A 72,089-nucleotide genomic window follows, 5' to 3' on the forward strand; every position below is an offset into this window, starting at 1 on the left:
TTTAAAATGAAATTTTTATTGGATGCTAATGAATTATTTATTTATTTTAAAATGTAGTCATCTGCAATCAAATTTTTTCCCTTCATTTTCTATATTTGGAATCTGCTGATAGTTACTGGAAGCTGTTTGGGGATTGGAATACTCAGCACTATTGTATTGTGATCAATAATTAAACTTAGTGCTGACATGTATCTAGTTTATGCAGCAGCCTCTGACAATCCATCTTGCAAAATTAATCTTCTCCAATTTATTTAATAGGAGACTTGAACAATAAAATAATTCGAATGAGTACCAATGTGGGATTATTTCTGGTCAATATTGCTTTATTATAAATTGGGTCCACGTACTCATTAGTAAATTAACTGTCAAACCTGAAAACAGCTTTTTTTTTAAAGGTAATTATTGGTACTGAAGACAAGAAGGTACTTAACCTTGCTGTGCAGTCGTCCTTACCACAGTGTTTTTATTCCAGGCTATAACTACCCATCAAAGCTGCAGAGGGAAAATAATTAGAGATATTAAATGGATGGAATATTAACTATTGAAAAGCTGTGTTCTTTCTGAGCTGTTTAAATTTGTTTGGATTCCCAATCAATGAACTGTGTGTTTCTTTGGAAGTTATTGTTTGGGATGCTTTTTCCCAAACATTAAAAAATATGGTTAAATCTATGAAAAAAAAAAGGAACTCAAATTTAAAAAATGGCTGAAAACTCTGAAAAAAGAAATCAAAATTATTAGCGCAAATTAAATATTGTATGTAATAAAAAGAAATACATAAAAAGGAAAGCTTAAAGAAATAGAAAGTTGGTAAAATACTCAGGGTTTTTTCTTTTTTAAATTAAAATATGCTCTTTAATGAATTTAGCTTAAAACTATTGCCTGCTCTGAAACTGGGCATTTTCCCATTTTTTCAGCTCAGTAGCTTAGTCAGTTTATTTCTGTTTAAGACATTTGATTGTGCCCAGTAGAGCATTTATAAGAGATCCACCACGCAAAGCATTTGTACTAAACAGTGTTTAGGATCTGAGAGTTCTGTTTTCAGTGTGGATGAATGACAGCCACTTAATTTTTTATAATTATTCCCTAAATCTATTTTGAATCTGTAGGAATCTCCAGAGCCAAATATAAGAGAACAGGTAAAACAGCATTTTTTATTCTATTTTATTTAGTTATTTATTTCAAGTGAAGGGCATCAGAACTTGCTGTGTGGCTGCATAAGCACAGAATTTGCAGGTCCTAATCTGTATTTCAGGGCTGGCCAAGAGCTCTCATCACTGTGCACGGTGCAGAGGGGGTGGCAGCCCTCCCTTGGAGCCTTGGGACCAGACTGGCATCTGGGATCCTCCCTCAACTTTGTCCACAGCTGTGCACTGAGGAGAGGTTTCTTCTCTGCCTGGCCACTTTTCCCATCGATAAATAGGAAACTAAATTACTTTGAAATCTCTATGTTGAGATGAAATTTTATTATAATCAGTTGAAAATTTCTTAAGTTTTTTTTCTTCCCCAGAGGAGGTTCAGATTAGATATTAGGAAAATCCCCTTTGACTGAAAGAGTGGTTAGACATTAGAATAATGGGGCAGAGGAATCACCATCTCTGGAAGTGTTCAGGAGGTGCCCGGATGAGGCACTTGAGGATATTGGTTAGGAGTGATTATGGTGGTGCTGGGTTGATGTTTGGACTAGATGATCTCCCAGCCCCAATGATTCAGTGATTCTGTTATTTGTGGGACACAGACCCTCTAACATTTGTTTAAAATACCATTCCAAGTAATAAAGCCTTTAATTTACTGTGCATTTTTAAGAGTGGCTACACTGTGTGGTATAACTTGAGTAGCAATAAAGATAGATTTGCTGTGTTACAAATGTGGTAAAAGGTCTAAGAAGCAATTATTTTATCAGATATATTTTATAATTAATATATTTTATTATGCAACTGCTTACTACTATAAAGGAAATAAATATAAATTCTATGCAGATTACTTGTTATAAAAGCCAAAACTACTTGAGATTTAATTAATATTTTGTTTTATCCATGGTAACATGGCAGAGACATGGAATGTATGGAGTGTATATATATATCTTTCATGCTTAAATACAGTTTTCAGCTGAAGGTAGCATTCACTTTCTTAACTTGCCAGTTTTATAATTCTCTAAAAAAAATCTTGACCCAACAACAGCAAAACCACTCACAAAAATACCCTTAAAAAAGCCCAAAGCCTCAAGGCCCTTTTAACTTGAACACTGTTGAAGTTAACTATGAAATATACTATGATTTTTTTACCTGTATTAATTCTGGCCTAGGCAGATTGATGGAGCTTTAGCTGGCAAGGGAGCAAGGGCAAGTGGACTTAGCTACTGCACTGGACCAGATGAACACAGTGTTGTGTGTATACAAAGGAGAACAAGATGAATGTATAAAAGCATGAAGGGGCCTTCAGTTAGCGTAGGGGGGGGAAATTGCGATATATTAAAGCTAAAGAAGGATGTATGAAAGTGGGTCACTGCACTACTATTCTTACTCCTTCTGTTCTTGTACATGCAAAAGGAAGCAAGATGGTATATATGCAGATGACTATAGAGGGCAAGTGTAAAGGTCAATGTATATAGTTCTGCCCTGGATTTCACAACAGGCCTGGCAATCACACAGTCTGTAGAGGTAAAAATGAGTTTTTCCGCCAACCAACTCTGAAATGAAAAAAGAATCCTTGTGTTTTTTATGGCCCTTGTATTTCTGATACATAAAATACACAATGGTTTGAGGTAAACTTAAGTCATTTTCAGTTTTTGAGGAGAAGCGCAAAGGCCCTCCATTTGACTTTCTTTTAGCAATACCGGATGTTTCTTGCAATCACTATATTACTGTCTGTTCCATAAAACTATCTAATGTTCAGGTAATATATTCTGTCATTTCAGTGTAAATCTACATGTAAATCTACATACAGTGACCCTTTTGACCATTATGATCTTTTCTTTTGTTTGATGGAGATTTATGTAAGATGGCTAGCTTTTTCTAGAATGTCTGGGAGTAATCATGACATGCTTTTACATAGGCATCTAATATGCAAGATATTTGTCCACACATGGTGTTGGCAAAGTTGACAGAGATGTGTGTTGTAACTATTTTTGTATTCTGTGCCACAGTAGAGCCTGAAAACAGACTTAGTCAGGAGGCAGCTTTTTAGTAGCAATTCATAGATATAAAATCTGCTCTTAAAGCCATAAAGATGCCACTCTGTGACTATAAGATATCCCTTAGGAGGTCGTTTCAAAGGCGCAAGATGATGCACATGAGTTCTGGGAAATTATTTTTGCTTCCAGCGAAATCAATCAGTGCATGAGAGGGCCCTGAGTGATAGATGGACACTTCCTTTTATTGAGCTAAATAATTTCCTAATAAGGGTTGAGTAAATGCTGTTGTTAACCACAAGAATTGTGTTGATTAAGCACAAGAATAAGAATGCAGTGATTGTACAGCACTAAATGGTTGTTTGGAAATGGGTTGTTGTTTGTTAACAACAAACTATAAATTGTTTAATCCAACAACATTTTTTTTTAGAATATGTAAAAAGTGCTTTATACCTGAAATATGTCAATTATCATGAACTTACTGAGTATCTATTCAGTACTTTCTCTTTTCTATTCCAATCAATAAATTAAAGTATATCTCGACTCATTAGGTAGTTGACTGTTTACAATTTTCTAAGCTATGATGCAGACTACTCTGAATTACAGGGCTATATATTATTTACAAGTTTATATGGCAGGCTACATTGAAGTATTGCAGAAGCTTGGTTTATTTTAAGTTAAGGGTAAGCATGAGAAATATATCTTAATTGGAATCAGCTATTTTATTTTGCATGTGCATTTTTAAAACTGCCATTCATATCTTTTTTAATAAAGAGTATTTTGGTTTTGAACGAAAGTATTTGAGACTAATTTTTTCTCCACCTTGGCGATGAAGCTAATTTAAAAATATTATTAGTGGTGAATGTGATTTTAGTCAGGAAATCAAGATGTGAATTTTTGAACATGTTTCTCCAAAGGTGCACTTCTCAAATTATTACTGTGAAAGTAATTTATTTCAGCCAAACACTCTTCCCACATATTGTTAACAGGAGTCTGCACTCCAACTCATTTAACAGCTTTTTAATTCAGTAGTTATTCCATTTTAATAGAGCCATTTCTTCATCATTCTGCATTTAGTGATAAATGGTGCCAGGACATATGATAAATTAAACCACAAAGAACTGTGTTAAAGTAATCTAAAGGGTTTAACTTGAAAGGAAGAAGCACCTAGTTTGCTCAGCATAGCTGTCTAAGAATTCCTATAGAGAAAAACACTTCCTCTCAAAGCTAAACTCTGAAATAAATTTGAAAGCAAAGTTTTAAACTATAACTGCTTTTCAAAGTTCATCCTGGTAGTAGCTACCAAGCTGCACAATTGCATAATGGACTCATCAGTCTGAAACACTGTCTCAAAAAGCTACATCATTTTGAAAATGTAATGATATCTATTTAAAAATCTGATAGCAAAAAAATCTCAGTTTCTGGAAGATATGGCCTGAGTGGACAGCAAAACCTACTCAAAAGTTACCTGAACTGTGAAGATTTTGAAGTTTTTGGCTTCTGGAATACAAGTACTTTTGGTGGTTTGTTGGGTGGTTGAGCTGGTTTGGGATATTTTGTTTTGTTTTGGTTTTGTTTTGTTTTGTTTTCCCCCCCCACAGGAAAAAAAAGGACTAACTTTCACTTTTGCATATTCAAGTGCTGGAGAATTGTGGTGTTGTAATTCATCAGTATGGATCTTCATTTTAAGAGCAAGTTTTCCGTTTGCTTCAGCTCTCATTTGTTTTCCCTGTTTTACAAAAATATGCACCAGCCATCTATCTACAACTTCCTCGAAAATGAACACATGCACATGCCTTTTAGTTTCCTCCTTGATAAGTTAAGGACTAAAATTTATGTAAAATGATGTAGGAATTAACATATAGGCATGTTTTAAAGTAGGTCATTCATTACAATATGCTCAGCATGTGGCAGCTTTCTGCTCTCGGCATTTTTGTAACTAAACCTTCTTAATTCTGAGCTCTACTTGATATGGCGGAGGTAAATTTAATGGTAAAGGAGTATTTAGATAAATGATAATGAGGTATGAAACTCTTTTGAATAGGTTTGAAACTGTCTACATAGAACTAAAGTAGAGAAATTAAGTAGATTTGTGATGTGGTCTGTGTGAAATAAATTGAAGAGCTTAATCCAGGCTCTAGTGAATTTTTGGGGGGGTGTTTGGGGTTTTTTTAAGGCCTTCTTACTTAAGCAATTTCATCTTGGTAGTATGAAATGGACTATGCCAAGAATCATCAGTGTGCAGATGTATATCAAGGGGAGGGAGTTAAAGGCTCAAAGTTATAGAAAGACTAGTCCATTTTGTTAATTACATTTACAACTTTTTTGTTTTTTCAACATTTTAACACCTTTGTGAAAGATCCCTTAAACTGGTCTAAGTATTTAATTTTTTGTTGAACAGACAACAAAACAGATGTGGTATATGTTTAACTGTGTGTGGTGTGGGTTCTATTACTTAATAGGCAGCGTATGTTCGCACAGTGTGTTTTTAAGCCCTTTCCAAACAAGACCTCTCTCCAAATGACTGGTTAGCAAGCTGAATTTCAAACCAAATTGACTTAGGAAATGAGAGTATTTTGTGATCAAGGGGGTAAACTGCTGGAAGATTCACTAAGTCTCTTCAGTGGTCTCCTGACAGCTTTGCTGTTTAGAAAAATCAATGAGATAATAGACAAAGACAATTTTTCAGTGCCTTGAAATGTTTAGGGAGTGCATTTTTCATTTCAAAACTTGGCGGGGTTTGTTTTGTAGTTGGTGGTTGAGAAAAATATAGTCACTTCTCTTCAGCTTTGCATTGTATCAAACCTGCCAGTTTGTCATTTGTTAGGAGCAAATAATTCCTTACTATGAAAATAACTAACAGTGTTCAGTTGTAAGAACTTAAACTTTTGCTGTTAAGTTGGAGCATACGAATTGTAAAGCTCAGGTTTAATACTCTCTAAACACAATTTTGTGGGTGGTCCTGAAACGTGGTACTTCACAGCAGATGATTTCACTTGTAACAAAAAATAGTTTTGCTGAAGTCAGTAACAAAGCTTTAATTTGAATGACTATATTGCTTCATATGGGCACAAAGGCAATTTTTGCTCATTTTCCTTTTAAAATTATCATAGAAAGTTTATACTGTAGATGTTTTTTCAGCAGTGGTGTTCTGGGATTGCATAGTTTTATTTTAAATAAATGCCAGAAAAGACAGGTGCTTTCTTGTTAACCTGGATTTTTGTCTAAAATTCTGTTTCTGAGTTGTTAGTCCTGTTTGAAAAATGCTCTTTCTAACAGATCAAGTTCTCTGATTTTAAAATCCACCAACATTATATTCAATCCCTGTATAATGCTGTCAAAAGTTCAAGAAGTGCAATGCTAAAAATGCGTTTGATTTCTAAATTCTATAGTAAAACAAAAGGAATTCCCTGGCATATGTGAGAACATAGGAGCAGCTGTACTGTGTTAGCCACAAAGATCTATGTGCCTCACTATCTTCCATCAGTCTCCAGAGCTGGCTATGTGAGCATATTTAGACAAGGGGATATCGCAAACATTAACAGTAGGGATGTGTGAAATCCACATTAATGCCTAGCTGCCAGTTTTGGAGAACAATCTATTTGCATCTCAGGGTAATCAGCTGGAAATCTGCCTTGTGGAAAAGGACCTGGAGCTGCTGGTTGACAGTGGCTGAACATGAGCTGGCTGTGCCCAGGTGGCCAAGAAAGCCAATGGCACCCTGGCCTGTGTCAGCAATGGTGTGGTCAGCAGGAGCAGGGCAGTAGTTGCTTCCCTAGTGAGGCCACACCTCGAGTGTCCAAATCTGGACACCTCACTGCAAGAAAGACATTCAGGTGCTGAAGTGTGTCCAGAAAAGAGCAACAGAACTCAGGAAGGGTCTGGAGGACAAAATCTGTGAGGCGTGGATGAGGGATCTGGGGTTGTTTAGTCTGGAGAAAAGAGGACTTAGAGGGACCTTACTGTTCTCTACAACCATCTGTAAGGAGGTTATGGCCTGGCAGGGGTTGTTCTCTTTTCCCAAGTAAAAAGAAATAGGACAAGAGTAAATGGAAAGTTCAAAGTTGTGCCAAGGGAGGTTTAATTGCTCTTCATGGAAATGTTTGTCAAGCACCGGAACAGACTGTCCAGGACAGTGTCTCTCACCATCCTGGGAAGCATTTAAAAGACATTGTAGGTGTGGCACTTAAGGACACGGTTTAGTGGTGGACCTGTCAGTGATAGGTTAGTGGCTGGGATTCATGACTGTAGAAGTCTTTTACAGCCTTAATGACTGTATGGTTCTATGGAGCTTTGGATAAAACTGAGATGTTGAAAAGATTCCTCTTTGCAGGGGAGGAAACTTAGAGAAGGATCTAATATTTGGTTTTAGAACAGCTAGCATTCTCTCTTAGGTTTGTTTAAGATAATAATGTGTTTTTAGGAATCAAAAGGTGCTGTTTTGTTAGCACTTTGTGAACAAATTTTGCTAGTCTTAATCCCGGTAGTTATGGGAGGGATAACTAAGAAAATTTGGATAAGGAAGCTGAGGGTAGTAATCCTAACCTCAAAATTGTTTTTCCTGAAGAATATGAACATAAAAGACTTTTACCTTTTTTTAACATGTCAATCCTTAAATTGTTCCCCTTCTAAGAATGAGGAGTTCTTGGTCCCTAGTACTTTCCATCCAGATATCTACCATCAGCAATTAAGTGAATATTAAATGTAATTTATTCTATGGTTTGTATTACATGGCGCATGGCAAAATTGTTATTGTGTGCTCATGCTTTTGAATTGCATTGAATTCAGAATTCAAGCATTTTATCCCATTTAATTAAATTTTTCCCAAAAGAGTACTAAGGGCCTTAAAACTTTTGCAAAGCTGGGAGAGTTTCTGACAAATTGAGGGCAGAAAACCCTCATGGAGCTACCATACTACTTTAAATGGACAGTCACACCACAATATACTTGTCCAATATTTCTTTTTGTATATTGCTTATTACAATGACTGGACTTGGTAGGTTATTTCACTAAGGGCAGCAATGCAAGAAAACTCTACCTAAATTCTTTTAGTGTCCAATCCCCCCCCACCTTAAGTTCATAACCTCTTGTACTTCTATTTAACACAAGCTCAGATAGCCTGCAGCATCTCTCCTTTCTGTTCCCTTCAGGATTGTGTGTACCTTATAGAGCTTCTTCATAACCACCTTAGCTTTTGAAAAAAACCACAAAATTTCCCTTAGCTTTATAAATAATCAAACTTTCCACATCCCAGTCTTACCATGTAGTTACTCTCATTCGTCGTATACTCCAGCAACTCTAAACTATCCTTTCTTTTTTGACATGATGACTTACTGGTGTGATCCCAGTGGCTGAAATGCTTGCTTGTTATGGAGTGCTTTCCTTGAATCACCTCTGCTGCTTAACCATTTCAGAATTTGTTTTGCATTTTAACTGTGGTGAATCACAGCAACATGACCAATAATGCATATAATGCTGTAGAAGCTGGTACACTGTATTTTATCATATCCCCGCTGAGTTTTGTGAAAATTAATTTTAATCTCCTGTTTCTCTACCCTTGCTTCATTATTTTATGATTTTTAGGATGACTTTTGGAACTCACTTTTATCCATTCAGACTCCTAGTTTGTCCTAAGACTTTCTGACCTATATTGCTTTTCACTTTTGTATTGACTCACTCCCCCAGCCCGTTTTTGTGTCAGCAAAAACTGTCTCACCTTTCCTCACATTTCTTCTGCCAGGTCATCAATAAAGAAAGGAGAAGAAAAAAGCCGCAAACAAACCCAACAGCGTAAATTCTAATGCTCACGGCATCCCCCTTATCAACTCCCTACATCCCCACAAGTAACCTTTGTGTCAGATATCCAAGCTAGTTCTCTAACCACCTCTAGTGCTATATTTTCTTGACCTTTATAGGGCAGGCTTTTCTGCAATTCTGTATCAGAAGTAATCCTTAATTCCAACGTGTTTTGTCTGAAAGTTCTCTAGTCAACACTTTTGTTACTTTAAGAAAGAACTCTGTAATTTCCCATTCTTACTAGATTTTTCTAGAATCCCTTCAGAATTTTGTTTTTTCCCACTTGCTCTAGTCTCTGTATCTGAGTCTTGCTATGGAATTGCTGTAATAGCCAGATATGGTAACAGATTTCATCTACTTTCAGCCTGTACTTGGGAGATTTGGTAATCTGTGCTGTTCCATGTCATAGCATGGAGACAAACCCCTTCAACCTATGCTAATATGCCTTAAAGGCACAATTTGGAGGTTGGAAACACTTGTAATTATAGTGCTTAACAACATATCTGGATGAATAATTATTATGCTTTCATTTACCCAAGTGTTTTAATGTTTAGCTATAACTATTATCTGACATAAAATTTTATGTCCATTTGCAGCTTTTTCTCCTCACTTTCTGTATGAAGTTCACAGCACTCTTTTGAGACAGAATAGTGTTGGAAGAACAGTACTGCATTTTGAGAGAAACATGCTGATTACATTCAGCAGGATTTTAATAGACAGGTATACCAGGTACCACGTGTCTGTGATTATTGCAAGATTGATAAGAGCCTATTATTGTAACACCTCTAGCTGGAAAAAGGATGGATCCACCTAGTTTTTTAATTATGGTATTCCAATAAAGAAGAGTGTTTTATCATTGTGTTATCTATATTTGCATGGTAAATCTAGGTTTGAAAAGAAAGCCTGTGGTACCATGATTGTTTCTGTAGGAACCTTCTTATATGTTTATGCTGTGTAGAGCTTCCAGTGTGTTTTGTGATCATTTCTCAACAAAAGTGGATAAATTATACCTTCTAGCACATAGACAAAACACATTGTGCACTATTTCTGTGGAATAATTACTCAGATTTTTCTCCTGTGTTTTAATAACTAAGACTCTGACTTGCCGTTGTCTCTGAATTTATGAATTTATGAAATCTTTATAAGAACATTTGTGCCTTTTTTCCCATATTGCTTGTAGACATTCCCAGTAGAGATTTTACTTTTATTTGTGACATGAACAGGAGGTTTTCATCAAATTTTGTATAGGTTTGATGCTGTATTATTCTGCTAAGAGGTCACTTAAATAACCTTGTTAATTGATGAAAAGTTATTTATGAACAGATCACTGACAGAACAGAAAATAACTAGTTGTATTGAACAAGTTGTTTTTTTTTCTAAAAGACCTGTTATCTACTTTTATTATTGTCAAATGCAGTGTCACATTGCAAAAATTACTTACAACGGATGTTGTATTTTAACAACTTTCTTTGCTCATCAATTTTTCATAGATAGGGCCCAGAACGTTAAAATTTGGACAGGAGAAACTCTAGTAAAAAGAACTAAATTGAGATTCTCTTGGAGGCTTTCCTCTAAAATAATACATTGATATTCAAACTATTCTTTGTTCATTTGACTAATGAGGCTTTTGTTAGTTTCATGTGCTAAAGACAGTGGCTCTTCAACTGCTTATTAAAAAGGTCTGACTGACTGACTTACACATTAATGATAGAGAGGAAAGTCTCCTTTAAAGAGATACGCCTGTGAAGCAGAGACTAGACATCAAATCCTGCTGTTAAAACATTTTCTGAAAAAAAAAATAATAAAAATCTGTGTGAGGTTCTCTGGTGTGGTGATGGCTACAGGCCTTTGAAAAAAAAAGATAGTCTAAGATCTGCAAGAGTGATTTTTCTTTTTTTTTTTTTCCTTTCTTCCTCTTTTTTTCTCTCTTCTCTCCCTCTCCCTGCTCCCACCCATTTGCTGTCACAGCTTTTCTAAAGATTTTTCCAAAAGAGGACACAGAAAAGGATTTGGTGAAAATGCATCAATAGGCTCAGAGTAGTAAAGCATACTATCAAGAACAATAAAACTTATTAAATTGAAATAAATGAGGAAATATGGCAGAAACTCAATACTCCCTACAGAGGGTGAAGTGGAACAACAATGTAAAAATATAAACATTTCCCCCGCACCCCTTTTTCTTAAAACAGCTCCATTCAGATGATTAATTTCTTAATGTTTCTCAAAAACCCTTTAAGCCATTTGTAGAAAAAATGGGCTCCTTACTTTAAGATATTTGCAGCTATTGAAGTGTCTATCACTCTTTAGAAAGTACATATCTTTGGAAACTTCAGTGGATTTTCTGAGAAGATGTATGATTTGAGGTTTTGTTTTCTTAATGAAAATTTAACTCAGGCATAAACATTTAAGACCAATTCTACATCAATACATTTTAATTTTGACTTTTGCATAATTGGTTATTACTGGTTTAGTCATATTTTTTCTGCTAATTTCATGTTGTATGAAGATAATTCTAATAACGATCTCTTATATGAAATGAGGATCATTCTACCTTCTACAATACAAAATGTTGGTTAGGTAGGCACATATTTTTAGCTGCTGTTGAACGCTATTAAGAATTTTCAGCTACCTGAGAACTAGAACCCCATTCCCATGAATGGGCCAATTTGCTGCTTTCTTTGAGGCTGTTTTGACAAAAGCTGCTTTTGTTTGCAATAAGTAATAAAAAGTGGCTGAGTTTAATAATGCTGCCATTGTAAAATGGATTAATATCTGCTACTATAACATCGATGTTTCAGCACCTGTAACATCCCCTTTCTCAATCCTTTTTGGGCAGAACAAAATGCTAAGACTTGGCATGACCTAACAAGCCTGTCAGATTTTTTACCCAAGTTGTTTTCTGTAACTATTATGGGTTTTTTTTTTTAATTCACTTTTCCCCTCTATTTCCCTAAAAAGTTTTTGTTCTCTGTTGCAAATAGTTTCTTATTGGGCATTGATGCACCCCAGGGAACCTGTAGTTTGTGGCTGTCATATAACAGTCAGTCTGTGAAACCCATCAGCTTGGTCAAACCATAGGTAAATTAGTGTTGCAAGGAGGAGCAGCTGAGGATTTTTTTTTTTTTATTAACATGTAGGCCTTTTGCAGTGTTGCACTCTGAGTGGTGTCAATAAATCCCTTCCAAAGAATTCTGATAACCTCCTTTCATTCAAGTCTCTCTAAGTGCTCTGTGTACTTGCAGTCTGAGACGTGATGGATTGCATAGCTTTTTTTTCTATAATATATTTTTACACATGTTTTTGACTGAAGGTTTCAATGTAAACTGCTAAATATAACTCTGAAAATATTAAGACACAGGTAAAATTAGAAGAAAATTTCATAAATTCTGGTGGCATAAGAGATATTGATTCTTTTGTCTCCAGAATGGCTCACTGGGTCCAAAATAGTTACCTTTTATACCTGCACCTCATCTCTTTCCATGAGTAGGGAGACTGCAGCACATGGTTCATGGATGACAGGTGAATGGCATTGGAAGTTTTAGCTTCAGAATAAACATTAGAATGTAAATGTAAACAAAATATAAATTAAAAAGAATAATTTTTAATCTTGAATTTACTAGTATTGCTGCCTCTTTGGAAGTCACGTGCAAAAGGATTTATATATTTTAAATATGGCTGTAGCCTCTGAGTTGGCATAATCAGCATGTTGAAAATAGCAGAGAGATGGACAAGGTGAGCATGGGCATAAATGAAGACAGTGCACAGAATATATTGCACCTCAAATGAGGTATCGAGGGTAATCAGAGGTATAATTTGATGGGAATCTGTCACACATCTGCATGGTTTACCAAAAATAAAAATTCAATTTGTAATAAATAAGTGTAATCTTCCAGAGTAAACTCTGCAAATCCCTTCAAGCAATATGAAACTATACAATGCATAGTTGTTTGTTTTCAAAAAAAGAGAAGAAACAATGATGGAAAGTTGGGCTAGCCCTGCAGGAGACTTTTTTAAGTAATTCTTCATGCTCTGAGACATGAAGCATCTTGCAATACCCTCTGTAGAGCCAAATAACGTAAACAGGATTGATATTGTCAGCTATTGTACCAGTTTGGAAACATGCTGAATACGAGATGATGTTAATCTAAGTCTTGATTTTGGGAGGTACAAGTGTTTGGAGATTCCACAAGTTTAGTAAGAGGTATGGCTGCCCAACAGATGGTTGGCAGCAGCTGCAGTCCCACTGAGTATTTTTTGTATGCCAGTCCTTTATGGTCCTGTTCGTTGCCACCATGTATTCCTTTTATATAATTTACTGCAGCAAAGCAGGCTTTCATTGTTCCCTTAATTTCTTGGTTCTATAGTGCTGTAAAGAGCCCTGCGCCAGTGATTTGAGCTATGCTGTACAAGTCCTCCAAATGTGCGTATTTTGGGCTTAAGATTGGAAAGCCATTTACCTGTTAGGCAGTGATAAAGGCCAAATCAAAGATTGAACCGCTAACTGCTCCAAGGACAGGGGCTAGCAAAGGTGCTAGCACTTCAAAGTAATTGTCATGCTCTCATTCTGTAGAGATTTTTTTGAGGTGGATATTTTGTGCGTGTTTATGTGTAATTCAAGGCTTCGGCATGGCAGAGAGAGAGAGAGAAGGTGGCCTCAAAAGAGTTCTTTTAAGAACCCGAAAGAGCAAGAATTGTTATGTCTTTTTTATCTTCAAGCATCAGAAAGACTTTAATTAAGATATCCCTGGGTTCATGTGAGTTTGCTAGAGCTCACTCACCGGGAGGGTTTTCTAAGCTCTTGAAACTCATTTTTAATGATACTGCTTCCAGAGAAATATCTGAAGAGGATCACTGAAAAATGCAATATATATTGTATTATCATATCATGTACTGTCACCATTGTAACCCAACATAGCTGATTTACGTAAAAAATAAAGATGGAAAGTCTAGTATCTGTCCAGAGAAATAGCAGACGAGAACATCTCAGCTTTAATTAATAGTTTGATTCCTCTGTAACCTTGTTAAATTTACCTAAGTCTCTTTGTCCTAGGATTCTTAATCTTGCCAATGATGACTGAAATAACTTTGTTTTAAAAGCATTCCTATTAGCTTTTAATGTTATCATTGTTACAAAATGTACATACAGAAATTAAATCCTTTGTGCTTCCTTCTCTCATCTCTAAAATGGGGGGGTGGTGGGGATGGAGGGCATACAATATTTCCTGCTTCACAGGCAGTTTGGAAGTGGAATTTCAAAATTTTTGAGAGGTGTTAGATATTATGGTAATGAGGGCAATAGAAAAACTCGTTAACTTGTTAATAATTAATTAGCTAATAATTGTGAAGGTAATAGAAAATGGAAAGAGCTGTGCAATGAAAAGCTCAGAATTACTATTACTAAGAATGTGTCTTATTTTTGAAGACTGTTGAACTGATTTTAAAAAAGGGAAAAGGCGGCAAATGGAGATAATTTTTCAGGACAGAAAATAATGCAGAGTATGAGTATTATAGCTCAAAAGGACAGCAGAAAACATATTAGACTGGACACTGTATTCTGCTCAAAAAGGAACACCTCATTTCAGTTAGATTCCTATAGACTATTTATCCTGGTATGAAGCAGGTAGGCAATAGGAATTTTAGATCAAGATACTCCCAGCTTCTTTGAAGAAGCTGCATGATTTGTAAAATTATATTTAAATCAGGTTCTTGGAAATGATACGCATATAGGTAAATAGATACATTTGTCTATTTATTTTTTGATAAACCCCTGTTAAGGTTTCTTGAAATACTAGATTACTGTGTCAATGATTTACTTACATGGATATTATTAATGTTTTCTTCTTAACACAATCATATTAAATTTTAATGACATGGATTGTAATATCTTACTGGTATCTGGAAGCTTGTGGATAGCCCAAAGCTTTTATACAAATTTATATGTATAAAGCTCTCACTGATATACTTTGCCAGTAGATATTGTACCTTGAGTAGTCAGCTCTGCAAATCCCTTCTCACAAAAGATTAAAAACATCCTCCTATTACATCTAGAGACTTCTTTTTGTTATTCAAATACATGAATATATTTAGAAAAATGTATATGATTTTAATGCCTTAAACCAGAAAGCTACCTTGATTCCCATTAAAAACTGGAATTTTTAATGTTTTTGCTGCTTCTGTGGCACTTTTTTTGATATTGTGAAGAAGAACAAAAAAGATTTCTGAGAACATATAAAACAAAAAATTGTGTTTGAAGTATTATAATAAAACAACCTTCTTCTTTTAATGCTAAGTCCCTTTTTAATGAAGATCCTCTGGCAGCTCTTGAATGTATAACTAGTTTATATCATGGGATGAAGCTGTCTGTTCTGATGATTGACATGAGCCCACATTACAATGTGATTCTGAAAATTAGTCCATAGAGGTCCTTTTCAGGTACTACTCAGACTGAGAGCTGCCCTCCAACTACAGTAGAGCCTTTTTAACCCCACTCATTGGTATTCTAATCTGGAAGTGCTGTCCTGCTTTTTAAATAACCCAGGCATTCAGGCTAGTACCCCCCTTGACACATTACTTAGCCAAAGGATTCAAATGAGATTCAAGAAACATGCAGTACAGCACAAAGGGATTGGAATATGCACAATTAATAATCACACAGTTAATTCATTTTTAATACTAGGAGGTTTTCTGAATTTTCACATTCAAATTTGTAACACAAAGTAGTTGCTGTCTATTCCCATTATGCTGCCAAAATACTATAAAGATAAAAAATTCCTTATTTTTCTCTGTCCATGTGTGTATCTGCTTGGGTGGGTGCATGTACGTGCTAAAAAATAAGCCTGGGTACTCTGAGATTATAATGCATACAGATAAAAGCTTGAGGGTTCAAAGTTAAAGATATCCTAAGTCAACTGTGAGTAAAAAAGACCCATGGCATAAGTCAAAGGATGAATGACATTTAGCTTACAGTGGCAAATAGCCTAACTATTGCAAATTTTTGTCTACACCAAGTTATGGTTTGATCAGTATATATTTTCTTTGCCCCTCTTGTTGTTTGTTTTCTGTTGGTTCTTGCACATATTTTCAGGCAGATGAGTGCAGTGTCTCTTCTGAGTGATTATACAATATTGCCTCCAGGGAAAGTTCCCCACAGACAATGTAGAAAATATGATTTTAGGCATTACCAGCCACAAAACTTGAAAATTAAAATGAGTATTTTCTTAAAAACTTAGTTTGGAGCTTGTATTTTTACTGCATATCATTTTATGGGCTCCTAATGTTCCTTCTGTGCTATTTTGTTTGGGGCACATGAGAACTGAACACAGAAACTTTTTAGAGAATAATAGTTATGCTGAGTGAAGGCCACTGCTTCTAAACCTTTCTAAAAAGCTGTAAAATCTGTAGATTACCAGCCATTGTCACAGGGATCTGCCAGATAAATACAGTGACTACACTTTATTGTCGGTAGGAAGCTGACCTTTACCAACAGTTACCATGTTGAGGCATGATTCCCTACTCCTTCCTTTTGTGTGGCCCCTACTGCCCTCTGCTCAAGTTATTCAAGCCTTCTGTTAGTAAATTTTACCCCATGAAGAGTGCCTGAAAAAAATTATGCTTAACTCCTACTTAAATGCTGTTTTAAAGACTTAAGTGGTACATAAAGCTTTATGTTCTCACTACACAAGGATCAACTTCATTCTCTGTGTTTCACCAGGGTCTGTTTGAAGAGATGTGTGTAAATGCTGCTTTTGCATGCATGTGTTTATTTTTCAAAAGAAGACATTGAACTACTTCCTTCCAGCAACTAAATCTACCTAATCATACCTGAGATACAAACATTTCCTAAACCTGAAAGTGACTACAATATTAAGAATATTGATATGAAGAATAGCATAGCAGGCTTGAGACAAATTTCAGAGAAACACAACTGTAGATATTTAAATAAATAGAATGTGGAACAGAAGCATACTTTAGTAAGTTAGTATATTTGATTTAAAAGAATGCATCTGTATTCAGAAAAAAAAAAAAATGCCATTTTTGTGTTAAAGCAGTCTTAAACATCCCCAGACAAAGTTTTCTGTGTCTGATGTACTGGTTAGTAGAAGAAATGAAGTTAGATAAAGAATGCATCAAAGGGAAGGGGAGATATTTTGCTTTCAACTCTATGCTGATAATTTATCGCACCAAGCAGCAATTTTTGGGATGTGGGAAAGGAGTCTGTAGCCATAGGTGTTGGATGGAAGAGCAAGTCCTGGACCCTGTACCAGTTTTGTGGTATGCATTGTGCACTTAGATTGCCTCTGTCTACAGGGTTTTTTTCTAGCAGCCCTTTTGTAAAGGAGATGGAAACAGCACTGATTGAAATGCAAACCTGAATTTAAAAGACAGTTTCTAATAGTGCTGAACAATTCACTGATTCTGTTGTCTGTAAAATAATTACTCTGAATCAAATCAGTAGAGATACCTTAATTTAAGTTTTTAAGCACATTTTTTCTGAAAGCACTTTTATACCTTGTGAAACATGGCCAGAAATGCATATTTGCAGGATTTTTGTTATTTTTAAAATTACGTAAATTAGTATTGCTTGCATTTTTTTTCTGAAATAGCACTGACCAGTGTTCATAATCAGATACAGTTGAATGGTGTTGGATAGGGAGTTACATCTAACTATAGAAATTAATGCATTTGTGAAGCATCTCTACTGATAGTGTCAATACATGACTATCAGAATAGTGTCCAAGGATCACACAAGAACAGGATGTTTTTAGACTAAATGTTCATTTCTGCCTAAATACTTACTGTACACATTACTCACTAGCATTTCATTGTTAGTATGCTTTTGTGGTGGAGAGGGGAAGAATTTATTTAATTACTTAATTTTATTTATTTAATTAGGAAGGTGTTTGCTGAATAGAAGAGCAGAAAAATAGACAATCTTAAAAAATCGTGAGATGAAGAGTGAAAATAATCTCTTGCTGGGGAAAGGGGATAATGAAGGAAATAAAATTTTACTACTGAGGAGTCAAGAATCTTTAGATGAAACAAATATATTTAAACCTTAAAGACGCTTTTCACCATCAGTGATGATCAAAATGTTCCTTCTTTTGAAGGCAACCTTTCCACAACCCTCTCTTTTACCCTCAAACAAGAACTAATATTTCTGTTCAGAAGCACTGTTGGGCAGATAGGTTGTCTTGCTGATTGTTCATGTTTTTCTGTGTTTTGCTGATGCCTTAGCATTATCTTAAATTTGATATACACTCAGTCTGCTGTTATATCTTGCAAAAGCTCTGTACAGGCTTGTATATCTGAGTTACCTGTAAGTAGTGGGTAATAGTTCATTAAATGAGGGATTTAAGTTTTAATCTTGAACACACTTGACTCTGGAGATTCACTGTGGCACTGAAGCGGTAGTTGCACTTTTTTGTTACAATGAAATCAACCTTGTGGACTGCAAATCCCATCCTAATGGCAAAGGGACAGTTTGTCAAACCCTTGTTTTATTGTGTTTCTTTGCAGATAGGGTCATATTTTTGTGTTCTTAGTGCAAAGAACTGCATTGCAGGCAGGGCAAATAGTACCTTCTCAGAGTATAAAAGCAAAAATGTACACCAAAACTGTCCAAGTAATCTTGGTGAAGTTGTATCCTGAAGAAAGTAAAACAAGTCAGGAGTGGTTGTGTAGTGCTGTGAATCTCACAAAGACACTGGTTTTCCTCAGAGAGTGCTACAATGCCAAGCATGGTGTCAAAAGGGCTGAGAAGACTTGTGTGGACCGCAGCAACAAGCCAAGTCCTGTTGAGGTGAATCTTTTATGGCACCTTGGGACCGTTCTCCTCTCTGGTGTCTTTGTCTCAGCCTGGTCTCTGTGTGCAAAATTGAAAGCAAGTCCAAGATTTGACTTGCCCTGTGGTAGTCATTAAACTGTGCCTCTTCTCTGGGGGGACTGAGGAGCATGGTAATGTAACTAGAAGAGAGATGCTCTTTTGACTTTTAGTCTAAAATACCCTTTAGATGGCCTATCCATGGAGTTTCTTACTGTATTGATTTTGGATGTGTACGAATGTAGGAAGGGAGAAGGATTCTCAAGAAAGTCTCCCCCTCCCATCCCCCCTTTATTTCCCCTCACATTGGAAATAATAATAACCTGAGAAAATCCATAAGCTTTGGCACAGCAAAACAACACTCAGGCAGACCTGTCTGATAATGCTGTAAACTGTCTTTGTGGATTTAAGTTATAATTCTATTACAAATATAACAGCTTTTCTTGTGTAAAAAATCAAGAAGGCAGATTAAGAGACCATATTGTATATAATGGAAATGAAATAGTTTTTATTTTGCTGATGTGGAGGGTAGAAATAAAGGAATTTTTTAGGTTAAAATAGCAGTGTAACAGGAAGATGGAATGGAAAGGCCAAGGACATCTACCTGTTTACTACAGCATTAATTCCTTTACTTGCTCTTGAGTGCCACTAACTGGGTGAAGCACTTATTTCCTCAATATGCAGAAGCTGAGGTAGTTTCAGACCTTGGCATGGTAGTAGCTCCTCTTTTTCCTTTAATCTGCTGAAGAATGATACAGGTAGTTCTATACCATTGCCCTTCTGAGAACCAGTAAGTTTAGTCTGAAGGAAATAAAGCCCAAATTCTATGTTAGCACCTGGATACCATTTTTTTCCCCCGGTCTTTTACAGTGTTTGGCTATTCAAGCTGTCAGCCTAGTGTATCCGTTTGGACTTGTCCTCCTCATGCCATTTTCTACTGGCTGTAACAGACTTGCTTTTGCTTATTTGGCAATGAGGTCTTAAGCACTTTTTGCCTGACAAGCATATGTATGATCAAAAAGGTCCCCCTTCTCCAGGCTCATTTATGTTCACACTATAAATCTGCTTTCTGGCCTTAGAGCTGATCTCATCAGGAGTAAATCCAGACCATCACTTTCAGACAGTTATATTGAGAGTGTAACCCCGTGTGTGTATTAGCCTCTCTCTTTTGTGAAGCAAGGTTTAAACGCTACATCAACAGATTTAAATGGACAGTTATTGAAATCAGCAAGATAGTCTCATGTAAGACATCCATAAATTTTCTGGGAAATATTTTTCAAGTGTGAGGCAGTTTCTGAGATCTAGGTTGCTGTAGCAGGAAATATTTTGGTAGATAAACTTCTGGAGCTATTTTGATTTATTGCTGTTGGGGTATTTTTTTGGAGGGGAATTTTGGTTGGTTTTTTGGGTTTTTTTTTTTTTTTTTTTTTGGTCTGGTTTGGTTTGACTTGGTTTTATTTTATTTTTTTTCTGTGAATGGTGAAATGGTTAAATCTTCAGGCTTTCAGAGTAGGTGCAGAAATGTGAAGCTATTTTAATTTTATACTTCAGCATTAAATTATTGCATATCTTTACAAATTTGGCTGGTTAATAACACTTGTTGTTATTCATCAATAGAGTTTAGGATCATAGAGTTTCTCCTTTCACTGAAGTCTTTGAGTTTTGAATGCATCTCTCTCTTATGATCAGGAAATTGTGGGAGGGCTTTAATCCCTGAGTGTTCACATCCCTCTTGCACTTCTGTGCCTTTGGTTAAGTAGAGACAGTAACTACGAGTCCCTCAGTGACTAAAATGCCAAACCACACACGACACCCTCTTTGCACTCCCTATTAAAATTTTACAGGTCAAAAATCCAAAACCCACTTAATAAAAATTGTTCTTCATCGTAAGTGACAAGAGAGAGCAGGTTAATCTATGGAATAATGGTGCAGTAATTAGAACCTTTGTAGTTGATAAAGTGTGACTGTTAATCAATGTTTGGCTAATTAATCAATATTTTAATCATTAGACCTTTTAAATTTGTTTTAATGAGCATTTCCTCTAATTCCCTTGATCCTGTTGCTTCCAACTCTTCTATTATCTCTGTTAAACAGCAAAGTAGGTGTTCATAAACCCAGATTATGCTGTGGTTTTGTAAGGTTTTTGTAATTTATGTCAAAGATACATGGATTTTTCTGAAGGTGTGCAAATTCATGTTTTTAAATAGAAAAATATTTTTGCAGTATATGCCCATAGTCCATGTTGGCAATAAGAGCAGTGTTTGAGAGAATGAGCCTTCACAACTTAATGGTGCACTCCACTGATAAATTTGAATATATTAATAATCTTTACCTAAGGAAAAAGTGCAAATTAGACACATGCTACTAAGGGACAGTTACCCCTCAAACATCCTTTTCTTCCCTCTAAAATCCTTACCAAACCTATCAATGTATTTAGAGTTTGCAGAGAATAGCTACTCTACCATTAGTCAAAAAATATTATATTCAGGAATTTTTCCACCCTTTTTCCTCTGCTGCTTCCTGCTGCAATTCAAAGGTTTTTCATATACATATGTGATATAGAACATTTATGGCAATGGCTATTTGAATGTGGTATATGTCATTTTAATTTTGAATATTCCACTAAGTATGGAATGATGGTATCTTTCTCATATAGAACATTTGAAGAGTTTTCATTCCTTGTCTGTGCTTTCAGAAATTGTAATGGGGTACTGTTTACCATGGCAGATAGAATGAAACTGCTTCTTGTACTAATGGGTATCAGGAATTTGCTGCACTTCTGCTGGCAGGGAGACAGATTTTGCTGAGCTCTGCACAGCAGAGGCCTGTTACTTGACTTTGATTTCTCGCTGGTCTCCTAAGCACTTGATTTTATTCCCCTTTCTGTTGTTTGTTGATCTTCCCCTCATCCTGGACTAGGTGTCAGTGAGGGACTGGGAAATAACCTGTTCCAGGCATGCAGAAATCCATGGTTACAGAGCACAGGCTGATCCTCTGCTTTAACTTAATCCAAGGGTTCTCTAAATCTCTTCTTGCAGAAAAAAAGGGATTCATTTCCTCTACAAAATATAGTCTCCAACTAATTTTAAATGCTTTGGTGGTTTTATCCCCTGCAGACCAATGCAGATTTTTGGCATCCCTCCATAACACTATCTCATGGGATTATTTTTTAGATTTAACCAAAAAATTTGTCAACTAACTTGAATTTTTTTAATTAATAATGCTGGCAATATTTACAGAATCTGCATTCCTAGTTAGCAATGATTACTTAGTGTCAAAATCATATCCTCTCCCACTGAGGGTCTGGATTATCATTATGATTTCTGGTTTTCAACTGAATTTTGGAAATTAACATGTATATGTGTTTACTGTACCAGGTTTCCAGCTACATTTAAAGCTCAATTATGTTCTTCTGGAATACTTAAGATAAAGTAAAAGCTGTTTCTTGTAACAGTGATGTTATTTATAAAGGAATATCAGAAAGGCAGTTTGCATAACACTTTCCACCACACATGGAACATCTGAGCACTTTGTTACCAGTTCCTGAGACTGCCCAGTGGGAAAACTTTTAGGGTTTAGCTTCAACATTTTTTTTTTTTTATGGATTGATAGTCTGACCTAGTCCTACCAGCACAAGACATGGAGGGCTTCAGTCTTCGCAAAACATCATATATTGAAGTTGATGCAAAGCACCAGCTGGCTGTATCTGGGCACAGGTCTTATCCTTTGTAGGCTGATATGTCCACTGCGTTATTGATCAAACAGGTGGATTTGGGCAGCTTGATCTGATGCAGAATTTGAAGAAAACATTTAAATGAGTGATCTCACCTAAAGCTGGTATTATAGTACCTGAAGATATCTTCAAATTTTTTATCACAGCACATAGGTCTAGCTAATGAGGGAGACTTGTTCAAAAGAGCCATACATTGATTTCTTGCAGTTACCATGTGGGTTTGGTGGGGAAGTTTAGTCTTCTTGTAAAGAAATAGGTAGAGAGTGAAACTTTCTTTGGGATATTTTACTGCAGTTTTCTCTATTTTCTGTTCTGAGAAGTAATATTACACATGATAATAGAAATTTCCTCAGAATTAATCTAATTCATTTAATATTTATGTCAATAAACTCCTTCTCCTGTCTCATTTACTAAATCACAGAAATATGAATTATGAAGAGGCATTCATTGAGGAAAACACATTGGACAAAAATACGATGAGAAATGGAATAAAATTAAAATAATTTCTCATCATAAGATTGTTTTTATCAAAACCACTATTCTTATGTATTGTATTCATGTAAGTTGTTATGTCTTTCATAAATTATTATTTTTATGAAACTATTACACTCAGGATTTTTAAAAATTCATTATATTTCGTTAGATCATCAGTAATGAACCAAACCCAATATAATTTATTTTTATTCTACTGTAGGTTGAATGGTGATGATTTATACAGAAATATTGAAGCAGTGACTGTAATTATTCTGTTATTATCAAGTATATATTTTCCTGAAATCAGAGATTTTAATCACATATAAACTCCATATAAGTATGGATATTTCTAATTTTCAGGACTTAATTAACAATATTTTCAGTTTTCCCTGCATAAGTTTCATTTTTGTACTCATGAGATACACAGGTGGATGGTGTCTTCCTGATTTACTGAGTGAATAGTGTTTATTGACTGGAATGACTTTACATTCCACATTTCTTATTCACTAGCATCAATTTCAAATTCTCTTGTCCTTTCTCACAGTGAAATGAGATTATATGTGGAGAAAATGACCAATGGAGATGTGTAAAAAAACTAACTTGCATCAAGGTAATGGGTTTTCAGATTAGTCTGTGAGAATCTAAGGATGAAAGTTGGGAACTTGAAGCAAATATTAAATGTAATGTATTTACAAGGTTTTTTTTAAACCCAACTTTTAAACACTTTTCTAGTAGCAATAATCTTAAATTATGACAATTTTAAATTTTACTGCCTGCCTTGCAAGCTTCATTAACTTCACTTTCTCACACATCCTTGATCCATCAGATCTTAAACAAAGCATAATAATGTACAGAGCTGAAATAAGAGCATTGTTGAACTAGGATTTTTCTAGAAAGAATTTTCTGTATTGGTGAATACCCTCAAGGCCTAAAACTCAGCTGAAGTGTGACAAGAAACCTTTTTCTATTTTTTGAGCTTCCCTAAGACACAGAAATGTTCTTGCTAATATGGAGAGTGGAGGGAAAAAACAACAAAAAAACCCAACACTAAACCACTCAAAAAAGCCACTGGATATGCTGCTCATCTTCCCTGATCCTTGAGGCAATGGACATTCACTCTGTTCTGTGACTCTGCTCTAGCATGAATGATATCTTTTGATGCAACTGTATTTCCAAGCTGTGTAGCACTCTTCCAAAAGGTATTTTTGAAGAGAAAACTCAGATTATCTACATTCTTTTTCTTTAAGTTAGAAGTCTGTTATAAGCATGATTTTTTTTTTTAAAGAGTTTCATTGTGCATTGAAATGAAGAGGAAAATAATGTCTCTTAGTTATGTTGGTTTATTGAATCTCAGGAATGAGCAATTTTGTCAAGAAAAACTTGAAACAATGATTTTCATAGTATGCAAAATATTTTAAGATGCCCTCAGAAGACAAGAAGCAACATTTTGCTTCCTTCCCTATAACTGATGCAGTTATTACAGGAGTATTTTTACTTGGTTTTGGTATTAGTTTTGAGGTTTTTTGGAAGTCCTTTGTCTTCCATTGCTACCTCAGAAAATATCTGGTCAAAAGCTACCAGACTAGGTTCTAAAGTCATGTATCACTTTAGGGAATTTTGACTCTCTTAATCTTATTTTTAATTTGTTGCCAGTTTCCTTTCCTACATACCCTTCCTTTCTTCTCACCCATGTGCCACTTTCCATGCTCTCATTCCTCTGGATAGGAATAGCATTAAAATTTCATATAAAACTCTTTGAATGGCCTTAAGGTTTTAGTTGGTTTTTTTTTTCATAAATCAAAGGGAGAAATGACCTTATGATAAGGCAGTTGGATGTTCAATCTGTCCATAATGTCCAGCAATACAATAAAAATACCTGCAGTGACCCATGGGCACTCTGTTTTGCAGCATCATTGGCAGTAAAAAGGCCTGCAGTTTGTACTTTACTGAGTACGTCAGTGCTCTGATGAGCACTGAGGCACTGGACTCAATAACTGTTTCTGCCCACCTGATCTGTGAGCAGCTAACAAGGAACTGAGAAAGAATTGTAGAATTACATTTCCTTTTCTGCTGGGATTCTTGTGCATGGGAAAGCTGGCACCTGAAATCCAAAGCCCAATTTTGCAATGTGATGAGTGCAGTCAGCTGAGAGTGCTCTGTGCTGCTCAAGAAACACTGAATATCTTGCAGAATGGGATCTTTGGAAAGATTTGAGTGTGCTTTTGAGAGCATTTGCCTTTCCTCTACAGAGCCCTTAAGAGCAATTTGAAAGCCAGATAACAGAATTCTTTCAAAGTTCAAATGTAAATCTCTTCAGAATTATGTTCTCTAGAGGAGCATAAACAAATAAATATAGTAAGAACTACAGTAAAAATATTGCACTTCCAGAGAGCTTTTCTTGTGTCTTACAGAGCTTTTCATCTAAGGATCTCAAAGGGCTTTATAGATGGTACTTATCTAACTCTCATAACACCTTTGCAAAGGTAGCACTTGGGTATCATCTTCATTTTCAGATAAGAAACCAGAAATGGAGACACAAGAGAAGAGAGACAGTTTGAAAAATTGGACTTTGGTCTCCTAACTCAGTGTAATAACATAAGAGAGATTGTTGTAAATAAATTACATTGGGAAGGTATTTAAATACCTCATAATCTGAAGTTAATGGTAATCTTGTTACTTTATATTTGTGTTTTCTTTGGCATTCTGTTTTTCTAATTTACAGTGATGGAAACCATGTTTCTTGTAATTATTTTGGTTTTGATTTTTATTTCTTTTCTCCTGGAAAACAATTGATTTACAACAGGTAGTTTTAAGGATTGTTGTTCTAGTTGACCTCTAATCATATCATATTCTAATGATTAATTAATTAATTGTGTCATATTTGAGGTTCAGTCTGGAGAATAGCCATTTAATATCTGACTTTATTCCTCTAAATTGTGATGAAGAGATAAATGCCAGTGTAGAAAAGGAGAGAAAGTAGTTTGCATTAATTTTATGTATAAAATCAAAATTATTTTAATAGTTCTGTTTTATATTTAAAAAAAACAAACCCAAGTATTATTGCATTTTCCACTACTGAAAAACATGAAATTTACATATATTATTTATTTCAAGGTCTTTCCATATTAAAGTAACTTGTCCATATCACATTGCATCTAAATTTGCTAAAGAAATACACAATTCAGAGCAGAACATTTATGTCAGCATCTTTCACACGTTATTTTTCAACATCCTGTGCTAATTGAAGTTGAAATTTTTTGAGATAAAAGGGATACTATTCTATAATTCTCCTTTATGTTATTACATACTTTGGACAGTGCATCAGAGAGTCAAAATTATATTCCTTTGTTCTAATAAATGTTTTTGTATGATAAAAGTTCCTGAGGGAGTTCAAGGGAACAAATATGCATCATCAGTCTGATATAAACAGTATTAAGCACACCCATTTTAGTGGTTGAAATATTCAGTAATTTCAATTACCACTAATTTGAGTCTAAGTTACTAACATGCAAGTAATATGTTTAAGAAATGACCGTATTGATTTTGTGTTTTTGGAAAATACCATTAAGCCTGGAAGGAGAGGTGTAGAAATTGAGTCTAGGTGAAAGTTTTCCTCTCTAGGTGAATGAAACTTTTGTAACATATTGAGCTGTAATGCCTGAATTATTTACTGGTGTTTTCTAAGTCCTTTATTCGGTATTTTCACCACCTTTGGAAGACTTGGGTCTTAAATGGCTGGTCTGCACACTGCCTTGTACAATGTGCATGTTCTCATAGTGTATTGTAGAATATTGGTCTTTTTGACAAAACTAAGTTGAAGTAAAATGTACTCAGGAGCGTCTTTTCTCACATAAATTCTGAAAATTTTAGCATGGAACAGAAGTGAAAAAAAAAACCTCTCAAAATTAAGTTTCCAGTGCAGCTCATCCGAGGGTCTTCAGATAGGGAGAGTTAAAGAACCAGATATAAAACTGAAAACACTAGAACTCATTTGAGGTTTTAAGAGCAGGTAACCTTTGAAAATTATAGTCATTACACTGAAAACAAATAATCCCAATCCAAACCTCACACCCCATTTGGATACAAGTAAAGAAGCATAGTAAATCCTTAGAAATGCTTGTTTTTAAATTGTGTGTGTCTATATATATATGTACACAGGAAATAATTCAAATTTATGGGCTATTCCAGTAAATTAACAGCTATTTACACTAAGGGCCCAAAAAAGTTATTCTGATGTTACCATCAGACAAGTTGCTCACATATATTCACCCTGCCTGGGCTCAGTTTCAAAGGAAGAAGCTCAGGACCTGCTGGGCCTGGCAACACAGAATATTTCATGTGATACAAAGCCTGAACTTTCATCCAGCATCTCAGGTATGACCAGTGCTATTTATACTGAGACACACAGTTGTAATCTAACTGAATTATTTCTTTACGAACAGTGTAGACATGTTTTCAATCATGGGAAGTTTTAAACTGTGGCAATACTAGCCATATGGGATTCTTAACTTTGATGAAATCTGATGGATCATTTCACACATGGTCATGCTGAGTTTAAGGCTAAAAGAAAAGACTCAAACAATCTCTTTTGATAATTATTTCTAAATAACAGTTTGCAAAAAGCATGCACAGGCTGGCTTACCATACTTTCTTTGACATTAGATTTTGAAATATTCACGTTTTTCCTTTCTGTGATTTCTGTATTTTCTTTTAATTGTGTGACAGTTTGTTCTGAGGGAATAGCCACTGCTGAGCACTCCCAGCACATTGAGGCAAATAGTCATACATTGACAGGGAATCTGCAGGCTCCTTTCCCCAAGACACTGCCAGGTGCTGGCATAGGCCTAGATAAAATATAAGCCTATAGACTGTGCCATTCAATTATCCAGCATGTGAAAATTCAAATCTCAAGCTAGGGTATTTCACAGACATGAAATATGTCCCTACAGAAATGCTAAGTGAACTCTCAAGAGTTGTTGATCAAAGTTAGCTTGTTGAAGAAGAAGATAGTTGTGCAGAAAGACAAAGTATTGTTATGAATCAACAATTAACTAGAAGGTATTCATGTTAAGAAAAATGGGCAAGAAGTGCTACAAGTTTTTCTATAAAATTTAATATTATTTAACAGGTTGGAAAAATAGGAAGATAGAGTAAAACAAAGACACAAGCTGTAACTGTTAAAGTAAAATTTTGTTGCATGACATGAGATCCTGATGGTCAATTATTTCCAGAAACTTTGTTGCAGAGAATTCTACTGGAGAGACAAAGAAATACCAAAACAGTAGACATTGGTGTACCAGGTGGACTATATCGCTCACAAAAAAATGTCCTCTCTAAAGAGAATGGTAAAACAACAATTCATGTGCATTCTAGTTAATTATCAATGCAGAATATAGGATGAGACTGGTCAGTCCTCTCCATCTTGTTAGGGAACCAGTGGAATAGAATGAGATGCACCAAAGAGTTTAGAAATCCTTGCTAAAAATGGACTCTGTCTCATTGTCTTAAATATTCAGATCTGGAAGTTTGGGTCTGGTGTCAACACTGGAAAGAATAGAGGGTCTGTAGAAGTACACAACTTCTATAAATTAAACTTCAAGTTTAGTTGAAATATGCTTATGTAGGGAAAAAGAGAAAAACACAAATTGTTAACTGCAAAAAAAAACTAGAAAAGACATGAGAGAAGGTGTGTATATAATACAGCTACTTTTTAAGTACATGTCTCTTTTAGATCATCCTTTGTTGCATACCTTTTTAAGGACAACTTCTGTATAAATAGGAATGGAATATTGAATTAAAATGGACAGTGGGAAATTTAAAATAGTGGAAAATGCTATTTAAAAAAAATTATTATGGAGCTGCGCAACTCATTCCCACTGCTAACAAAGGAATGCTGGTGTACATGTACAACAGGTAGCTCAAGTTTATAATAAAAGACAATGGAAGTAAAAACCTCATAACTTAAAATCTAGAATTTACAACTTGGCTTTCAGAGGAATTCTCCTAGAAGTAAGATTTTAATCTCTTCATCAGCATGTGTAGGAGGTGGCATTGTGGATGGACACATACTATGGCTGTTCTTCAGTAAGAAATTCTTGTACACCTATGTGAGCATCTAGATTTCTTTATTTGGAGTGTTACAGAAAGCATTCTGCATTATGGAGTGTGGGTTTTTTGATACCTTTTTCCTGTACAGTCTGCCAACACTCTGGGCTCAAAGTGAATTAATGGACAGGACCTCCCATTTCTCTCAATTCATTGGCTATAAAAGTGCTACAGAGTTGCTTTGTTTTTGTGAAATCTATCACTGAGTTACAAAGAAAAGAAAAATGAGACAATACTGCCCTTCTAGAGCAAAATAATATTTTTAAAGCAGAAAAAGTGGTTGATGTGTATTTATGCCAGTGTTTGATGTCATTAGCATAAGTGCTTTCCTTCTGGGTAACTTCATCTCCACTATACAACTAAATCACCGTTTTGTTCGTAGGACAGAAAATAAAAGATTAACAGCCTGCATAGTGCAGCATGTCAACCTGCTTTTGGTACAGAAACAATGTGTTACCCTCTAGTTTTATCCATTGCTTGGATGGGGCTTCAAGCATGAATGTCATGTTTCTGGAATGCAATGTGATGCACAGGCTGGAAGAATGGACAAATTTAGAAGAAAAGGGAGAAAATGGGTCAATTAAAAAATTAAAAGGAAAAGCCATGCTTTAGGCTGAGGTATTTCCAACCTTCCCAGTCATCACAGATCATCATACTAGTGAATCATGAAAGTAACATGCACATATATGAGCACCTTATCCTGATGTTTCTATTTCTCCACAGAAGGTACAACATTTTGGCACCACCTCTTCATAGGATAACAACTTTCTATGAGAGGGAAATTCTTCTAAAATCATGCCATAACCTTCTAGTAGGGCAAGGCCATGGATCAAGAGAGAGGTCCCTTGCTGGGTCCTGGGACCTATGTTGGGATAGGGAAAATGGGCACTGGTGTTGGATTCCTTCCATACTCCTGCATTTGAATCACTTACAAGCTCACGCTACAAATCTGCAATGATGTGGGAGAACACAAGTAGTTGTTTACCCTAAAGACCTTTTCAGTAAGTCCTCTACCTGATTTTGTGTATGCTGCTGATGAGAATTATTGCAAGATTTATTTTAAAGTAGTGTATCCTTTTTGAGAGTGCAGGTTATCTGAGGTCAGTTTGCATGTGGAATTAGGGCAATTGACAAATTAATTAATTCCTTTTTCTTTTAAAACCATCTACCTGTTCCATTAGATCCTTAAAAAAAAAAATAAAAAAATTCTCATCTTATCAGCCTCTATCCTGTAAGATTTAGGAAAAGAAAGGGATTACTGGCTTTATTTCTAGTTTAAAGGTTTTTGGATTTTGGTGAGCGTGAAGATGAGAAATATCTTCTTGAGTATGTCTGTCCTAGTTGGATATACATATTCAAGAAATGGATAATGGGCCAAATCCCCAGCATGAAGTCAAAATAACTCTTAATACAGAGTAGGTAAGGATTTGGCACAGACAAGTATATGAGTATAAGAGTGCCACAGCTCACCGGGTGTTATTGCAAAAAGTCTGTCTCTTGCTGGCATTGACTTTAAAAAACAAGCTGTGCTTAGCACCTCTGAGTTTATAAAGATCACACAGCAACCTACATGCTATCAAAGCTTCAGGAACAAATAAATAAGCAGCTTATCTCTCAAGGTCTTTCCCCCTGATTTTATTCTAAGTGACAATAGAACCAAAGTTGTAAAGCAGTATAAGATCTTCAGCCCAAATATGTGTTGTATATTTTTTCACATTGTCTGAATCTGCTATTGGATTATTTTCCCTAACAAATTGTAATATTAGGGGGCTTTAGATCTGTCAGAGCTCTGAAATTAATTCTCACTTTTGTTCTACAAAAGTCATGCAATATTTTTCACACATCTGTTTCAGGAGAAATGAACCTCCGTCACCACATGCACATTAAAAAAAAAAAAGGCAGCTTTACGAATCTCTATCTTTGTACTGTAGTCTTTGCAGACATATCTGTGTCTACACAGAAAATTCAGGGAAGCTCCATTGTATTTTAACCTTTGAAGCAGATACCCTGAATGACTGAAAAACCAAATAATTTCACTCATCCCTTGAGAAATCTAACAAAAATCTTAAGGCAAAAACTTGCCCATTGTCTGAGGTAGGTGTGTAAAATTTCACACAGCAAAAATGGCAACAAAATAAGATTTCATAACTACTTTTTTACTGTTGTTCATCACCTGTGAAATAATAACAATCATGTTCTTGATCTAATTCTCTCATTCCAGTAAAATCCATATGTAAAACTGATGGAGATGACTGAGCAAAAACACCAGGCAGCCAGGACTTTTCAGCAGGAGGGAATCATTATAAGTATGAATCACACGAAGTAATATAAGCAAAAAGGCTATCTCGTCCTGGCTTTTAATTCAGTCTCCACTACCTAATTTCAGAGTCCTGTCTTTCAGCAATCAGCCTTTCAAGACATCCTTTTCATTGTGAGTGGTAGAGTAGCTTGTGCCTTTGTCTCCTACCATATCATGCCAGACACTTCCAATGTAAAGTCAGCAAAGGCACATGCCGGAATGGCATTGAAAAAACTAATTCAAAATTATTTTTTTTTTACTGTTTAATAAACTTTTGTTCTGTGTCCAAATGCAAGAGAGGAAAGTTATGGATTATATTTAGATTCTTAGCAATGTGGTTTAGCCGCAATTAGTCATGAGCCAATATGTCTTTTTGTATTTCTTTTGATTTCTTGCTGGCCTGTATCATCTTTTCCTCTTCTGTGTCACAAGAGTGTTGGTCGCTTTAGGCGGTGGCAGGGGCTGCTCCTGCTCCAGCAGTATCCATTAGATGGCTGTAGCGGGAGGTCCTGCCGCTGTCAGGCTGCTCCCGCATCTTAGCTCAGCACATAATCAAATGGTGCGTAGCCACACACTGACTGTGTGCCACATATTTACTCCTGCTATGTCATTACTCATTAGCGTCTGGAATTGCTGCCGCTGGCTTCTGCAAATGAATGCAAGAGCCCTAGGTGAGTTAAAACAAATAAAGTCTCTTGCTGCCCCCCCTAATATACTACTGCTTGCTCCAGGAGGAGGGAAGGAATCCGTCATTACCTTGGACAGATTAGAGGCTCTACAGTTACTCACCTGAAGTAGGCCACTTATCGTCCTCTCCCTGGGCTGAGTCAAACCTTACATATGTTCACCAGATGGTGGATTCCCATAATTATTATTCTGCAGGCTAGAGCAACATGAGGAGAATGAAGAACTCAGCCCATATACACTGTTCTCCATTAAATCTACTCACATGTGAAGCACAACGTGGTACCTAAATATTTGAAATATAGTAGCCCAATAGTAATAATAATGTGTTATTACCAAGCATTATATTTACTCTGTCAGAGCTTCTTGAAAAGCAGAGTATCGTTCTTAAATGAAAACCACTCCATCTCTGATAGGGCTGCCTGACCAAAATACAGAGTTATCAAGATATTTCTGCCTTTCCCTACCCCTCCACACCTGATCAACCCATAGATCAGTGGCACATTTTTTAATGTTAAAATATGATTTATGATACCACAGTGTTCATCTTATCTCAAATTGCAAATTTAAGAAACCTTAACAATATATGAAACTTTAGGATGAAATCTCTGTATGACCTAGAGGGTTAATACTGGGGCTGATAGAGTTCAATGTTTTAATTAGCAAGCTGGATGATGATGTAAAACTCAGCAAATTTGCTGAGGACACTAAGTGACAGGTAGGGGATGATAATCCCATCCATTAAGCTTCAGTTGAGCAGAAGTGAGGAACTGGAAGGCTGGACTGACAGAAACCTTGAAACCTTAGTCAGTTCTGCACTTGACGAAAAGTAACTCTTTGTGTCAGTACAGAATGAAACCCAACTGAATGCATAACATCCCTGGGAATATGAGGGATACCAACAATATGTGCATATGGGAAAGCTGCACCCTTGCTTACCTTAGGGGAAACATGGCTAGTGGATGGAGGTGGTTATCCACCTCTGCCTGGCACAGGTTGGGCATTATCTGGAATACTGTATCCAGTTTTGGGTTGTCCTTGTGCAAGAAGGTTGTTGAAATGATAGGCATGGTCCAGTAGAGGACATACAAGAAGTAAAGGACCTCTTGAACTTGACCTAAAATGAGATGTTGAGGGGACTGAGTTACTTAGGCTGGCAAAGAGGGAACTGAGAGGGGAAGTATAAAGTATCCTACAACTAGGGAGAGAATTATTCTTTATAATACCAGTGGTAAAAGAGAGACGCTTGAAATGTTTTCCCTTATCTTGGAGGGTATCCAAGTGCTGCTGCTGGTTATGCAGAGAGGCTGAGGAATTTTCGTTTGTGGAGGTTTTTAAAACCTTGTTCTGGCTTGTTCTGGTGTATCTGCTTGAGAAAGATGTTTAGGTGAAGGCCCTTCCCTGGGCCTCTGTGGCTGCATTTTAACTCAGCTATTTAATGTCTGGGAGTGTTTCTCATACACATCCTGTGCATGTGTCTTGTGTGAAGCTGTGGGTTCTGCTTTGCTCATTTCAAAGGCCTCACGTGAACTAGCAAAATGAAGCACTTTTGTCATAACAAAGCTAAGAGAGGAAGTCATCTGTAAACTGACAGAATTGTCTGGAAAAATCTAGTCTGTGGAGAAGGCATTACAAAGTTTACTTGTGGATTAACTTGTTGGATTTAACTTGTGTTACTAGACATTTTACTTCTTTCCCCTAAATGCTGTAGCCCACATTCATGTCAGCATCATCTTACTTGTTTCTTTCTTTTGATAAGCCTGCTTCCCTATTTCATCCTTCTTAAAGGTTGAAAAGATTTCCCCCTGTTAAAATTTTACTAGCTGAATGTGTGGCTAAAATGTTGAAAGATTTAATTGTATTGTAGAGAATGCTGGGAAGTTCTTAAAAATCTTCAGGAATTTCTCACTGAGGCTACTTAAAACTACTAATTAAAATATTAATAAAAAAACCCCCAAAAAACCGAAATAATATTTTTTCTGTTTCCCTGCTCTATCATATCTCAAACACTGGAACTTTTAGCATTTGAAATGGCAGATATTTTAGAACTTCTTTGAGTACAATTTTAAAGATTTCTGATGTTTTCTTTTGCTGTGCCAAATGTTGAAAAGCAATCTTGTCTTGTAAACATGCCAGTACCAGTGAGAGTTCTACAGTGTTAGTCTCATGGGACCTCACAGTAAAAGGGATGGAAAACTCATCCTTGAGATTCAGCAATTAGAAATGTGCAATCGCATGGAATTTTCTAGTTCTGACTGCTTCAAGTGGTTTTACAATATTCTTAACTTTTGATGCAGAGATATTAAAACTACCATGTACAGGTGTGGCAATACCTCACTTTCCTAGAAGGTAATAAAAATACCATGTTAATCAGTGGTCAGTCTCTTTGTGATATGGTACAGCCACACTGTTATGACAAATGGCTTTAAACAAGTTCAGTGCTATAATTATGGAAAAGGTTACATTGTTCTACAATTATCCTTTTAATCAATCTTGCAGGATAATCATCCTGCTGAAAAATCTGTTTCTCAATACCAATTTCATTATCTAGGTGATTCTCATCACTAATCATTAGAGTGTGATTCACTACATTCTTAACAACTTCTGTTTTAACTTTAAATGGGTGATTAGACTCAATATACAGGATATTACCTGCACTATCGTCTTTATAATACATTCTCCTTTCCAACTGTCAGGCCATCTCTCCACTAATAAATGTAAAAAAGCATTTCTTATTAACATCCTTTTCCATAGTAAATCATATTCAAATGAACATTACTAATGAAAGAGAACAAGGGAGAACAGCTCTTTCCCTGATGTTCCATCTTTCCAAACATTGCATGGGAAACCGTAGGGCAAGACTGGGAACCTCCAGTCTGTTCTGGAAGGCTGATGTATCTGAAGTAAGAAGGCAGTAGCTACTCTTTACTTTTGAATTTTTACAGGTTCCTTAGATGTTCCTCCATGGAACAAGAAAGGTTCTTACACAGAAATAGGACTGCACTTTCTTCTGTTGTGAGAGCTGGCAAAACATCAAGAGCTGTCTTAAGTCCCTGCTTGGGACCTGAAGATTAGGGGCTTTTGTCGCATGTGTTGCTTACAGCAGTCATTCAGTTTCTGGCTTATTTTTGGATGTCAGTAAATTGTCTACAGTACTGGGTTACCTCTTGATTTGTGAGAGCTTCAATGTCTGTCTTAAACAAGAATAAGAAAATTATATTAGTAATTTAATTTTTTAAAGATCCCCTTTTATGATTTTTTGTTTAATACTGAGATCATTAATACTGAGATCAAATTATCATGATAATATGTAAAAAAATGATACTTCTTCAGCTAAGCGTCTTCAGCACTTTCCAAAGGACTTCAGCTAGTGGTATAGAAGGGGACTGCAACTTTTCATTTATGAAAAAGCAGGTCTTAATTACTTGAGAGTATGGGAATTCTTCTAGTTTAAAAGACAGCATGTTGAATGCAACATATAAACAAACATCAGTGAAAAATTTCTGTGAAATGATTTTTGGTGAACTGCTTTTCAAGAGCTTCAAGATCTTCTCTGTGAAAAGTAACTAGGGTTAGTTTATTTAATTATATTGCTTAATTGTGAAGTTCCAATGTCCTGGTAAACTCCCCGGTTCTGACTCTTTTATACAGACAGAAGTTCAGTCCTATCCAGAGCCTGTTTAACTCTGACCGTGACAAGGCCCCTGTTGTGAGGGTAAACTGACTTTGGAGATGATTGCTTCTTGACACTCTGCCTGCCACTTCTGTGTGTAGATTTATGTACTATACATTTTCATTGAGCATTTAACCCTGAATCTTTATACGAGCCTACCATAAAGCACATGCCTATCATTCTGGAAATGCTTGGCAAAGCTTTTCCTAGACAGAAATTATTTTAACATGAAGAAAAATTAATTGTACTGAATTTCTAATATCCTGGGAAATAGTTTCTGCCAGCTGTAAAAAGAAGTTTAATTAATCTGCAGTTATTAATTTTCTTATTCACTTGAAATTATTCATTAGCATGTTTGGGCTAATGTTTTACTGGGGTTTTTTTGGCTTTTTTTTTTTTTTTTTTTTACTAACATCATGGTGATCTGCAGAATGAAAACATGAAAAATAATAAAGCCTAAATGATGTGTAGTCATGTAAGTCTTATACATGTTGGTTGCAAATATGCTTTCTACCTGTGAGAATTAACAGTGAGTGTATGTTTTCATTTAAAGCTGGACTCTGCCCAGTTGCTACTAATACAGACAAAGGCTTGTGGAGAGAGAAAAAAATGCTCTGTCACAATGACTTATATAAGCTTAAGCAGCAGACTTCCTAAACCGAGACTTATCACTTCAGGGTTATTTCCATGTGACCTGTGGAGGATGCCCATGAATAGCAGGAGAAGACATGCAGTTTTCTATGCTGTAGGGCTCAGCCTCTCAGTGCAAGACTAGAAGGCAGTCCTGGGTGTTGTGAAGTAATCATTAAGTTACACGCTTGTCATTTCTTGTACATTCACTCAGAACTAATGCACATCACTTTTTCCAATTATAATCATTCCACCATTTAACAAGCACAAAAGGCTTTAGATTCCAATTTGCCACTGATGCTTCACTCTCACTTGCTTATTTCTTGGCATTTAGGTCAGGCTAGGTTGTGCACAGCTCCAATAATGGGGTATATTCACCCTTCTTACCGCAAACGTACAAATGATGAAGGCTAGAACAGCTGGTCTCACAATGTGAGAGCAGATCATTTCCACTGGTATGGTAATTTCTCTATTCATAGTTTTCCTTTCAGTTATTGCAAATACATTTTATCTTTTTGGCTTGCTTATTGCCAAAGCCAAACAGAAAGCACACAATGATATAGGAGATGCAGTCTTCTCCACGATTCCTTGCTGGCTAAATCAAAGTTGCTCTAGAAAGCATGTCACATTTCATTTAGCTTTTCGAACCTTTCCACGGCTAAAAACAAACACCAGCCCCTCCCCCCTCAAAAACAAATCAAAACCAAGCCAAAAAAACCCCACTACAAAAAACTACAAAAGGAAAACACCAAATCACAGCTGCTGAAATCCCTAGTCTGTAATCGTAGTTTGCCTCTCACTAATGATAACTAACTGCAACGTTAATAAACACACTTTGGCTACACATTAGCCAAGAATTAAGGTTATTACATGGTATCTAAAATGCTTTTACTCTTTTTGCTGAAAATCACCTATTATTCCTGGAGTGCTTTGCAAATTTTGAGATTTTGAGCTCAAATCTGCTTATGTCTATGACAGAATTTAGTAGAAGCTGGAAGTAAGGCTGGCTGATTTTCTTTTTACTCCAGTACAGTCTTGCCCTTCCTTGTCCTCTCTGTACACAGGCATCAGTGGAGATCAGTGAAGATTTGCTGTTGGTGAAGTAGCCAGTCTTGGCCCAGTGATCAACCAGCACTTGAAGCTGCTGTTCTTGAGTAGTGATGTTGTCTGCCTGCCCATTCACAAATATTACGGGGAGGCAGGCAGTGCAAAAAACTTTGGCTCTTGAAGGTAAATTGTCACTGACAGACCCTCCTGTTCAATGCCAGGAAAAATTGTGTGGTACCAATTTTGTCCTGTATTAAAAAGAACATTTTCATACATCATTTATTCACACATCTACGATGAATGCAAGTGAATAACACACAGCCAAAATGAAACTTTGCTGCAGCAGAATACTGCTGTTCTGTCTGCTTTAGTATGTGTCACAATATGAACCAGTTTTGTGGCATTTCAACAGTTCCTGTGAGTCAGCTGGTCTAGTCTTTGCCCATGGTATTAGCAGTGGTATCACAACAGGTACAATCTTAAATCTGGCCTTGCTGGCAGCAGTTGTGCAGAATGCTAAATTCTAGGAATTTTTGGGTTTTCATCACATTTGGATGATGCAGAGGAACTTCTAAATGATCTAGAAGCTGTATGTTTTTTTCTTTCCTGCATAAGATGACAAGGGTTTTTAGAAAGACCACTAGCTACTGTTTGGGCCCATTTTTATGACAGAAAATAAAATAATAATTTTTTTTCTTAAATTAAATCTAACATTGTCCCTTTAAATATCAAAAAAAAAAAATTCCAAATTAATTTTTTTGTGCATCTACTGTTAGTAAGACTATGCTATTTTTTCTCTAATAAAATTACAAAATTTCTGTGATTGTTCTTCTGGAACAAGTAATATAGAAAGGAACAGGTGCTGCTTGAAAACTGTGACTCAGATGCACGAAACATTCTCCTCTGAAACTCCTCTCTCAGGTCCTTGTTTTCACAATGCCTTCATGAACTCTCAGAAATCAACATGTTTCTCTACTAGGGAAGACATTTTATAGCACACATACTCTAAAGTATATAGCATGTCTTTCAGCTTAATTAGTAGTTCTCATATTTATTTGTATTTTGCTTCAAAATATCCTTTCACAGAGCTGACAGTCTCTGAGAAAATACTTGCATGAGCTATAGAGTGCACAAACTTTTCTCTCGAACTTAATTTTAAGACATAATTGAGTTGTTATCCACACAGTATTTTTCTCCCCGATTGCGAGAAATGCCAGTCTGTCACTGTAGATAATAAATGATGGAGATGCAAACTCTGTAATGGAATTTCCCATGTACCTCACACAGCCTGAAAGACGAGAATCCTCTAGATAATATGTGATTGCTTCAAGTGCAGTGCTGCACACTCCCCTAAGCTTTGCCTACTATCAAGTATAAGACCACACAAGTTTGATGTTTTTTCCCTGTTTGAGTTAAACTTGTAAGTCATGATAAGACAATTTAGGGAAATATTACAAAAAAGGCAAGATTTGGGTCTGCCCCCCAGAAAACAAGGAGTAGATAAAGTCACATTTTATTTAATTTTAATAATAGCTGAAATAATTATGTAATACTTAATTCCTTACCTATTTTAATATTGTCATTTAAACTATTCTGTTAAGAGGAATTCTAGTGGCTGTGATATGTGTACTACAGTTTTCAGACTAACAAGATACACTATCACTGAAATCACTAAGAAGAATTTCACTTTTTGCAATGGAAACTAGATATAGTTAAATAACAAGAATTTGACCCATGTATAAAATCAATGTATTTGGGGTATACAGTGATACATTACATTTTATATTTAATTAAGTGAAATGTTCTATGTCTCTAATCTGGACAGGAGATCATGCATAACCTCCTATCATTAAGAAAATATCTATAGGATATTTCATTTTGATAAAAGGTCACAACCTTAATTTTAGATATTGTGGCAATGTATTCAAGCATCTTGTTCTGCTGGATACTGATTCACTACTGCTTCCAACGACAAAAGTGTTTTGTATTTTTTACCAACATCACTTTTCATAGAAGCCTTTCTTTCGAGATTTCCCATCATATAATAATTTGGTCTGATGCAATTCTTTTATTGAGTTAACTGTGAATGGAACAGAATACTTTTATCTAAGATCACAGACATACTTTTTCTCTAATGTTTCTTAGCACTTAATAATGAACAAACTGATTCAGATAAAAGTCTCCATCAGTAATACTTAGAGAGACTTAAACAAGAACATGAATTTTGAAAAGTCTGACAAGTTTTTAAAATGTTCATACATCTCCAGCAGGGAGTCAAGAATCAAAATTCTAAAATACAATAATTGAAACAATGTAATACCATATCTTTTCCAAAACCACTTATGCAGAGGGAATTGTTTCCTTGTGAAATGACTTAAGTGAGGGTTCTAATTCTTCAGATGCACAAAGGAGAGATTTTTCCACATGCTGATTAATCCCATTGCATCCAGTATGACCACTCATTTGCTGTTTGTGAAGTCTGAATCTGGAAGTTTGTAGATTTTCTAGTTACTCTGATACATTATAAAAAATAGTACTTGTACAGTTTTGATATAATTGGTATCTATTTTTTTCCTTCCATTTTGACTTTCTAGTCAGATTCACCATGGAATAACACAATTATTGATCTGAAGAAAACCCCACAACTTTTGTTGATTTACCATATCTTTATCTTTCTAGTGTATGTGTGCACACAAACATACTTTAGCTTGCATGATTTTAACCAGCTTCTTTTTACTTTTCCCTGATCAAGCTTAAGCAAGATAATCTCATAGTGTTATTGGTCTTCCCTTTAAATTCCTGACTGGTTGCAATATGGTATTGGCAGCCTCTTTTTTTGGTCAATATTAATAATTGACTAAATTTTGCCTAACATTTAGATTACTTGATATGCTATTTTACACTGTGGAATATTTATTATTTCTTCAAATTCTTCTTATGATTGTTCCTGGCAGTTAGCAGTTTCTCACAGTAGTGTTGGGTAGAGTTATTCAGCTCTTTCTGCATTCTGATATGCTGGGTGGGAAAATTTCAGAAAACCATGTAGCCCTTTCCAATATGCTATTGTGCTTTATTGTGTTTCTTCCTGCATTGTTTTGTGTGAGGTGAAAGGCAGAACATAATTCTTTCTCTCAGAAAGTGCTAGGGAAACAGAGGTGTAAAAACCCCTGCAAAACCTTCTGGAGTTGCTGTTGCTATTAGAAGTGAGAGACTGCCTTTTCCAAAGTAAAGACAGGGAGGCAGGCCCTGCAAGAGGTTCATTTACTTCAAGCAGCCAGTCAACTGGATTCTCCACTGAACTCCAACTTCAAATCTGGAAAGCTCTTCTAATCATTTGTTGAGATGCCAGTTTCTTGGATGAATGCCTATAGCCATATGGCATTGAATTAACACAGATTTTCCAATTTCATATGTTCTGGTATCCAGCACTATTAGCAAAGTGGAAAGCACATGTTTGTATTTAACATAAAAACTTCAAAGTATTATGAATTTCAGCAGTGAATGCTGATTCTTAGACAAAACAAGCACTATTTGGTTTTATCCCTGTAATTTCTCTGTGTCTGCTGTCACATCACAGGAGAAAAGTATCTTGGTAGTGCTCTGTTTCTTATGTAGGTCAGGCTGGGGGAGCCTTTGCTTGATGTAGGAGCAATATGAGCTATGGGGTTTCAGTCAGTTGGGCCATGAAACTCCCCAAGGACAGGGATGCCACAACTTCTCTGTGAAATCTGTTCCAGTCCCTAACTGTCCTTTCAAGGACTTTTATTTTCGTTATTTCTCACCTTCTGATTTAATCCGTGACACTTGATTGTCCTTTTCCTGCACTGCCCTCTGTGAGGACCCTTGCTCTAGAACCAGGTAACCTCTCCTCTTGCATAGGAGATGCTGTGAGTTCCACCCCATGCCACCTCCTCCCCAGGCTGAGCAAGCCTTGGCCCCTCCTCGGAGGTTATGTGCTTTCTACCTGTGTTGGTGGCCTCTGCTGGAGTCCCTAAAATTCACCTTCTTATTGGTGACACTGGGGAGCCAGAGCTGGGTGGATTGCTCAGGTGTGCCGTAACAAGTACCTTGTAGAGGTGGAATTGCTGTCCTCGACCTACTGGTTGATGGCAACAGTTCAGTTTCCTGCTTGCTTAGGAAAAGACAGAGTTTCAGCTCTTTGATACTTCATCCAAATAAGCTGCATAGCTGAATCAGGCACATGAAACACTAGTTCTTATTTAAGACTGGTGTTTCAGGTGCCTGATTTAGCTATGTGACTTATTTGGGTGAAGTAGATGGACATTTTAAAGGATCTGTTGATGTAAGTGGAAATTTTTTCCATGACCTTCAGTTATTTTTAAATATCATTCATAATCTACTTTTGGTATTAATTTATGTTTATATTATATATATATAATATAAATATTATACTTATTTATATGGTCCATCAGATACAACTCAGTGTTTAAAAAAAAAGCTGTACATTTCTTAAATCTATAATGTTACATCAGCTAGTCTACCTGTTTCATAAAATATGTTTCTTATCATGGTTTTAATTTTTGGTAAGATATATAATTGTTCTGTATTGTGATATTAGTTTAACAGTGTCAGTTCCCTTGAGGAATGAGCAATTATATGTAGGTAACTCACATTTTCTTGCTACTTCTATGACAATAATCCAGCAGCAAATCTTTGGTCACCGGCACATGATCTTTTGTTTCCTAAAAAATCGTGTCTCTGTGCTGCACTGTGCCTTTACAGTTTTAAATATCCTAATATCTGTGCCATTGTCCTGTGTTGTATTTTCAAGGGAAATTCTTTTTCTTAATTTAAAGATGCTGTTTTTCACCAAATGACAGGCATACCTTATGGCTCTCCATTTTAACCAAGGTACTAAAGGCTATTTCAATTTGACTACAGCAGTGTTCTGCCAAATGGCTGCTCTAAGTTATATTGTGCGCATTACCCACCAGAAAGCACGACTTGATAAGAGTGCATTGTGAACTACACCACACATCGATATGGAGGTTATTTGATTTGAAATTGGATTCTAGCCTTCCTTGATGTGTTGTATAAATGGAGACACGTGTTGAGGAAATTCTCATGGAGTTTATGAAGAATCGGGTGTGCTTTTTTTTTTTTTCTATCAGAGCTTGACTTCTGCTTCTTAAAACATCAGTTCCAGGTCTGATAAATATTCAGAGATAAAGTATAAGAGTTTTGTTTTTTTTAAATAGAAGGATAACTTGCAAAAATTATTCATTGAGTGGATTTCTACTCTGGTATTAGTCAGGTGTAGGTTGCACCTTTTGTAACAGGGTGTCTTTTTGACCCGTCTTTAAACATTTAAGACTTAGTTCAGTAGTTCATCCAGTTGATGAGACATGTTTCTTAAGTACAGTGCCTTCAAAGTACTCTAAATATATAATATTCTCTGAGAGACGTGTCAGTCATTGTCAAGATGAAAATAGCTTAAATGCTAAGTTTCTTGTAAACTGTGTCCTTGTCTTAGAGGCCTATTCATAAAGCAGTGATTTACTGTATGTATGACACTTAAGAATGCTTGAAAAATAGATGGAGGCACACAATTTCATTACAGGGCAGATGGAACTGTAGATATTGTGGTGGGGCAGGGGGAAGAACTTGCTGTGCAACTTGCATGCATATAGACAGCATGTGCATGGCCCTAAGGGCAGCACACAGAACTTCACAGAAAACATATTAAATGGGCATAGGGGAAGCATCCTTTGACCTACATAAAAGAGCCTTTGTGTAGATCTCATGAGCAAAAGTTCGTATTTTCAAACAGATAAAGATGTGCTGCTTCTTTGGAATCAAAGGTAGATTGGCAACACGTTTCAGGAAATGGCAAAATCATTATAAGTGGTGTTTGGTATTCACTGTATTGGTATTCATCATTGTGAAAGATTTTGGCACCAAGGAGGTTGTAATATATAATCCCACATAAATCCTATCATAATTTACTATTAATTGATGTGCTTCTGTTGTAAAGTGCTACTACTAACTTAAAAGGAAACAGAATGAAGAAGGAAACAGTGCCCTGACAAGACATTTGTAGCCTGGCTGTGTGATGGATTCAGAGATAACTGTGAAGTGATTAGCTCAAGACTCTGAATTTGCCAAGGACTGGGGAGCACTATGCAGGCTCATGGGATGTGTAGTGCAAAACTTGGCAAGTGGGCTAAAATTAGCTGTATCATTCAAAGCGTTTATAAAGTTCTTTCCTGAGCTATTGTAAAACATTAATCCTTTCATAATGAACTGAAATTTGGCATTTGGAAAGTGTTCTGTACATATAGGATGTCGTGAAATGTGCTAAGTAGGTTGATCTGAACCTGAAATAACCTGTATTTGTTTTGAAGATTAGTAAGAAAGTTCTCACCAATAAAAAGCACCTCTTGGACTTGTTAAGAGCAACAGAAACCCCTTAATATTGAGAAACAGAATATTTTATTGTGTAGTCCTAAATGTATTATAAAGATTTTGTTTCGCTAGAAAATCAGAGGTGGTAGGATATGAATAAAATTATTTACACACAAACATTTTCGATGTGTCTGTGATTCAAGAAATCTCAACTTCTATTTTACTGCTGTATTAAAATATATTCATTAGGTATGTAAGAACAGCAGAAATTACACTTCAGTTCTATCTAAAACGTTTCCCTGCTGTGCACTGTTTTTCTGTGCTGGCTGAATTGTTTTATATCCTACACAAATTCAAAACTTTGGACTTAGTGGTTCCATGTTAACTGAACAGAAATAATTCTTGAGAGGAGAAACTTGTTAAAAGATTTTTCACAATGATATAAAACAATACAATAGGCAATTGCCCACTCATGTATTTCACTCACTCTGCTAACTATCACAAATGTTTCAGTGTTGAGGGCTTTTTCCTGATTTGCACATACCTGTTGGAAAAATTCATGTGCTTCCCTCTAAGTAATCTGCCTCCTATTATCTTCATTCTATAACAGTAGCATGTATAGACCATCGATTCTCTGAATTAAGCACTTTACAAATGTATAACAAAGACAATCACTGCACAGGAAAACCTGCAGTGTAAGTAAAAGGTTTACAGTTGTACACAAAGGATGGATGAAACAAGGATAACATAAAGGGAACAATGAAACAGTATTCTTCTTCATGAAAAAAAGTGGGCAAGACAATGCATCAGGTGTTATGGCATGAGAGAGTGTTAGGGTGGGAAACTGGTGGGGGACTGGGGGACCTAATGTTTTAGAAAATACCAAAAAATTTCCCCCCCCTTTTCTTGGTGTAGATTGGTGTAGGAGTCCCAGTCAAGCAGTCATCTCCCAGCACAGATATAATTCAACCCAGTGCCCAGATGAGACTGGATTTTCACTCTGGCTGCAGGGCACGGCTTGAATGCAGAGCCAGAGAAGTGGTGGGAGTCTCACTCTGTTGTATGCCCTCTCCCCACCTGTTCCCATCTGACTAGGCCTAACTCTTCCTGCCTTCTCATTTCTACCTTTGCTTGATACTCCAAAGGTGATTTTAAATGGAAGAAAAGTGTGGACAATGATGAGAATTGAGATACAGATTTTGTTGTTTTCAGTTGTACATTGGCTTCTTGGATAACTGAGGAACAAACAGTATTGACACCAGACGTTTTATGCAGCACCTGCTGCTAAATTGTCCAATGATTATGTAAAGCAAGGCACGTTTGCTAAGAGGCCAGCAGACACATGATGGTGGCAGCAAAACTGTCCCCTGTTTGAGCTTTGGACGCAGTTCCAGAATGTGTGTGATCTGGGAGACAGCCAGCTCTGTAATGGATGCTATGACCAATATCTCCCTTGTTGAGATCTCGCCTTTTTCATTTATAGTGTCATCTGTTATATGGCAGTGGGCTATTCAGCACGGGAGATGAGACTTCAGTGAGCTATAATGCACACAAAAAAGTGTGACAAATTGCAATGACAAGGCTGCATTTGTACTATGAGGTACAGTCAGTTGTGATATGATGTAGTGGAATGAAATAATTCCTTCTTGGACAATGCTGGCTGTGGTATATTGTGTGCTGCCAAGAGTCAGTGCTACAAATACAGCTCACCATCAGAGAATTATTTCACAAAAAATCACAACAACCCCTCTCTAATGCACATGTTGTAATAAGGTTGTTGATGCATTAGAAGTCTGTACACTATTTGGGATCTGGAAAGATTTGAAATCTATTCCCATGTTGAATCTCTCAAAAATCCCAGTGCCATGAAACAGACATGTTGTCTGGTTTGCACCATGTGAATATGCAGTAGTATCTGGCTTTTGCCGCTTTGGCTATAGCCTACCCAAAATCATTTAGTTTTTTATGGTCCTGGAGCTTTCTAGAAAGATGTAAGCTCCAGTATTGCATTGCAAAACTAGGAGAAGTTTATGTCAGAATTGAACTCTGCTATGTGAACAGTGTCTATCTAAGCATGGTGACCATTTCTGAAGATGAAGTAAATTTTAGTTTACATGCTTTTGTCTTACTACCAAGATTTCAAGGACTTTGACAGTTGCTTAAGGGTACTGGAAAATCTTCTCAGTCCCCTCTTTTACTCTTTTGTTTTCCCCATACTCTTCTTTTCACTTTCCCTTTTCTTTTGTGGGAAGGAGCTTTGGTGAATTGAAAAATTCACACTTGTATTGAAAACAAGTTGATGGAAATAATAATTCTTCTTAATTCTTCTACCATTAAAATCCTGTTTTAGACTTGATTGCTATTTAAAACTATGAAGATGCCTGGAAACAAACAGACAAATCAACCTTACAAAGGAAGTCTGTCTTCCACTGAGTTGTGTTCAAAACTTGTCTTAAATTCAGTGGAGAAACATACAAAAGATAGTTATAAAAATTGTATTTCTTTTAAGGTTTTCCTCTTAATATGCTTTCTTTGTTGACAAAAAATTGAAGTGTTTGGATATAAATATGGCAATTATGCCTTTCATTCTCTAGGAAGCTGAAGGAAACTCAAGTAACACCTTACTGGTAGTTTTCTAGACTCAGTAGCTTAGATTCACCATGTTTACCTTCAGGCTATTCTCTGAATTGCCTCTGATTTTCTAGAAAGATATATACAGCTGAAAACAGAATATGTGGGATTTTTTGTGTGTGTTAGAAAACCCTTTCTATTTCATTCTATAATATTGAAATTGTACCATACTATCTAATTGTATCTAACTTACTAAAATAAAAGATATAGCTAAGTATACACATTCTTTTATATTGACATTTAATAATAGAGGAAAGGCTCAGACATGCCCCAGGTTGGAGCTTAAATTGTGTAAACTCAACAGAAAGGAAATGTTGTCTATAGAACATTTATGTAAATCATCCTCCTGAAGATTAAAAAATACCATTATAATATTTAAAGGAAAATTTGAGAAGGCCTTTAAGCTAAAATCATCCCTGTCATCTTCTCCACCCTCTCTTCTTCCTTCCCCCTATTTCTCTGTGTTCTTCTTCCAATATGAAGAGCCCGTAGGTTTGGTTTGGGTTTTTTCTTTTGTTTATTTTTCTGTTGGTGTTTTTTGTTTGTTTTTTTAACAGTATTGCAATATTTTTTTAAATGGCTTCAAAGAAGACATTTCTCTGGTGCAATTGCAGTTTTTAACAACTGCTAAACTCTTTGTAGCAGAGCTCCACTGGTGTAGAACTAAAATCTGGAAGTAATCAGCAGCCAGTGAACATCAGAAATTCTTCAAAAAACATTTAAACACAGTTGGAGTCTGCTAGTAGTTGGGATAGGATTCAGGTACCTAATCCCTTGAGGTTAGTTGTCATCCCCCATCTTCCTTGTCTTATATGTGGAACTAAAAAGCCCCAGGGTGTTGATGGTTGTAAAGAAGCTGCGGCATCGCACCCCCGCTGGGAGCAATAAATAAAGCTCTGCTGCCATTGTCAGCTGCGCCTTCCCCGCCCGCCCCGCTCCGCTTGGGTACCGGGGCTGCCGAGGACAGGGGAGCGCTACCTGGTAAGCCATGGAAACAAACCCGATAAGTAACAGCAATCACTGCTGAAAGCCGAGCGGCTTTGACACGCATGCTTGACCTGTAATACAGGCGAGTCTGCCTGAGAAGTAAACAAAATTGTAACTTCACTTCAGAGAAATATTGGTGTAATTATGTTAGAGATTACATGACTCTGGGTGTCTTTGGATCCCGCTTAGTTCACTTGAAAACTCTTCCTTTTTTTTTTTTTTTTTTTTTTTCCCTTTATTTTTCTCTGTATTGTTTCTGATTTCCTTGTTCTATCTAGTTAGTCTGGATAGCCTCTCTGGTTTGCCTTATCTACTCATGCACTTCACAAGTAACAAATTAAGGACATCTATCATTTTGCTTTGAAAGGAACTTGTACTTTTGCTATATACAGAAACAAACAAACATGCCTCCCTCTCACCATTGCAAGTAGAACTGTTTTCTCTCTCAGCTCCTATAATGCACACGGTGCTATGACTAGGTGGATGGAGAGGCTGGAGCAGGGAGCTGGCAGTGCAGGCTGTGAGCTTGGCTCCCTGTTTGCAGTCTGCAAGGACATGCAAGTGCTATGGGCTGGCCTGAGCAGCTGAAGGAGAGGAGAGAGGACTGATATTCAATGGTTATTTACACTTCACATTAGCACTCTTACCTGTTTCTGTTCTAGAGGAAGTCTTGAAGAGGAAAAGGGGAAGGCAAATTACTTTGGGGATCAAACTTTTTAATATAGTACAGAACTTTGCTAAAAAAATACCGCACTCAATTAGCAAACAAAGCTTCTTCTATTCTTTATCCTGGTCCCTTCTCAGCCTTGTAATAATTTCTTTCATATGATTGGGACACATGTGATGAAGCAGATTTTTTTTTTTTCCAAAATGTGAAACTATCTATACATTTTGTAGTTACTGTAATTGCAATTTTCCCAGTTAATCCGCATCTCAGTGTTTAAACAAGAATTGAGTTTTGTAATGATCTTCACAAAAGCAAGTTTCAACCACTAGAGAATAGCACTAAAGAGCTATCTTTTTGTTTGTTTATTTGTTTGTTTTGAATAATGCTCATGTTCAACTTGCAGTTGTATTTAAGTATTACAAGCCTATATAACTTTTAGAACAGGGCCCAAGATCTTATCAGTGCTATAGACAAGTATTTTAATAGAGTCAAGAATGTGGAAAACCACAAGAAAAGAATTAGTCATCAATGAAATCCACCTTATTCACACTCTTAGCCCTTTGTAAGGCCACAAGATTTGTGATGGATTATTATATAAGAGGGATATACATTTTTCATACTGGTTTGGTTAAATCCCACAAAAAATTATTATGATCACTACCCAAAGTTTATGTTGATTTTAATGTTCAATGACATGAAAAGCAAAAGTCTACAATTTTCCATGGACTGTACTGTGATTTCCCTGTATTACCTTTGAAGAATGATGTGTATGAACATGAGAGAGAATTAAATATCTTCCACTACTTGCCAGTATAGGCAACATCATAGGCCATTATGTCAGAAATAATTTAAAATCACTTAAACATTTAAAATAGTCCACACAAAACGATACTAGAATGGAATTTTATCACTTTAAACATTTGATTATGATTATATTTTATTATTTACATTTCAGTAGCTGAGTCTATTTTCTATTCCTTTCTACATGATATTTGCTTAAAGTAATTATACCAACTGAGAACAGTGGCAGATTGAAATTAAATGTTTGGATTAAATATTTTGTCAGCAAACATGCATCAACTGCTTTACTACTGCTTCTCTTCTTCTCTGCATATTGATTAAAGAAAGATTGGCTTTTATCTTGTCATGATTTTAAAATGCCTAGATAAATGCTATTTGATATAGCAGCTTAAAATCTAGAAAGAATCTGGATCTAAATAGCAAGGAACGTATGACATGCAAGTGAAAAAAGACTTGATATGTCTATCAGCTCAGTGCCTCAGCCTCTCCTCCTCCAAGAGGCTACTTTTATTTCCAATTAATGTGTTGCAGTGAGGATCAAAATATGATTAGCTGACAGCTTCCACATTGCTGCTGATCTAAATATACAAACTTCTCATGGAGCTTTTCAGAGACCTAGAATTCAAGACACCCACTGCTTTCTAATCCTGAAACATGGCAAAACATTTTGGTGTTGTAATAATAATGAAAAAGTCTGTTATCGCCTATCTAACAGAAATTCTCATTAACCTTAACAAGACTTTCATATGTAGATAAGTAAATCTAATGTGACTTTTCAACAATGGCAGTTTCAGTGCAGAAACTTGGAAACAAAACTTTAAGCTGATACAACATAGCTGCCTGTATCCTCATTTCAGCTGTGTTTTACTTTGCTGAGCCACAGTTCTCGCTGCTGTAATTGAGAGCTGGGATTGTTTCCTCTTTTCCTCTGGCAGCCCTGCCACCCCTGCCACTCTTCCCTGTGGAGGGAGGAGTTCCTTGGGTTTGCTGATCTAGAGTTTGAATCTCAAACTGCTGCTCTCTCCCTCCACCTGGGCTGATTGCTTCTCCTCTGGATGCTGCAGGTTTCTATGACCATCACTCTTTTTCCTAGAGATGGCCCCACTTGTTCATGTGGTTATGTCAGCTTACGTGCTTCCATTTCTTCCCTATGACAATTCTTACAGAATTGGATAAGGTCTAACTTAGCTGGACTTCACAGATGTTTCTCCAAAAACTGCTACATACAGTAGAAAATATTTATAGCTTTTATACAACTTTTCTTTAACTGAGCTTCACTTAAAAAACATTCACATTAGTAGATAAATGCTATGTATCTTTTTTTCATCCCCCTTCCTTTCTCTATGGACACAGGGAAGAAAATGTTTCTGTTGAAAACAATACTGTGCATGGATGTATATAATCTTACACTTCTTTTGGTAAAAAGCCCTCCCTTCTCTTTGGCTCCTCAGTAAGTTCTTGTTCTTGTTCATTCTTGCCTAAGGAACAGACAGGAAAGTAGTAACAGTTTTGTCTCTTCTTTAGAATGAAGGGAGGTGGGTACAACAATCTCTAGTCTTTCAAGAAAAGGCAATTTTTACAAGGTAACAGAAGAGGATTTCTCTCTGAGGGACCACATTACCCCAGAGACTCATCCCATTTCATCTCGCCATATGTTGTGCCAGCTTCTGGAGTATCTTAGCACAGGATTTTCTAGCCTTTTCTGTGATGCATTTAACTTTTACTTCTGTAGGAAGAACAGGAAGATATTCTCCTTCAAAGCTGTTTCTTAATACTATTTTACTGTTTGAGAAGGATAGGTTTCTAGAATACTTTGTGTGTTTAAAGGTCTTCAGACATAAACTATACAGCATATTGCTATTATAACCACTATGCAAGTTAAAAAGATGCCATAATATTGGAAAAGTTAATGGAAATACCTTAGTAAACAGATGCATTTTTAAGGCTTCTCTAGAGCAAGTTTGAGTAGTGAAGTTTGGAAAGCCCTTAGCATATCTGCACCAATGTATGCTTTAAATATTCTGCTGGCAACAGTGTCAGTAATACGGTAGAAGAAATGCACCTGACCACATATGGTCATTTCTATTTTCAGTTTAATTGCCTGTTAAGGAGCCCTGAGGAATTCCAAATCATTCTAGTGTGTTTCATCAGCCAGCTGTGAAATACACTGTTGCAGCTACATAAAAATAAAGACTTAAAAATAATACATCTATGTGCAAGCAGCTTGCTTTCCCACCCAAAGATGTTAAAGGTGCTTGTGTGTCATGGATGTAACAGAACATTTGGAAAAGCAGACTCAGTTCATACTGGGCACATGACATCTGGTTTCCTATTGAGCTCTAAAGAGGAAAAAGGCACAATCAAGTGCAGAAACTTTTCAGAGCTGTCAGCTAGCACAAAGCTGCTTCTGGGAAAACAAACTGCGCTATTTACAAATTGTGATATCATCAGGAGCTATTTATATAGTGAAAGTAATTTACACTCCAATTACGTATTTGTAGATAGTCCAGCCAGAAATGGCCATTGTGTCATCCAGGCTGACCCCCAATCTAGAAATGAGGCTACATCTAGCTTTTTAATTATGAAATATAATTTTCCTGGTGAAGACAACTTCTTTAATACCATTATTATTTTTATTACAACATTGAAAGCATCTATGTTTTCAAAAGCAAAGCACATTTCAAGAGAATCGAAAAAAGAAAGTTATTAATATGTAAAGGACTTTTTGGCAATTAATCATGGGCTCATAGGATATGCTAGATCATCACTTCTATTTCTTGCCAGAAGAGTAATTTTTTTAGGTTTTTTTCAGTCAAATTTAATTTGTGGTAAGCCATTGGTTGTGCACTGCTTTACTTGGGAATTGATCTGCACTCTATCATTCACTTGGAGTTTTCTTCTTTTAGCTTCATTCAATTATTCATAATTATGTACATTCATAAATTAGATTAGGCTGCTAGATTTATTTTCTCTGTCTACAACCTACTAGCTAGATTTCATAGGTAGAGATTTCTTGTTTGGGTAAACAATGGGTGGATAACTGCTGTAAACTCTTCAATTTGAATCTGTGGGACAGGGCATGCTGCATTTAGAGACATCTGTTGTAGAGAACACTTTTTTTATATGTTCAAATTCAAAAAGTTCTTCATGCCCAATGCAAATTGTCAAGGATAATTAGTTGCTGAAAAAAAACAGTATCAGTGAGCAAGAGGGCACCAGGTGTTTCCCAGTGCTTTGTAATACCTGTAGAGAAAGGGCACACACTTGCCTGAAAAATATGTGGTCTTTCCTTATTACAGTATTGAGATATCTGTAAAAGATTTGATTAACAATGTATTTATATATTTTTTAAATCATACATTTAACAGTGACTTGTGTAGTAAAAAGTTTTACTGGACTCTCTGAACACACTTTCAGCTTTTTCTTTCTCTCCATCTTGCATAAACATCAAGTAAAAACATTTAGGTGGGCTGAGGGAGAGATTAAACACTTAAAAAAATATTGTCCTCACAAGAGTGTTTACAGAGTTAGCTATGCTTGCAAACCCTGAGAGCTTGGGCAGATGTACTGTCTTAAAAAATTATCACAAAAAAAAACCCCAAAACCTGGATGTTTAAGAACTCCTTATTATATCAGTTAAGATAATTTCTCCCATATTTTTAAAAATTATTTTCTGCATGCTCTGTGAACAGCATTGGGAGTCTGTCTGAGGAAAGTTGTCTCTTACTGAAAAAAGTTCTGAATTGAACATATTAGGCTGGCAACTCTTCTTGCAAATCTGTGTGGAAGTTGCAGTCTGCTTGCAAAATCTCAGGAGTAAAGATAGTATTTTAATATTTTCTGTAGCTAGTGAAACATCAGCCATCATTTGAGCATTAATTCTCAACAAATATAATCATGTATGGAAGGGATTCAAAGAAATCTGCATGTCTGTTCTAGAGCTGGCTCATTGAGAAACAGCATTTATGTGTTGTGTAACGAGTACAGCTCATACAGCAGTAACCACTGGGAGGATGTCACAAATAAGAGGGAGGCTCAGTTGCTCAGTCTACCTCAGTGCCAAGTAAAAATCAGTACAGATAGGATGAAATCCAGGATGGCTGGACGTTGCAGGTGATTTGAACAGCAGAACTTTGCTATCGAAACAGTACTGCTGCCTCAGGGAGAAAATAATACCAATAATATTTAACAATACGTTACTTTTCATAGTGCTTTTCCTCACAAATTACCATGAAGACTGAAGGAAAAAGTTTCTGAGGTTATCTAGGCTGTTTCCTGACATTGATGAATTGTTTCTTCCTAGGAATTCCCAAATATCAGCTTTTCAACATTAGATGTCTTAGCAAATGAGAGACTTCGTCAATTTTGCTGAAGAGGCAAAACAGAGCACAGATAACATGAAGATTGCCCTTAGTTCAACTAAACAACAGCAGCTCTTTGGTCAGTTGAACTTATTGCAAGATTCCCCTTGGTTTTTCTTTCTCCATTCAGATCTCTTGACTCTTGAAAAAAATCTCCTGTCATTTATCATCACTCTGAAGCTCTCTGGTCTGTAGCTTTGATTACAGTACCAGAAGTGACTTGACCTAATATGATCTGCAAATGACCAAATTATTTATACAGAAAGATACCCACATGACCTTATATCTAGCTATGAATTCTCTACCTATTGTCCTACATTTTCAGTGAATCCCATAATTAGGGTGGGTAAATTCAATTTCACTGTTTCCTAAGACTGCACTGAGATGGGAACTAAATCTAGGGCTGATGAAGTTAATGGACTAGCTCTCTGGGACCCCTAGAGTGCTCTTCATTTTACTTGTTGCCAACAACAACCTTTTAATCACAACCATATCTGCTAGAAGGGTGAATGAGTTGTAAGCTTTCATTTTTGAACCCTCTTTCACTGTATTCAATGTAGTTATCCTGCATCTTTATCACAAATTGTTACTTAAAATTGTGTACCACCTGAGATCTTTGTCTTCTCTATGATATGTTACATCCTTACTATGGAAAGAAAAACATTTAAGGTCTCTTTTTTTCTTAAGACAAGGATGTGAAAATGTTGTCTAGATTTTTGGTGTCTTCAAGAAGCAGAAGGATCATCTATTTTATAGATTATCCATTAGCTAGATTAAACTTTGTTTCTTTGTTTTTGAGTAGGGATGCTGAAAAATAACTGCATGTTCTTCTAGTCTAGAGCTCCTCAAGATAGCTGGATATCTTATCGCACTCTTTCCAACTCCAAAAGGCACATAAATAATTATTCCACTGGTAAAGAATTCTGAGTGGTGCTAATTTTTTTTTTTTTTAATTTAAGTTTTGCTTTAGGTTGTTTGGGTTTGTTTTGGGTTTTTTTTCCACTTAGGCATATATTGGCTTTTCTCTTTCAAAAATGGAAAACAGTTACATGATTACTTTTGCTGTGCTAATGATGTACACTTTTTCTGTGAAAAGAGAGTTGCATTTTCTGGTTTTTATGGACAGCAATGATATTCTCATTATAGATGTAAGTGCCAATATTTTACACTCATAGTCTTTCATTATAATTAATTCTACATTAAAAGATTAATAAGATAGTGGAAAATGGTGGCTAATTTTTCCAACTGAAAGTAAGGAGGGGATATAGATGGACAGAATGTAATTAAAAAGGCTGGAATTTGGCCAAGACTCTGGCATTGTTATTTCTGCTCTTGCAAAAATACCATGGGATCTTTAATGGCCCTGAGTGGCCTCAGTTGTACGTCTCTTTTGAAAGATGGATACTGGTGATCGTCTACTGCCTAGTGAATGCGCTGCTAATGCCTGCCTGGCTGAGAGCTGAGAATAAGAGCAGGATGAAGAGATTCATTAAACAGTGAAAGATCAAAATGAATGAATGGCGAAACTGAGGACCCCTGCCTTCTCTAGGAAGTGTCTTATTGCTGCCTTGAGGAAGAGGTGGTCTGATCCACAACTCATTGAAATCAATGAAAAGAATCTAATTGATTTCAAAGGATTTTGGCTCAAGCCCTAAGTTCCATTTTATCTTGCTCTTTGTTCTCTGACAAGGATTAAAGTAACCAGGAAGTCTTGTATCTGATTATGTCTTCCCAAAATCTAAAATGAAATAGTCCCTATCTGTTTAAACAGATTTTTCCACAAGAGCTACTGCTCAAGGTCAGGAGAAAAGGGTCTAGGCAGGTCCCTGGTTTGGAGCATAGCCTCACCTGGGTTGTGAAATGAAACAGTTTGGTACATGTGGTCCTGTAGAATTCACTAGTCATGTATTTATGTCTAGGGGGTATTTCTTTTCACTCTCAGTTTAAGGGATCTGTGTACAAAAGATTGGCTTTACGTCATTTTTAAGTGGGTATTCATGAAGGAGTGTATATGATCAGATAAACTTTATACCAAAGTCATGTTATGAGGAGCTGAACTGACATGCTGCTTCATTGGTGTATTTTTCAAACTACTTTTATAATTTCACCTCCTATTTGGAATGAGTGTGGAATAGTTTTACACCTAGATAATTAAAGCTCTTTCTGCTACCACCAAAGCTACCTGGCAATTTCTATTTTATACACTGTTTTTGGGTAAATAACTGCTTACAAAATTTAGCTTGTCCAAGAATTCATTTATTGATCTGAACTTTTGTTATCTCTGAAATATTTGGATAGTAGTGGTTGGACTTTGAATATGGTTATTTTACAAAGTCAGTTGCTTAACTGATATTTGTGAGCATATTGTTCACAAACCGTGTAACCACCATCTTGAGGCAGGAGTAGCAATATCTGTACATCATTTGAATTTTTCTGATGAATTGCACAGCTACCAGAGGAATCTCATCTGTTAATCCTTGCAGAAATCTGAAATGCAAAGAATTTCCATGTTTGAGTCCTACAAATGGTCGTGAACCATGCGTACAATGTTGTTGAAAATATGTAGGCAGTCAACTTTAGTGAGGCAGTTCTTGCATATGTTGAAATAGTATAGGAAGAGCTATCTACCAGTGTCCTACCATTTTTTTCGCCTCTAAAAAGCACTTAAAGTTTTTTAAATCAAATATTTTACCTATTCTTGTTTTCCAGTGTCTTTCCAAAGAGTCCTTCCTCCATTTACTGTTTTCTGTCTTTCATTAGGATGCAAATGCAGTTAACAATGCATGAGTTAGGGGGACTCTCTTTTACAAGGACTCTCTATGTAAAAATTCTTTTGAGAGTATAATGATCTAGGGGTTTTGGGTTTGCTTCTACTTACATGCAACTTCTCCCTTGTTTTTGTACTTTAGTAACTGCAAAGAGATGACCCTTGAAGTTATAGTATCAAACTGGTAATGAACTGACATCCAGGGGGGAAAAAAACACATCAACACTTACTTCATTCTCCCATATTCTTCTGTTGGTTTGTTTTTAACTCTTTTCTTCTTGTTTCTTGGTTCCTTTTAATTAGATTTAAGGAAGTTTTGGTTGTTAACTGCACCTTGCTCACCTTCTCATAGGAATAGAAATGGCTAAGCAAAAACTTTCCCCTCACTGCCAGTATGGGAGGTGGACAGAAACAGGCATGTACACGATCCAGTTTTCTTGAATAGTTCTTGGGGAACATCAATTCTTTGTGTATGCAGTCTTTGCTTTTCTGTTACTTTTTTTATTTCTTCCAAGTAGTCATGAAATCTGAATACAAATCATTTTGGTGTGGATATTGACATCACAAGGAAGCTTGAAAATTAAGTGCTGAAGTTTTAATGCTTCTGACAGAGTTGCTACCACCAAAAAAATTATTTTCCCAGGGAATTGTGAAATGCTGCAGCAGTCAAATGCATAGAAATGTTTTTCAAGGCGAAAGGGACCAAAGTATTGTTATTTCTGCAAACCAAATGTTTCTGCTCTGGCTCAGATGCTACTGTTTTACCAAAGCATCTTGACTGGGCATGGGATATCAGTGTAATTGTTACATTGTATAGACAGCTCAGCTTCTCCTTTTTCTTTGCTTCCAATACCACAGTCATCTACTGTTTATCTAAAGGGGAGTCTCTGCTAGCTGGTTGTAGTAATAATTCACACAGTTGATGATATTGATAAGGACACTGACCAGCCTTAAATCAGAAGTTGTTTACTCTCTTTGCAGTTTTAACACACTAATCTGACCATGTATGAGAAGGATCACATTCCCTCACATCTCTTACACCTACGAGCTATGGATCATCAGCATCCAACCGATGCTCTTGTTTGGTATCACAGAGAGTTGCCAAAAGCTAGTCAGTGACTTTGGCCTTTGTTAGAGCATGGTGCTGTCCCCATGCCTACCGGGCATTGTGAGCAAGCTGTCAGTCTGATGTGTTTACAGACAGATGGGTCAGGAACAGAAGCAATTATTTCCAATGTGACCTGACCAGTGCGGAGCTGGAGAGATTTTGCACATTTATAAATGACCATCTTTATCAGACATCCAACCAAGGATGTATTACCAAGCTAGCTGCCCAAAAGCCTGTTGTGTTAAGTCAAAGAATTAGAGTCAATATTATTTAGACCTTTCCTTACTACAGCATGGAGCTTTCACAGTTTCTAGAAAGCTCATGTACCCAAAGCTGCTATGGACTTCACATATTGTTTTTCTGTTCATAGGATGGCTTACCAATAATGAAGAAAGAACCAGGGCACATATTATAAATATGCTACTCAAATGGAACATTTTATCTTTATTCCCTAATATTTCTCATAAGGATACCATCAGGTCTCTCTGTCACCTCTTTTAGTGTTTTTTTCATTATAAAGAGCCATCTCCCTATGTAAGCCATTATCTAAAATAGAGCTTACAGTTATGATTTGCACACAGGGATGCTGTTTAATGTCTGATATTCCTCATGACCATTCATTCACTTTATCTCATTTTAGAATAAAGGGAGTTTTGCTTCCCTGCTGCTCACTATGCCCTTCTCTGAGCCTGCTTTCCTCAGCCTTGAAAAAAGTAAAACTCCAAAACTCTGTTTGAAACAAGGTATGCTTAGTCCTTGGTTATATCAGAAACACACTCATTTACAGCTACAATAGGTGTGCAACATTTTCAATATTTCATTTACACCCTGGCTCTGACCAGGGTCTGTATAATTTGGCCCTGTGCCCAATTTAGAGTAAACCCAGAGCTCTTCAATGTAAAGCACGGTGTGGAGTCCTGAAAAAAGGTTTTTGACTATCTGTTCAGGCCAATTCCCCCCATCTCTCTTCCAGAATAGTATGTGTCCTAAGATAGGATTTCAGTACTTTGTCTGTATTAGAAATTGCAACATGATTATTTAAACTGCATTCTGCCTTTCACTACAGCTGCAGAAGTATGGAGACAGCAAAAGGGAAAGAAGGAGAACAGAGTAATCAGTATCTTTCTTTATAGCCTATATACATTGTTTATAAACTATATTTTTACCCTTGCTATTTATAGAGGTTTTTATTTGTTTTTTTATTAAGACATGATTTTTATTTTTATTTTTATTTTTCTGAAGAGACTGGCTATTCTGTCATCTCATCTTTGTCCAAATTTACAAAACTTTTGGGGGGATCATCAAGACAAATCCTAGAGACTTCAAGAGGAGGTTCTTTGATGTTAGAATATGGTCATCTATCAAAGTCTGAATCTGGTCACCTTGTGCATAGGGCAACATGCACATTTATGGGCTCTTAGTGTTGGTTAGGTAGCTAAGCTTTCAATACAGGACAGAATTATGTCCATGTCCCACCTTTTTCTCCTTCTAAAGTGGTATTTTAGAATTACGAACCACATAAAACCTTTCAGCCACTGAGATCATGTTAGCTTAAGATAAGATAGCAAAAGAAATTCTTAATAAATTCTATTATACATAAACAATTTGCTTATGGTCTTGCATCTCCTTCTGCTTCTTGGAAACAAGAAAGAGGTACCCTAAATACTTTTCATGCCCTTTCAGCTTTATTTTTTTTTCCTTCTTCTGCAATCCTTTAGAGAAAGGAAAGAAGAGAAAAGGAAGAGGAGAAAACAGAGGGAGGAAAGGCAACAATAGAAGTTTCTTTGCCACTTGATCTTCACAAAGTTATAGAATCCAACTCTTGGAGAGAGTCCTCTTTGTCAACAGCACCTTTATACACAGGCTCACACTATAAAATCACTACTGGTCTGTGGTCTCCTGATGAAAAAAGTAGTCTCACCCTTCTTCCCTGACATTTCCAGGTGAATCTGTAGAAGAGGAACTTCTTTGAACCCTGTTGTCTCAAGGGTCCTGGCAACTCTGTGGACCCCCTTCTAAGAGAGTTCCAGGAAGTCAGATGAGAAGAACAAAGATAATTTAAAAGTTTTGAAGAGTTAACAGACAACAATGAAATAATAGAACACTTTCTGGAGGAATGCAGGATCTATATCCTCCAAGGTACAATTGAAACAATAAGGAATGCTTAGGCAATTGTTTCCCAAGGAAAGGAGTGTTAGTTCATCAGTTTGAGTAATTAAAAATATATATATTTGAGAGAACATGGAAGAAAATACTGCCTTGGATGGTATTACATTACCAAATGGGAATAAGACCGTCCTGGCTGATCTAATCATCTTTTTCTGTTTGGAATGACTGTTGATGTACTTGGTTTCTGCCCATGTGCTTTTCAGATTTCTTACCAAGGGCCAAGTTAATCCACTGTGTACTGCTAGTGCAAATGAATTTTGCTCAAGATTTTTTAATTTTTTTTATGCCAAGTTATTTTTTGTGCCAAGTTATGCCTTAAATTTGAAGCATAGGTCTGGAGCTATGACGTTTCATATTTGACTCGTTTTGCATCACAATGAATCTTATTTTCTGCTGTCTATGTGAGCATAGTGTTTTTAAAGCTAATATATCATTCATATTCTATGCAAGAGCACTTTGGCATCATTTTCTTGACACATATCCCAGTTCCCTTCTCCTGATCTTTTTGACTCCTCTTACCCTGGGGATTGTATACTGAGTTATCAATACAGATCTGATTTGTGTCAACAGAAAATAGATTGAGCTTTCAAATGAGTGAAATAAAAATATACAAAATGTGCTGTATTTACACCGAAACCATTTGATGGTCAGTGTATCTTATCTGAACCACGTTGGTTTTTGAAGAATTCCCACTCTTTAACCTTTAGCATTAAATATTGTACAGAAAAATGGAAACGGTACTGGATGCTATTTAGTGACCAGAAAATACAGCCTGGAAACATGTCTTCTTTCATTTACCCAGTTTTTAATGTATTTGGACTTGGTTTATGTCTTTAAGTATTTGAACCCAATTCTGCTTACCTATACAGTTTTTACAAAAAATGGTGCAGGCAATTATGATAAATTATTTACCTATATCTTCTGAGAAGTGGTAACTCAGCAGCAGGAGGAATATTTAAAATTAGTGTACTTGTCTTTTTTGATTTTTACTACTATATTTTTTTCAGAATTGCTTTCTCCCTTTTCCCAGCTTTGATCCTATCTCTGCTCCTCCTTGTCACTGAAATTCTTTATTTCTCTCTTTTGAGCCACTCACTACTTCATGTATTTTCCCTTAAGCCCCTCCTTTTCTGTTTAGCTTATGATTGACTCCCTTTGAAAAGCATTTTGTGCTATTGTGTGTTGACTTAAATTGTATTTTATATAAAAGGTAAAAGATAAATAAAGGAAAGGGTGGGAGATGATGCACTAATGTGTGGGTTAAGAGATGGAACAAAGGGTTGTTTTTTAATTCAAGCTGAAAATAGAAAATAAGGTACTTGCTGCACTTCTGTGCATGTAAACAAAACTATAACTTTACTCACAGAATAAAAAGTATGACTTTTTTTAAGCTACTGAGATATAAGTCAAAGATGTCATTTGCTAATAAAAATAATCCTTGGCTTCTTTGTAAACACTTTAATGTTGGACTATGGGAGCAAAAAAATATTATTTGCATTATGAAAAACTCCTGTAAATATAGCTTCTGAATTGCAATGTGCAGCTCTAGAAGAACATTGCTTAGAGAGATTTTGTTTAAAACATTTATTGAAGGCATATATTACAGTATATCATTTACTGGCTGGAAGCCATGCAATATGTGTCTTAACAAAAAAAAAAATTACCTTGTAATATGAGCTCCTCCAAGGCATAATTATATAATAAAGTTCTTATTGGGAAAACTGGAAGAAGGCCAAGCCTTGTCCAAATATAGTGAATGTCAGAGCCAAATTTATTATCCTTAGCTATTAACAGGAGAAGGCAGGTTTTGTTTACCAAGCCTAATTCTCTCCTAATTACAGCCACTATAAAATAATTACTATCCATGGGATAACAACACAAGGCAGAGTGACTAACAGAAGAAACTGCAGGGGTTAGAAAACAGAGTGCAATTCTGTGTCATTTTGAACAGCTTGTGTACTGCCATGAACAAATTAACGGACTTCATTAAGGAATTATGTTTTAAGAGTGGCTTTGCAGTGAAGCAGTAAAGCAATTAATGCATCTTATTTGGTCCTAGATCTGAGTTCTAGTATGGTTTTAGACAGCAATTTAATTTCTCTTTTTTTTTTTTTAATGTATCAGGTATAATAGGATGTAACAACATTACTGAATACGATCAGTAATGAGTATATGGAAAGGGCTTTATTTTGGACAAATGCTACCTATTTTCCACTGAATCAAAATGTTTCACTGAGTAAATTCACATGAACATAATCTTAATTGAGTAAAAAAACAAAGAGAGAGTCCAAATTGCACTTAAAATAATTTGCATATTCAAATATTTATTTCCATTACATTTTGGGTAAAAACTCATAGCACTAAACAAATGTAATCTCTGTGTTGATATTTGAGCAAGGAAAGTGGGTTAATGCAAAAAATTTCAGTATTTCATTATTGCTCTCCATAAAAATCAGAATAGAGTATTTCTCAGCTGAAACAGAATACTTCATTAAATTTGCAATATTTTGATTCTCACTTTGTCTACTCTCTTCCATCTTGTTGTACAACCCCAGAGGTGCACAAAAGTCCTAGGGCAAGGGGTTTTTCACAATTAAAGTGTGTGTATCAAAATCAGCCTGTACACAACATATTCAGTGTAAAAGGTTAGAGTTCAAGCTGTCTTCTCTCTGTAGCAGACAGTTCACCCTATAGCAGGGCTAACTCCCTGATTTTAGTGACTTAGTGGGAACTGGCAAACTCAACACACTTGGGAGTCTGTTTTAGATACTAGTTTTAATAGGCCTCCAGATGGCCACATGAAAGCAAAAGGATTATTATAGTAGCCCCCAGCCGTGCCATGATAGATAAAGGTATATTAGAGTTTCCTTTATAAACCCCTTTTCTGAGCGTTTTATAATTCCATTATAAAATTCTCTTAGCACCAGAAGTCAATATAAAGTACTCAGACCCCACAATATGTTTTAGGGTTTTTAAAAAGATGTATATCATTGCAGCCTCTGTTTATCCTGTATACATAGAAGTGGTTGAGATTACTTTAAAGAGTGCTTTTGCTCACAATTTAAACAGAATCTAATTGTGAAAGTAAAATTTAAATATGCATACCCTCAGCTGGGGTGAATCAGCTGACTGTCTTCTGTCTTTTGAGATTTGAGATCAGCAAAGTGACTCATTTATATCCTCCAAGCATCCTTTCCTCATTATTAGTCAAGGGCAAGATGAGTGGAAACCAAAGCTAAGACACAGAAGTAAAATGTTAGAAGTGTTGCTGGACGCCCAGTATGGATATTTTGACAGCACCCAAGAACACTGGGACAAATAAATACAAATCCTTTGTATACCCCATCAGCATATTCTGGATCTGTCAGAATTCTATGTTTTATTCAAATTCTTGCTAGTTTACACAGTGGTATTAGAGACGGGGTGCTCTTTAAGCTGGGGCAAAGCTGACTTTACTAGCTGCATTTGTGTGGTTCTGTTGCTTTGCCCTTGTTTCCCTGGGCTCTAACATCAGTGGTATTAAGTTATTAGAAAAGTTTCTTAGCACATTTCAAACAAAACCTCAAAATCTAGTTTCATAGAACAAGTCCACACAAGGTTTCTTTGAAAAATCACAAAGGAAAATGCTGCAGTTGGTCAGTTAACTTCTTTCCTTATCTAAATAAAATCAAAATGGGGCTTGCATTTTTTCCTTCTAGTTTGATCTAAAAATTTCCCTACTGTCTGAAAAATTGTGAACAATTTCCTGAACAGCAAAACAAACAACAAATGTGGACAGTAAACCTAAATAAGTATTAAACTGACTTTCAGGTGTGAAAACCCCAACTCATCCCTTTCCCTGGTTTTAATACTGGTTTTCTGATATTAAAACAGAAGGTGACTTATTGCAACATGAACATTATCTCCTCTGCACATGTCACATCCTCTCAGGTTATACTTTAAAGTTCTCACTGCAAAGGCCAGTCCTGTGCATTAGCATTGTAGAAAGGGAAGTGCCATTGTAAGATATTGTGTCAATAATTTTACATATTTATGAAGCCAAATTATGAATTGATATGATCTATCATAATGGCTCTGCCATGTCAACGTCTGCATATTAACTGCTTCATTACAGGATGATACTGTGTCGATCACCGTTTTTCACAAGTCCAGAACCACTGTTAAATTTTAGTCATTTATCTTCAATTGCATTAAAAATGAAAGGCTAACATGTTTGCAGCTTATTAAGTTATGCTTGTAATTAACACTTAAAGAAATCTGGAGAATGACCGTGGAAATATTTAATGTTTTGTGTATTCCTAGAGTAAGCATCTTTATTCATTTGGAAAACATTATTTAATTTAAAAAACATTTCAGAAATACTGTAACTGTGCTGCATGATTTGCACATCATTCTATCACATAAAAATTAAAAGCTCTACAGAGAACTACGGCTTAAATATTATAATAAAATACAACACTTACAAATGAAATTATACCTAATTTTCCTTTAGATATGTGTCCCATATCTTCTTAATGGTTTTCTGAAGACTTCTGAGTTGATAAGTAGTGCATTTGAATGGGATACATGTCTTCAAATATTGCAGAAAATTCAAGTGTGAGATGTCACGTACTGTAGCAAATTTGCTACAATACCTAGGCACAAAAGGGTGAGTTAAGGATGGACTGTCAGCATGGAGGTCGTTGACCTGGAATGAAAGTAATGTACAGATCTAGAGCACTAATGAGGGAAACAATGACTTCCACAATAATGATGCGCAATGCTGTATAACATCCCATGTATTCTTGTATAGCCTGTAAATGTCACGAGCCTCAACTAGAAATCAGAATTTCCTTGCTTTTGATGGCTTGTCTTCAGATATTTGGTGCACTTTGTAGCTGCAGTTATTGCTCTGCTTTATGCATAAACCCTTCTAGGAAGCTGTTGTCGAGTTGATGCAACATCATGGTCATTGGACAGTGAAATACTTGTTGGTTTTGCATACATTTCATAGGCAAAAAAATAAATTCAGGGCTATAATTCTAGTAATTACATTAAGTTTATTCTATTTGTGTGCTGGAAATGTTTTCATATGTTAGTCAGAGAGTAAGGTCTTTACCATCTGAGACAGAGCTCAATGCACATGTTTTTGTTCTCAGAGTTATATTTGTTTCAGGGTAATCTTTAGGAATGCACTTCTACCCAATCCCCACTGTTGTAAAATGTGATTATCTTTTGCACAGTTGTTGATAAATTAATTTCTGGGATAGTTGATTTTTTGATTATGGAAAGAAAAGGGCAATTATTTGAAACATTGCAAACACAATTATGTGGGGTTTTTTTCTGATTTTTTTAAGTCATTTTCCTTACATTGAAGCAGAATTTGGAAGATTTGTGCTAAATAAAACTTGTGCTCATTGTGGCATGTATCTACAGTTGTTTTGCTGCAAGAGACATTTCAGAAAGGATTCTTTTTTCCTGAAGAAACTTCACTTCTGACTATTGCCTATGAACCAGGTTGAACAGACCTTTAACCAAAAACCCTTCTCTGGTTCCAAAATGACCAGGTACAGTCTTAGGTATCCAGCAAAATTGCTAGAGATTCAAGCTGTAATCAGTAGATGTCCTCCTGGTCTTATTACTATGATTCATTAAAAAATATTTTAAATCATAATCATACAAAAAATCTGCACAACTTTCTAGCTGAAAACATCAAGTTTACTATCTCTTGAGAGCTACAGCCTAGAAGAAGCAGAGTGTCAGAGTACAATTGACAGTCTGTTAAGGGATACTAAAAAACAGGGCTGGAAATAGAAATAGAAACTAACTTTCAGCTTTATCAAGTGTGATGCTTCAAGGTCAGAATGAAATTCAGTGATGGGGCAGCACAAAGATGCTTGCACGGCAGGTGCCCTGGTCAATCTATAAACTCAGAGGCCATCAGTCTCTGCTTGTGCCAGCCTGCATTTTAATCAGAAGGAAAAATAAGTGGCACAGTTTAGCATGCTTAGTGGTTTCCAATCCAGCAGGTCCCAAAATCAGAAAACATATCAAAGGAGTTTTTAGGCACACTGAACTTAGATAAAATCTTAACAATGCAAGTGTTGATAATATAAAATCAGTTAAAAGATTTAATAATATCTCAGATTAGGCATTTCCTCCTTAATTTTTCAACAGAGCTGGAAATTGATCATAGTAAGAATACAGATTTGTATGTCCTTTTTCGTTTTGTCCTACACTGGTTCTCACTCTAGAGCAATGACTGAAAAGGCAATGTCAATGATAACACATGTACACTCTATTTGGGGCCTTCCCTCCTTTTAATTTGTTTGTCCGGTACCATGTGGTATTTTGCCTTGAAAAATCTGATGAGATTTGAGCAGGGATTTTGTTAAATGTGGTCTGGTTGGGGAGATTTGAGGGTGATAGCAATGGGTATCTGAAAGACCCTGAGGAAAACTAAACACTGGAAAAAGAGTAGTAGCTGTAGGAGGAGTTAGAAAACAGAGACAGGTCCAGAAATAAACAGAACTTCTATGATTTTTTGCTCCTTTAGTTAAACAAAATAAATACCTTCTCTTTTTATGAGAAATGAGGGAAAGGCTAACTCAGCTGAGTAGTTTTCTAGTTGTGATCAAATATGAATTTGAATCCTGAGAAGTACTCATGTGTGGCAAGTGAGAATGGATATCTTCATTCTGCTCTGCAGAGTGATAAATTAAATAGCTTAGTGCATAGCTAACTCTCTTCCCCCTAAAGCACTTTGTCATGTACAATCTTTACAGAAAATGAAGATTTTCTTCAGATGTTTCATTCTTTTCCTTCCTTCATATAATCTTCAGTCACACTTCTTATCTTTCTTCTGGCTTTAAGATGTAGGAATTTTGTGATATTTAGTATTCCTTACCTGTACTAACAAATATACACAAATTTGTCAAATAGTGCCTGGGTGGTGCAGTGTCCCCTATAGTATGATGATATTTCACAGATGACCTTGCATGTGGGGTATTTCAGTTTTCCATGTCATCTGCATAGCACAACCTAAGTGTTGTGACATGTCTTCAGTGTATCAGCTCTCTGGGTATGTTCACCAATCCTACTGCACGGGATTTTCAGGTGTGCCAAAGCCTAGTCAGAGGTAAAGCAGCTGTGTTCTTTTACTAGGGCTGAAGGGCATCCAGACACAAATCCTGAACATATGTTCAAAGCCTTAGATTTTGCCTAGACAAAACGTTGAAATAGACAAAAAGAGAACATATCCAGATCTTCATCTGTCCTAATCTCCAACTAGCTGTTTCTCAGCGTAATGTTAAAAACAAGACTTCTGAAGAATGAGGCTTGCTGGATGGACACTTTTCTCTCAGTTGTGTAGCATGGTCTTCTGCTCGGACGCTTTCTCACTGTGAACTATATGTAAAGTACAAAAGACATGGCTCTGCCTGCTGTATACCACCAATGTTATCTGCTTAATTTCACAGGAAGTGTTTGGAAGCTTTCTGGCTTCTATGTGATTTAAAGGTCTGTTGTTCAGTGATACATTTATAGGTTTTCTGGCATATATGGCAAAGCAGATGTTGTACAGTATTATGTTAGCACAGATGTAAAGAAAATCGAGCTGTATTAAAATATTCTTGCATTAGAGAGAGGCTTTAAAGGCAGTAATGCTTGTATTTCCTGCCAGTCCTAACTCTTGCATAGTGGCAGTTCCTCATTATACTGCTGCCTTTCCTTACACTTCAGGTAGATAATTTACTGTAATGACAATAATAAAGCTGTTCCACACCTATAATAACAGATAATATTGTAGCAGTGTGCAAGGGAGGTGATTTCGAGTATTGTATGGTTATTTTTCCTGTTTTCTCTTTTTCTCTGTTATATGACATATAGCCACAGCTTATGAACAGTTCATTAACATACATCACTTTCAATGTGAGCATGGTTTTAGATGTAACTTTTTTGAATCTGGGTTTCTCAAACATGTACTTTGTTGTCCAAAACCAAGATGTATGAATGAAAAGCCTCCAGCAATACCTTGAAGATAATACTAAAATGCATACGCAGGAGAAGCAGCAAAAAGCCCTGTGAAAGCTTAGTCATCCTAAGAGGTCTTGACCATTGTCCTTCTGAAATTTACACTGCAACACAATATACAACTTCAGGCCAACCCACCAGTGATAATAAATGAGAAATTCTGAGGGCTACTGAGCACTGTGCAGGTTTTCCCAGTGGACCAGGACACAGTTTGTTAGCACAGGTGTTCCTGTAATTGTGATTCATTGGTGTAAATGCTCCCTGCTCAATGGCCCTTTTCCACTTCCTTCTTCTCCTGGGGTCGTATTGATCTGATGGGTACTGACCTGCACTACTGGGTAACAAGTAAGCCTACACAGATGGGGGCTCTATTCATATTCTAAAGGTTAAACCACAGCCCTATAAAATATTAAAAGGGATATTTTTTCAAGTGCGCAAGAATTTCATAGCACAAATTGCAAAGACTTTCTGGAGATCACCCACACTAAACTCCACATCTACTTTTTGAAAATGTCTCCCCAAACCACTTAAAGCCAAAAGTCTGTGTATATACAACACATTGTGTTTCATAAAAACCTGCACTATGGTCTTTTTGTAGACTTGTCAGGGGGTTTGTTGCATTAGTATTCTGACGAAAATTTTCCTTTCTACTGAACTGGAGGGAGGGGTTAATATTATTTTTCCTCCTGTTGGAGTAAATAGATTTTCTTCAGGAAAATCCATATGATAAGTCTTAATATGTTTACTGGAATTTTTTGTTATCAATTAATTTTTCTGTCTGGAGGCCAAAAAGCTCCAGGTTGCCCACAGATGAATTTTTTTTAAGGAATTTTCCAGTTTCCTTCAGAATAGTTCTTGGTTTTTACTTTCAGTGAGCTTGAAGAATACTGTTTTCAGAATATGAATGAAACTGTTTTCAGAAAATGTCTTTTGGGAAGTAGATACAAACATACTCAAATGCCCTCACATGTAAATTTGCAAATACTCAAGTATTTATTTATTTATTTGTTTATTTTTCACTTTAAAATGGGGTTTCTTTCCAAGCTAAGTCTAATTCGACTACTCTGTTGGGATGGAAAGGGAGTTGCACCAAGGTACACAAATTTTAAGACATCTCCACTTTCCTCTGTTGCCCTTCAAGTTCCTGAAGCAGATTGCCCACATCTGATCCAGGAACTTCAAGAAGGGCCAGCAAAAGTCAGTACTTGGAGATGAAAATTGATCACATCCCTTTTGATGTGCAATTAATATGGCTCACTGTAGCCTCCTTTGCAAAGTTTGTGTTAAGGCCTCTTTGCTGGTTATGTTGCACATTAACTGAGTTCTGTGTCTGGAATGGGGATGTTTGGTGTGCTGTACCACATCACCCCCTTTAATGATATTACCAAAATTTACATCAGGCTTTCCTAAAATTTCTCTTCCTCAACTGACAGTGATTTGTTGTGTTTTTCAGGTTTCAGTCTGAAACAAATACACTGTAAGTCTTATGTCTGCAAACATGGACTATACTTTAGAAGTTTTAGTTTTGGTGGCTCTTGTTTGTTTTTATTGTTGTTGTTTTGTTGATAGACAAATTGTTCATGCAGTATGATACAGTCTGATGTGTATACATCATGCATATTCATACAGGTCTTACTTCAGGCATGCAACACACCTTAACCTGGTCAAAATGTAGCCCTTGGTAATCAACTGCCTCTTAATATGATTGTAGATATGTACTTTTCTAACTACATATTACTGTGTACTGAGAGGATCAATCCATATCCCTATATAAAATAATTTCTTGTGCTTTTAAATCACTGCATTAATCCATACGATCCGCTTATAAAAAAAACCAATTTATTGTGAAATGGATATAAATAGAGAAAAGCCTGTGAGGATACAATAATTGTGTACATTTTTCTGTTCCCAATGCTATGAAGAAATAAAATGCTAATAAATGCAAATTATGCATGCTCTTTGATGCATGCTAAAAAGGGACCATTTTAAAAAAACAGAGGTACCTTTAATAGCAGTGGTCAATGCATTGCTGTTTTCTGTTTATATCTAGCTTTAACCATAAAGTTCAGTTTCATTTTAAGCGTTTGTGCATCTACCTGTCTATGAACTAACAGGCTAAGCAAATATGAGTTCCTGATGGTTTAAAAAAATAAATCCTTGAATTCAAAATAGATTCCACAAGGAAATATTGGAAAGAAAAAATAAACATTGCCCCCAATAGGACAGTCACTGTGACTTGAAGAAAAGAAAATTGAAATACATGAAAAATCAATGAGGTAATAATTAAATTGTGGAGCCCACAGTACAGTGACCAAAGCTCAGCATGCATTTGTTAATGTATACTGGGAACTGGGGTAATCAGCAGTTACAGGAGAGCAAAGAATGTCTGTCATCCTGAAGCTAATTTCACTATCGGACTCTTTAAAAACACATACCTCCTACAGCATACAGGGATATTTATAGGAGGTTAAAGATACAAATTAAAGTCCTGGAGACTATACATTCTTGATTACCCAGCATTCTTAAATCAGCCCCTTCTTGGTTCTCACACCTGGGCCTCAGCTGCAGAGTAGCTGTCATTTACGCTATCCATGGCACAGGATTGATGACAGTCATTCGCTGATGAAGCTGTATACATCATTTCTGTCCAAGCTGCACTGGCCAGATGGACCCTGACCATCCATCGCCTGTCAGGGACGCATCTGTTCACACTCCTGCTAGAGGTACTAACAAGTCATTGGCTTTCCAAAAGGACAGTATCAGCTGAATAGGGCATAACATAAAAAAAGCTGTTGTTGTTGTTCTTGTGTTTTAATAGGGCTTCTAGAGCAGCTTTTTAAAATGTAAAAAAGGATGACTTCCACTAACTCACAAGTTTAAAAAGTTGCAAAAATCCCTTATATATTATGGTGAATGCTTTTTGAATTCATTATATAGAGGTCCTGGCAAATATTTCTGGTAGATCTTTCTTCAGAGAGATGGACTGTTGGGCTAAGGATTTACTACTACATGATGATCTATTGGTTCTTTCAAAAAAGAGAAATATCTGCATATTTTCTTGTATATCCAGCATTGTCCATTAATATTTTTCATGTGGAAGTTCTTTGATATGAATTAAAGTTACTATGTCACTAAAATGAAGGAGCAGTAAAGAAGTATTTTACAGTTCCTTCTGTGGTGTAGCCCTAGCCATCAGTAAAATAAAAACAAGCTTCCGAAGTGATTGTTTTCAGCAATGGATTTTATCCAACAGCACAAAAGTGGCTTTTGCTGGAGACACAAAAATAATGTAAGAATGTTATTGTAGGGCAGAGGCTGTGAAGAGACTTTCACAATTAGAATGCTTCCCATTCCTGCAATGTCTTAGGACTAGTATGTCCAAAAATATATAGAATCAGATATTATGTATGTTTTCATAACTGGGAAACCAAAACTGTTTTATTGCATGAGAATTTGCTTGGGACTGTTTTAAATAATGCTCTTTCAGTAAGAATATGAAGGTTGTAGGGCATTAGATCTCCAAAATAAAATAGAGGAAAGTCAAAAAAAAGGGGAAAAGAAAAAATTCTGGCTCCTGAAGAATGAGTGATAGAAACAGCTCCACCACTAGGGGCATGTCCTCCTGCCTCCCAACATGCCCACATGGCTTGGAGTGGACCTCCTGTTTGCTTGGTGACTGAGGAAAACTCCCAATACTCATTATCTATCCATTTTATTTTTTCTCCTGTTTCTTGTATCCTAATAGTCTTTAGCTTGATTTATTTACTGAATCCAAGAATCTTTTGACGGAACTATTCAATGTCACTTGCATTTATGACATAAAGAGAGGGTTAAGGAAAAGATTGTAATAGTGCAGAAGAATGGGAAGAATTGTGAGATATGGGTTCTTCTACAGGTAGTACTCTGGTTTTGGCTGTATTAATGATGCTTTGTCATTTCCACAAGGAGGTCTATTCTGAAGCTCTCTTTTGGAGTGATAAAATGTTTGATGACTTCTTAGCAGCTCACATGTGCTGCTCATGAATTTAGCCAGTTATTCATAAAGAAAGAAACCAGAGAACAAAGAAAAACTGAGCATGTAAATATCCCTTCCATGTATTTAAGGTTTCTATTCAGTATTTGCACCTTTGTTTCTCTACAGCCATGCTCCACCCTTATATGAATAGGGATTGAAGACTAAACCTTTTCCATTTGAATTGAAAGTTAAAAGCACATGGTATTGTCTCTAGTTAGTACTCTGTGCTATCCTTCCAGAAAACAAGAATACACCACTATTTATCTCTTGCAGTTTTACACTTTGTATTGATTTTGATCTTAGCTATCAGCAAACTGCCTAATCTGTCCTCAGTATTTTCACTTTATCTTGCTTTATTTCATTTATCTGGAGATCAGGCTTGATTGGATATGTTACTTTTCATACAGAGGAAAAAATATTCCTCTGCAAGCAAAATTTAAAACACAAGTGGTTTTTTTTTAAAGTATAATATAAATCTTTGTTAATAAAAAAAATTCAGTGTTATTTCCATTATTTAATAAAAAGACTAATACATTTTATTGTATCTTGAAATATATATTTCTACAATGATTTTGTTTTGTTCTGAGTTAGGAAACAAATATATGTGGCAAAGGAAATAGTAGGTGCTGAATTGTCCCTGATAGGTACTTGTAAGATGGAGTCTGACTTCATGGTAGTGATAAATTAACCAGTCTCTGTTTCAGAAATAATGCTGGATGGGCTATAATTCTAGCATGGTCAATGTATTAGGCACAGGTCTTGAATGCATGGTCTACACAGCTTAAAGAAGGGTTAAACAGAGCAAGGGCTGTAGATCAT

Source organism: Parus major, chromosome 7 (genome assembly GCF_001522545.3).
Source record: "Parus major isolate Abel chromosome 7, Parus_major1.1, whole genome shotgun sequence".
Lineage (NCBI taxonomy): Eukaryota > Metazoa > Chordata > Aves > Passeriformes > Paridae > Parus > Parus major.